Here is a 72,089-nt window from a genome sequence, read left to right on the forward strand (position 1 = left end):
TAGAGCATATCACTTGTTAGCAAATAATAGTATCCCAAAATTAGGCAGAATGGGGGTGAATGACTAGTTCAATTTTTTTTTGATATATTTTTGAAACTTGAAAGTTATATACCAATATATCGAATATAAAGTAGGAACACAAAGATATTTGGGTCAATTTACTTTGCATATCTATAAAGAAATTGGTACAACAAATCCAAAAGAATAATGGTATTTTTTGGCTTCCACTCATGAATATTTTCTCGAGTTGGCTTACATAGAGAGAAAAAAATAACGATACAAATCTTCTATCTATAATACACAAAAAAAGAATGAGGTGTGCACACGATTAATAAGGCATTGTACTATTAGTTATGTATACCCATTTACAGTAAGATGTCTTAATATACGCAGGGGACACTTTGCAACTTTATTAAGACCACCATAATTCTGTTATACGCTCCTCATCTTTTGTTGTATATTTCTTTATCTTTATCTCCAGTTTAGATGTAGATTTGACACATGTTCATGGACCATCTTCATGTGCAATATGCTATAGTGGTTTATTTCTTCATTTTTGGAAATTGTATCTTCATTTGTCTTGTTGTGAAATGGCTAAGTGAAGATATCGTGAACTCAATTTTTCTTGACTTCACGATACAGTTCATTTTGGACTTCACGCTATAGTACAATCCTGGACTTCACGATATAGTGTAACTCTGGACTTCACGATATAACATTTTTCTTGACTTCACGATGTAGCACATAATTAGACTTACGATCAGAACCGAATTGGAATTCACAATCTAGAACAAATTTGGACTTCACGATATGGAATTGAACTGGACTTCACCAAATGGTTTTGATAGACTTTACAACATAACTTTTCTGAACTTCATGATATTTTCCCTAGAGATATTTCTGTAACTTATTAACTCCAAAAGTCATTTTTCTCCTACTTGCTGCTTGAACAATGTACATTCAACTTCTACCAAATTGACTTTATTCTTTGACTAGGATATACAAGACTTTTTGCATAGAAAATCCTAAGCTCTTATAGCATTTTGTATTATGTAAACTAGTAAACTAGACATGTACATAGAAACCTATGACTAATCCAAATGACAGAACTTATTTGACCATATAAAGTGATATTGTCAATTGAGTAGGTATGTTATTATGGAATAGACATGTCATGTTCCTAACTAGTGAATGAAATGGTTTAATTCTTTTCCAAAATACGATTATCTAAATAAACTAAATATGAGATTTTTTACTCGGGTGAAACTAATGAATTCGTTACCGTACAGGTTCAAATATTACTACAATATATATAGAGAGTTAAGTTCTATGGAGTACACTATTTTATTGGAGTCCTTGGAGTCCATATATGTTCTGCAAGTAAAATATAGCTTAAAATATTGCAAAACATATTTTTTTTCGACAAACATCACTATTCTATTAAAAATCTTGTAGATTACATACATTTTACAAGCTGAACATTGCAAAATATATTATTCTACAAAATATGTTTAGTTTGCAGAACATAAATGTTCATGTTGCAGAACATATTGCAGAACATACATATTGTACTGTAAATATATGAGATTTGCATGATTTTGTTGAAGTTATGCTATTTGTGTAACATGTTTTGCAAAATAACACGTTTTACAAGATATCTTATTTGCAGAACGTAAATGGACTCTGAGGATTCCGACAAAAAGGTGGACTCCGTAGAACTTTACTATATATATATATATATATATGGAGATGGTCAAATAGAAACCAACTTTATTCTAAAAACTAGAAACTAATGACAACCACTAATTTTATAGATTGAATTGAATCTCCACCACACAAATTTTATCCACTCATTCTCTCTCCTCCCTCCAATTTCACGTGACTCCCTCTATGCCCTCTGTGTATCTTGTACTCTTGCGTAAATAATTTTATTCCTATTTTTAATTTAATTTTTTATTAATCGACAAACCTTTTTAAAAATCTGACTTCACTATATTTTTCTCCATCTCCCAACGATCAATTTGCATACCATATTTGCTATATTCTGACGATAATCACTATTTATGCTTAACAAAATCAATAAATCGGAATTACTATAATTTCAGAACTTTCTTAATTTTAATGATTCTCGTAGCATAATTAGTGATTCAAGATCTAGAAATTACTATTTGAAATTTAAATTGGAACTTAATTAAGTAGTTGTTAAGTTTTTAGGGTTCACCAATTCCTTAAATAGGTTTTAAAAATATTTAGTTCTTTCTAATAATAAAAAAATAGTTGATAAATATTCCATTTATTTAGGGCTTAGGGTGTAGGGTTTAGGGCCTTTAGGCCCTAAACCCTATATGTAAATAGTGATTTCTATGTACAATATAGTGATTAATATGTGTAATTTGGTGATTACTATATACAGTTTAGTGATTGTCGTCATACGATTTAGTGATTGAAGAGTATATCAGTATGAATACCATACTCACAGCAACACTTTGTCTCCCCCTTTTTGATTTTTTTGTCTGCTCTCAGACCTTTTCCTGTATTTTTTTCATTTATTTATTTGGGCTTAATAAAACCATAACCCATATAACTGGATCAGGCCCAACAAAATTCAATATCTCTCTCTGTTCCTTTTATATTATTAGTTAAATTAGCTAAATTTAGTGATTCTTGTAAAGTATAATTAGTGATTTATCACCGGAATATAGCACATATGGTATTTATATTGATTGTTAAACACAATCATTATAACACCACCACCTATCTCACCTTCATCACCATGACTATAACATCCATAATATCAAACAGAAATCATTAACTTTAACTATTAATACAGTGATTATAATGTGTAGAGAGGTGAGAAAAAGAAAAAGCTCATAAAAAAGGAAGAAAAATTTAGAAAATATGAATGAAGAAATATATGGGGTAAATGGAAAGGAACGAATATGGATGACTGTGGTAACGGGGGCTGATGATGGTGGTAGAGGTGATTACTGTGATATGGTGTGATAATGAGGTAAGTTGAATTGTGGGGTTGGGGGAAGAGTCAGGGTTGTTTACAGTGAATTGAGAATTAGGTGGGTGGATAGTACTAAAGTGAGGTGGGCTGGGTCTTAGTTTCTAGTTTTTATTTTAAGACGGTTTTTATTTGAATAGCCCCTTATATATATACTACTCTAATAGAAATTAATTTTAGAATAGAAATTAGAAACCAAATTATTTTTTTTAAATTACTTCGAAATATAACACATATGATATGCAAATCGATCGTTGAAAGATGGAGAAAAATACAATGAAGTCAGATTTTAAAAAAACTTACAGTTTGACGGGAAAAATTAAATTAAAAATGAAGGGAAAAAGTTGGGATTGTGTGTGGGAGTATAATTATTACTTAGGTGTGGGGCTTATAGGGGGACATTAGATTAGATTAATATAATAACTTTTATTAGTTTCTACTTTTTATTTTAAATTTAGTCTTTATTTAATTATTTACCTATATATATATAGAGAGAGAGAGTCTTACTCCAATACAAACTAAATTAAAATACAAATTACAAACTACACTTCCCATACACAACTACACATAATTCCCTCCATTTTTAATTAAATTTTTCCCGTCAATTAGTGAACACTTTTTAAAATCTAACTTCACTATATTTTTCTACATCATCCAACAATCAGTATGAATACCATATTTGATATATTTCGACGATAAATCACTAATTATGTCTACGAGAATCACTAAAAGTATTGGTTCTGGAATTAGTACTGATTTCAGTTTACTGATTCGGGTAAGTTTAAATACTGATTTGTCGTCAAAATATAGAAAATATGCTATGCAAATCGATGAGTGGGAGATGAATAAAAATACGGTGAAATTATTTTTTTTAAAAAGTTAACCAACTAACGGGAAAAGTAAAATTAAAAACGAAGGGGAAAGTGATTAAACATGTGGGTCTCATTGGTTTGTAGTTTGTATTCTAATATTGGTTTGTCTTTGAGCACTTGCCTATATATATATAGGCAAGTGCTCAAATACAAAATAATATTGGAATACAAACTGCAAACCAATAACAGCTACATGTTTAATCCCTTACTCTCTCTTCCATGGTGTACTTTGTATTCATGTATATATTTTCCCCTTCATTTTTAATTTAACTTTTCCCGTTAGTCGGTTAATTTTTTTAAAAAAATAACTTCACAATATTTTTCTCCATCTCCCACTCATCGATTTGCAAAGCATGTTTGCTTTATTTTGACAACAAATCGGTAATTAAACTTACCTGAATCACTAAGCTGAAATCAGTGTTATTTCAGGAACCAGTACATTTTAGTGATTCTCGTAGGCATAATTAGTGATTTATCACCGAAATATATCAAATATGGTATTCATACTAATTTTTGGAGGATGTAGAAAAATATAGTGAAGTTGGATTTTAAAAATAGATTACCAATTGACGGGAAAAATTCAATTAAAAATGGAGGGAATTAGGTGGAGTTGTGTGTGGGAGGTGTAGTTTGTAGTTTGTATTTTAATTTGGTTTGTATTGAAGTAAAACTCTATATATATATATATGTTATTTTGCTAATGGATATTGGAAATTTGGAGAATCATAACGTGGTCATGGTTTGTAAATTACTACAACGGTCTATGTAGTCTACTTGTATGCTATGACGTGTTCGAATAATCCTCCTGCATGAGTCGAGGCAGTGTTTATTTTGTGCATAACCTCCAAAAGTTATATGAAATTGTACTCCCTATAGTGTGGACTATAAGACTGTGGTACTTATCTAATCATGAGAAATTACTACTATTAATTTTCTACGTATACATTGAATTTGATTTCATTTTGGCGGTATTTATCGCATCAATTGGGATATTTATGTCATTCGACATACTTGTCAAAAAGTTTCGTATTCTTCAACCATGATAAGCCATCAACTAAAAATAATGTGGCATTTTATAAATAAAGTTTAGGAATAATCCGTAAAAACCCGATTTCACTTTTTAGCTAAATATTAGATTTTACCCCCTTTTAGCTATTAAGATACAAAACTTCCGGCTAACGCCGAACATTAGATCGTTACTGAAATCAAATTAAATTGGCTCTTTCATGTGTTTCTTGAATCATGTCAATGAAATTTCTTGTAGTCTAATCTTTATTTCCGACAAAGTGGCAAGTTTTGTAAATTCACAAACCTGTTAAATATCTTGGCACAATCTGCCGGGAAAATTGGAGAGGTAGAACTCTTTCCTCTGAATGGTATATTTGTCCGTTAAATATCATTTAACTTAAGCATCAACCGTTCCAGAATATGCTTACTAAATTTATCGCTGAGGTATTAATGGTTGGCTGTGGAGAAATGTTTTAGTCTTGAAGAACTCAAAGGAGGGCATCCAAGTCGATCGTCCATGACCCAATTTTTTTTTGAATCCAGCACAATTCGTTATAATTCTTAAATATTAAAAGAAAACTTAACTTTCTACTATTTTTTTAGTGTTATTATTCAGGGCCCAAAATTTCATAATTCATATAATACTTTTACTGCACATCAGTCCAAATAATAAAGAAAAACTTAACTTCCTACTGTTTATTAGTGTTTTTATCTTTTTCCTATCCTAATTTCTTATATAAATTAATATAGTATATTAGGTCATTTGGACACTCTTTTTTGTTATGTTTACATATGGTGTAATGCTAATACATACACACTAGTCACATAAATTAAAACTAGCTCTATAACCCGTGTAATGCACAGACGTGTTCTCTAATACGTAAATTGATATTATTTTGGTTGTAATTATCGACGATATATTTATGTTATTTCATGATGGATCAATTAACTAAATATCTCTTTGTGAAATTGAGATCGATATCGTACTTGAAAGGCATATGTCATAGCCTATTTGTTTATTCGAGGATTTAACTCAACTCAAATAAGAATGTAATAAGTAAATAGTGGATCTATCGTCAGAGAGATCTCACAGAGTAACATCTGTCAAAGGGTTAAGAAACATTATTCATCTACAGACTTGAAGACTTAATTCACTGGAAGAAGCTCAAGAAATTGATCAAGCCTCAGTGATATAAATCAAGATTGTGGATTTAATCAAATGACAGAGATCTCGTCAGGGCATCAATTAATTACAAGGATTTAGTCTGAAGAAAATCAAGAGTATCAAGGTCAAGGCTTGAAGAAACGTCACGGAAGTTAGTCACTCATGAACCAGACAGTACATCGAGTGTCAACATTGAAGTGGTGGAATTGATTCATAATTGACAGTAATTTTCAGAAGATTTTCAGAAGAATGGTTGCTGCTCAAGATTAGTATTAATTCTCTATTAATTAATTAAGTCAAATAATTTAATTAAGAAAATAAATTATATCTGCAAAGACTAATTTATTGATTAATTGAATTAATTGATTAATTAATTCAGAATTAATATTAAGGATTTTCAGAATTGTTATTAGATTAAAATCTATTAATAATTCAGTAAGACAATATGATTTGAACTACTATGAAAATCGGTATGACAATTGATAGTCATACCGAAAGTCTTGCTAGTTCATTCTGATTGTCTTGCTAGCTATTGGGATTGTCTTGCTAGTTCAAAAGGATAGTCTCACCGAAAGTCCTTCCAGTTCAAATGGATTGTCATGCCAGTTCATTTGATTGTCTTGCCGAAAGTCTTGCTGATTCAACTGGATTGTTTTGTTTACTTAAACAACAGAAAGCAGAAGACATTCTATAATGCAATCAAACAGAACACACAAGTCTAGAACACAACAGAAACAAAAGCAAATTATTTCATTTTTCATCTGCTTTATTCAAGATCAAAATTCTAGATTGTAAAGTTAAATCCAAACCACTAGAATTATTTATCTTGTTCTTGTGTAACAATCTAGCGGATTAAAATCCCTAGAACTTAATCTCAAATCGCATTTAGCATTAATCTTTTCATTGCAAAAATAGAAAAAGTTCATGTCGAATTTATCCTAGATTTGTAATAATTGATTTGAGATTAATCCCTTGTAACCGATACCATTGTTGTAACACCATTCAAGTTTAATAAAAGTTTTATTTAACTTGAATTTTGTTTCACCTTTTTATTCCGCATTTTATTCGATTAAACGGTATTGTTTGCATTCAACCCCCCCTTCTACAAACAAATTGGGACCTAACAATTGGTATCAGAGCCTTATGATTAACGTACAAATCAAGATCCTAGACTTTTGTGTTTCTTTCACTCCTTGAATTTTTTATTCACTCAAAAATTTCATAATGACTACACAAAAAGTTGGAACCGTTAAAATTCCACTATTCGATAAAGAAAATTATGTTATGTGGAAGAAGAAGATGCTATTGTTTTTACAAGATGCTAATCCCAAATATCTGCAAGTGTTAAAGAAGGGTCCAAAAATTCCAATGGTTATTGAACCAGAGGTAATAGAAAATGATGTGGTGATCACCAAAGATAGAACTTATGTGAAAGATCCTGAGGATTTCTCTCCTGCTGAAATAGAAGAAGCCTCCCTGGATGCTAGCCTTCAATTAATTTTAGTAGATTCCCTTGATCCCTTGATGAATAGACATGTGATGAATTGTAAAGATTCCAAACATATCTGGGAAACTATTGAGGTTATTAATGAAGGCACAGAGGAAGTTAGGGAGAACAAGTTAGAAATCCTAACCTCTGAGTATGAATACTTTAAATCCAATCCAGGAGAAGGAATCACTGAAGTATTTGAGAGGTACAATGCATTGATCAACAACCTGAACATTAATGGTAAATATTATTCCATCAGGGAGGTTAACAAAAAGTTCCTTTTAACACTGCCAACTCATCTCGAATATAGAATCACTGCCATAAGAAAAGCAAGAGATCTGAGTGAGATTTCTTTGGAAAGGCTCTATGGTGTGTTAAAGACTTATGAGTTGGAGCAGATTCAGCAGAAGGAAGTTTACGGGAAAGGAAGAGTGGTCAGCACGTCTACTGCTCTAGTAGCTGATGAACAACAACAACAACCACAATATCAACAACAATCTCAACAGTCAGAAAGAATGGTACAGTCTTCCAAGGTTGAAGAAAATGTGATAGTAGCAGAATTTGATCCTCCTACTACAAATCAATCAGGAGATGATTTTTATTCCTTAGAAGAACTGGAGCAATTGGAGGATGAGTCAATGGCCCTGATTGTCAAGAGATTCTCAAATGTCAGATTCAAAAGGAATCCCAAGTTCAAGTACAAGTCCAACTACAACAGATTCCAGAAAGGTGGATCTTCATCCTCTAACACTAGCAGTGGTGGGTATAAAACAGGGATGGTTGATCGAAGCACCATTCAATGCTTCAACTACAATGAGTTGGGACACTTTGCCACAGAATGCAGGAAGGCAAAACAAGTTAGGAAGAACTCTTACGATTCTAATCAGAAGAGTAAATCTGAAAGGGCTTACCTGGCAAAGGGAAGAAGCTGGGATGATACTGACAGTGAAGATGAAGAAGTTGGGAATCTTGCTCTCATGGCTAGTGATGCAAACACCTCATCGTCAAGAAAAGAGGTAAAATTTACTGATGCTGAATTAGTTTATCATCTAGGAGGTTCCTTAGATTGTGCTCGTCGTGATAATGAATTGCTAAATCAACAAATCAAAGACCTTGAGAAAGAGGTCAATGAATTAAGACTTGTGCACATTAATCAAGATAAATTAAAAGAACAAGTATCTTTTCTAGAGAATAGAGTTGACTGTTATAGACAACTTGAAACTATTCTCAAAGACAAGATCACCGGTCTTGAGGCTAAGGTTAAAGCTTACTTTAATTCTTGTTCGAAGTCCAAAGAGTTTTACAATAAGCAAGCTGTTAATCAAACATCTGGAATAGGTTATGATTACAATGCTGCTATTAGAAAATTAGGCATAAACTCCCCTCCTCATGTCTGTGCTAAAGGCAGGGAAGTACCACATGTGCTCAAGGGTGTTGATGAACCCCTCTATAAAGAATCAATTGCTGAACCATTTGATGAGACCTCATTTATTATTCAAGAAGAAATCCGTGCTGAAGATAATGCTAATGAGAAAGCTGTCTCCAAGTCAAGTGTGTCAAAAGTTCCAGTCAAGGTTGTGAAAGCAACTGAGACTAACTCAGACACACATGAGTTGGATAACACAAATGCCATGTCTACCGTGCATAAGTTGCCTATTGTTAATCCCTCTCATAAAGTATGTGGTGTTCCTGATTGTATGTCTTGTGCTTTTAATCTGATGTATGCTTATTTTAATGGTAAGCATGTTTCTAATGATAAGACTACTCCTCGTCAGCATGTGAATAATAGAAAGCATGATAGGTCTAAGACTGCTAGCCCTCCTAAAGCTAGAAAGGAGACATTTGTGCCTAAGCCTAAACAGAAATTTGTCAAGGCTGTTCACAAGGTCAAATGTCCAGTCATTGAGAAAGTTGAGAATATTAAAATTAAGAATGTTGTTTTGCCTGATAAAGGCCAATTTTACAAATATGTCGGACCCAGCCAAGCTTGGGTTCCGAAGAAGGTCTAATCCATTTGTATTGCAGGGCATTAAACAGGTACAACCGGTAGTGTGGATTCTTGACAGCGGATCGTCAAGACATATGACCGGAGATAGAGCCCTGCTATCAAATGTGGTTGAGAAAGCTGGCCCAGTGGTTACCTTTGGAGATAACAGCAAAGGTTTAACGGAGGGATATGGTTGTTTGATAGCTGGAAATGTTATCATTGAAAATGTGTATGTTGTGCAAGGATTTGAACACAATCTGCTTAGCATTAGTCAGTTCTGTGACAATGGCTATAATGTTTTATTCGACAAGCTGAAGTGTCAGATTCTGCACAAGAATAGTGAAAACCCCTCCTTGATGGGAATCCGGAAAGGAAATCTGTTCGTAGCTAACATGAACTCTGGAAGCAATCCTGAAGTCAATTGTTTCTATGCAAAGGCATCGTCAGATGAGAGTTGGCTATGGCACAAGAGACTTTCTCATCTCAATTTCAAAATAATGAATTCTCTTGTCAAAAGAGAATTGGTCAGAGGTCTGCCTCAGCTGGAATTCTCCCCAGAAGGACTATGTGAGGCTTGCCAGAAAGGAAAGTCAAAGAAAGCAAGTCACAGAGGCACTGACACATCTTCCATAACTGGTGTTCTGCAATTATTGCACATGGATTTATTTGGACCAGTTAATGTCCTTTCGATGTCAAAGAAGTGTTACTGTCTTGTGATAGTTGATGACTATTCCAAGTATACGTGGGTTTTATTTCTTCACTCTAAGGATGAAACACCACAAGTTGTGATTGATCATATCAAGATGATTGAGTTAGATTCTAATGTCCCTGTTAGAGCAATAAGGTCAGATAATGGAACAGAATTCAAGAATTCACTTCTCAATGGATTCTGTACAGACAAAGGGATTACCAGACAATTTTTAGCTCCTAGAACCCCTCAGCAAAATGGAGTGGTAGAAAGGAAGAATTGTACATTGATTGAAGCTGCAAGAACGATGTTAAGTGAATCAAGTCTTCCAATGTACTTTTGCGCTGAAGCTGTCAATACTGCATGTTATACTAAGAATTGAACTCTAATCAACAAAGACTTCATGAAAACTCCTTATGAGATTTTGAATGAACAGAAACCTTCTATCAAATACTTTCATGTATTTGGTGCCAGATGCTTCGTGCTCAAGGATGGAGATGATCGTCGTGGTAAATTCGAGGCAAAGGCATATGAGGGTATTTTTATTGGATATGGTAGAAGATCATACAAAGTGTATATCATTGATCAACACAAAGTAACTGAAAGTGTCAATGTTACATTTGATGACACTAAACTCCCTAGTATCCAAACTGAAGATCCTTCTGAGAAACTGAAGTTTGATGATATGTCAGATTCAGAATCAGAACATGGTCAAGAACCTGAGGTTGTTGCTGGTGAAGAACCTGTTAATTATGATGATACTCAAGGTAATAGTGATGGAAACTTTGGCAACAATGGAGATACCACTGCTACTGACGGAGAATCTTCAAGTCAACATGGCAACAACTCAGGGGGAGATGCTGAAGGATCATCTAGTAGGACACAACATCCCAATGAATTTCAAGGCGAATCATCAAGATCAAATCTTCCAAGACAGACTGTCTGGAATAAAGCTCATCCATTTGAGTTGATTATTGGTGATCCAGATGTTGGAGTCAGAACTAGACGTGCTACTCAAAATGAGTGTCTGTTCTCAGGATTTCTTTCTGAGATGGAACCTAAGAAGATTGAGGAAGCACTGACTAATCCAGATTGGATGATTGCTATGCAAGATGAACTCAATCAGTTTGAAAGTCAACAAGTCTGGAAACTGGTACCTAGACCTACACACAAGAAAGCTGTTGGTACTAGGTGGGTATTCAGGAATAAACTAGATGAAGATGGTGTGGTTACACGAAACAAGGCAAGACTGGTAGCAAAAGGGTATTCACAAGCTGAAGGCATTGATTATGATGAAACCTATGCTCCAGTGGCTAGACTAGAGGCCATGAGGATATTTTTGGCATTTGCAGCATTCTTTAACTTTAAAGTTTATCAAATGGATGTCAAGAGCGCCTTTCTGAATGGAAAGCTGGATGAAGAGGTATATGTAGAGCAACCTCCTGGTTTTGAAGATCCAGATCATTTGGATTTTGTCTTCTTTCTTTTCAAGGCTATCTATGGGCTCAAACAGTCTCCAAGAAAATGGTATGACACTCTCTCTGAATTTCTTATTGAAAATAGCTTTATTAGAGGTGTCATAGACAAAACTCTCTTTTCTAAAAAACATAAGAATGATACTATATTAGTCCAAGTCTATGTGGATGATATAATATTTGGGTCTACTAATGATAATCTCTGTAAGAGATTTGCTAAGTTAATGCACAGCAAGTTTGAAATGAGCATGATGGGAGAGCTGAAGTTCTTTCTTGGATTACAAGTAAATCAAAGGTTAGATGGAACATTTATTTGTCAATCCAAGTATCTCAAGGAACTCCTCAAAAAGTACAATCTAGAGGATTCTGCATCAGCAAGGACTCCATCAACTACAGCTGTCAAGCTTGGACCATGTGAAAACTCCATTAAGGTAGATGTCACAAGCTACAGAGGTATGATTGGCTCGTTACTCTATCTTACTGCAAGTAGACCAGATATTATGTATGCTACATGTTTATGTGCAAGGTTCCAAGCAGATCCTAGAGATATTCATCTCGTTGCTGTTAAACGAATCTTAAGATATCTTAAGGGAACACCAAATCTAGGTATTTGGTACCCTAAAGAATCTGGTTTTAACCTTGTTGGATATACAGATTCAGATTATGCAAGAAGTGTTGTTGATAGGAAAAGCACCTCAGGGAGTTGTCAATTCCTAGGTAGCATACTAGTCTCGTGGTACAGCAAGAAACAGCAAACAGTTTCCAACTCAACGGCCGAGGCTGAATATATTGCTGCTGGAAGCTGCTGTGCTCAGATCTTGTGGATTAGGAACCAGCTACGAGACTATGGCTCTGTATTGAACAAAATTCCTATTTTATGTGACAATATAAGTGCAATAGCCATCACCAACAACCCTGTGCAGCACTCGAGGACAAAGCACATTGACATCAGGTATCATTTTATTAGAGAGCACGTCATGAATGGTACTGTTGAACTATTTTTTGTTCCAACAGAAGAACAAATAGCAGATATTTTCACTAAACCACTTGATGAATCCACATTTACCAGATTAGTTGGTAAATTGGGTATGTTGAATAGTTTTAGTGATTAATCTAGTTAATATCTGAGATCTGTTCTTGAATGAATTTATAAATGAATTTTTCATAAATGAAAAATTCATTTACAAATTTATTTTATCATTTTATCATATTTCTTGCTTAATTCTATGTAATTTTTATTATTATCTTATCTGTTTTATTTACTCTACTTGTTAATTTCAAATATCTCAGAATATTTTATTTTCTCTAAAAATACTTTTCTATGAATTTTATTTGCTAAAATTCAACAGAAATCTATTTTTGGAATAAAAATAATTAATTCTGAAATATTGTCTTTGTTTTTATAAATATTTTCTGTAAGTATATAATTGTCTTTCTACTGAAATGACAATCGGCAAGACAATTAAAATTGTTTTGTTGAAAATCATTTCAGTACATATATATATATAAATATGCACATACTAATTCTGTTTATAATTGTTTTATTTCCAGAATGACAATCGGCAAGACAATTGGAATTGTCTTGCTGAAAGTCATTTCAGTATATAATTGTGTTATTTTGGTTATCAGTATAGTTTTATACTAGCAAGACAATCGGTATGACTATCAATTATCTTGCCAGTTATAAACCTTATATATATATATATATATATATATATTTCTTTTATTTTATACTGGTATGACAATCGGTATGACTATTAGATTGTCATACCAGTTATATATATTTAGTATTTATTATTTTTATTACTTTTATTTCTTCTATTTTCTAATTTGATTTTGCCTTGTAAGACTATCGGTATGACAATCGGTAAGACTATCCCAAATTGTCATACCGGTTGTCTACTTATAAGTTTTTTTGTTGTTTTGTTAAGTCATTCAATCAGCTCAGTTCATTTTTTTTTTCCAAATTTCAACAGTCTTTCTCTTCTCTCTCTCTTCGAACCATTGCAACCGCCATTAGTATTTCTTTTGCTCGAGTTCTTACTCAGCAATCTTACTCCTGTTATATATACTTATATATATATATACAGGAGTGCTGTCAAAAATTTTTCAAAACTTTTTTTTCGAATCATTTTTTTTTCCTTCAAATTCAGTTTGTGTTTGTTGATTTTGGGTATTTTAAATTTTAATTTTAATTTATGTTTTGTGTCTTTTGGCTTTTCAAATCTGCGTGTGTGAGTTAAGAATTTTAACGAGATACATTTCTGTCTAAATTTTTCGATTATAATTAATTTAATTCGAATTATTAAACTAATTTAATTAATTCGAATTTTCTTAATATTATTCTTCAAATTCTGAAAGTGTGTGTCTTATTATTTTTTTTAAATGGCTCTCAATTTCCAAATTGTCGCGCATAATCAGGTTGGTTATTTTAATCCAGAAAAATGTGATGTGGAAAAATTTAAGCCTTGGATTAGATTTTTAAATGACCATTCGATTGTTAGCTCTGCTATTAAATCAAATGTGATTTTAAATGTCGATCTGCTTAGACTGATTTGCACAACCTCTACTGTGGCCGATGATTCAAAATCTTTTTCATTCACCGTGTCAAACACACAGTATGTAGTTGATGAAACAGTCATCAATCGAGCGTTAAATTTTCCATTGGACAATTTCTGTAATTTACCCTCTGAAAATGATATCACAAACTTTTTCCATGCTATTCACTATCAGGGGGTGATCAATTTAACCAAACTTTCAAAATCCAATTTGGTGTCTGAATGGGACATTTTCTTCGATACTCTTTCTAAAGTGTTTGCCAACTGCACTAAATCCAACTTTCACAACATCACTTCCACTCTGCAGTATATTGGTCTTGCGGTTGATTTCAATCAAAGGATCAATTTTGGCAAACTACTTTTTCCCATTCTCTTGAGACGTCTCACTACTACTTTACGTGATCATTCTACAAATCGTAGGGTCTCGTGTTACTATGCTCGTTTTCTCATGCTTATAGCAGATCATCTTCTCACACCTGAGCACAAAGCCCTTTTTGCTAACTCTGCAGTAACCGAACCCCCTCCTGTAAGCAAAAAGATTTACACCCGCCAAGACACAACCTTCAAATTCATGCAAGTTCCAGTATTTGTATCTGCTTTCATGGCCACTTATATTCCCTTACCTATTTTCAATCTTCCCGGTCATGAACAGCAACCTCAACCTCCAGTGGTTCAAGCCACCTAGGCTCCTCCAACATCAGATGCTCTTCCATTACAGGTAGTAATTCCTCACTCTCACTCCATTCCTACTTCTGTTGAAAGACCCCCAGTGGTCGATAGGAATGACCATGAAGTTGTAGAACCACAGCTTCAATCCCAGGTCATAGAGCCAAACACAGAGTCACAACCTATCTCAACCTCTCCCCCACTGTCTAAAATGTTACCCAGAAGGTTAATAGGAAGTAGTGTTTTGTTGAATGTGAGTGAACCCTCAGCTCTGCCTCCTCCCAAGAAAAGAAGAACATATATTGAGGCATCTGAAAGCCCATCCTTGTCCTCCCAACAGGACATGGACTTTGAAATGGCCATTGAACAGTTACTAGAGACATTCTCTCAACAGGATGAATCTATTGAAATTCGCCATAGGGCCATGGCATCCTGTACTGAGTCAAGCACAATTCCATTACTCACAATTGAACCATACATACCAGTAGATGATACTCAGGACACGGAGCGAGGAGTGCACATAGAGTCTGTTACAGTGCCTGCCATAGTTACGACAGAAGAGCAGTCACATGCTTCTGAGGGAAAATCTGACTCTCAGCCACCTTTAATAGAGTCATTTTCTCCCCTCCCAGATCCAACACCTCTGGCTCCCTCACGGGATTCTCCACTCGCAGATTTATCTGGAGAAAGTGGAGGGCAACTCGGTCAATCTATCCCTGAAACAATTCAGACATCTATTTCACATGAACTGATAGTATTGACTGAGGATCGGGACTCGCGAATTCCCATTGCACCACCACTGACCTCTCTTGAAGAGGCTAGGGTGATTTAAACTGCAGGTACAGAAGAACAGCAACAGGAAGACTCCTCACGAGCAATTATATTGAGAGAAACACAAGCACGTGAGGTGAGTGAACCAAACACGAGTGAAATTCAGGTGAGAGCACACACAGACACAGACACTGAAAACCTGTTAGCTCAAATTTCTGCTTTAAAAGAAGAACTTGCTAAAAGCCAAGCTGAAGCTAAATCATTCAAAGCACAAGTGGTTGAACGGTCTTCTTCTTCCACCTCTGTCAACAATCAGCTGGCACTCATCAGGAATGATATCTCAGATCTCAAGACCACTGTCATACCAAAGCTCAATTCCATTCAGGAAACTCCAACTTTATCAACTGATGACATTTCTAACTTCTGCTCTCTATATACAAGAATGACTTCTCTTGAAGACCTGGTTGAAATGAATCATGCACTGGACTCCTCCAGATTTCTAAAGATAGAAACGGGCATGGAACATCTTAATGAAGGAATGAATCACTTGTATTTCATGATCAAGAATTCTCACTGCCCTAATGAAGAACAAAGAACTTACTTTGAAGGGTCGTCTGGTGGAGGCTCAGGCTCTGGAGGTGATGAAGGTCATGGAGGTTCTAAAGGAAAGTCAGTAGAGGATCCCTCAACTAAGGGGGAGAAGAAAGGGAGTAGTGGAAAGGGAAAAGAAAAAGATACCTCTGTTGGAGATAAAGGAAAGGCTGATGATGTCTACTACAGTGGAGAACAAGATGACTTTGATATTTTTGACATTCCCACTGAACCAGTCTTGGAAGATAAAGATGGTGTATTTGAAGCTGAAGAGGTAAGTGATTTTGGAGAATGGGAAGAGGAAGCTACAGTGGATCCTATCTTTGAGAAAGAGTTTCAGCAGCAGTCAGAGATGAAAAGAAAAGAAGCTGAACTCAAAAAGGTCTCCCAGATCATTGACATGAGAAAAGACATACAAAGAACAGAAACTCTTCAAAAGCAACGTCTTCATAACATTAAGGCTCAAGAAAGGAGAAGAGATGTCAGACTGAAGATTGGTGAAAAATGGGATGAAGCTAGGAGAGTACTTGATATGCCTCAGCTGAGCACTAACAATGATAGGCAGTTCCTACATCTTCTTGACAAGCTGGAAATCTCAAATCCTAACAATGACATGTACATGAATGCTATCAAGACTGAAGTCTCAAGGATCACAGCTGCTTTTGACAGATCCCTAAATAAGATGAGCATTTTTGTATACTGTCAGAGTGAAGGATCTTTCAAGGTGTCACTTCATCTGTTTGAGAATCGTTCTTTGTCAGAAATTTGGGTTCTTCTCAACAAAGTAAAAAGAAGCTCAGAATTGAATGAAGTTCTTCGAGAAAGGCTTAAAGAGTTTGCCAGCAGGGCTAGTCCTCAAGTGGTCAACAATCCTCATCAGGTGAGATTCTTTAAGTCTGATTGTCTTCAAATCTGTCAGCTAGATGCACAATCTCTTAAAGACTACTCAGCTAAGCATCTGGTCTGGATGGAACATCATTTAAGAACTGTTGAATACTCATCCATGTTGAAGACTCAAGCTGCTGATTTGATTCAAGCTTATTGTGAAAAGAATATTAAAAGGTACAATCAGTTCAAGAATAAGCTGAAGTCAGTTGGAGTTCAACCAGTCAGACCAGCAAGCTTCACTTCAGAAAAGGATCGTGTCTTTGACAAGGAGTTGCTTCAAGATCTAGAAGAAGGTGAAGTCAGAAGAGAAGACAACTGAAGTCAATTAGCTCAAAACTCAATGTAATATGATTAGAGCTTTATGAATCAAGATAGACTAATGTAGTTATATGTTCAGGCTAGAGGAACATCTATCTTGCATTCACTTGTAAATTTCTTTTGGAATCTGGAAAATGTTAAATATAATCCAGAACTTTTCTAGCTATTTACTTTGCATTACTGTTTATATCTTTTTCTTATTTGTTACTTGAGTTATCCTCTAGGTATTTGTTGTTATTGTCTAACAAGCAAATAGGGGGAGATTGAAAGGCATATGTCATAGCCTATTTGTTTATTCGAGGATTTAACTCAACTCAAATAAGAATGTAATAAGTAAATAGTGGATTTATCGTCAGAGAGATCTCACAGAGTAACATCTGTCAAAGGGTTAAGAAACATTATTCATCTACAGACTTGAAGACTTAATTCACTGGAAGAAGCTCAAGAAATTGATCAAGCCTCAGTGATATAAATCAAGATTGTGGATTTAATCAAATGACAGAGATCTCGTCAGGGTATCAATTAATTACAAGGATTTAGTCTGAAGAAAATCAAGAGTATCAAGGTCAAGGCTTGAAGAAACGTCACGAAAGTTAGTCACTCATGAACCAGACAGTACATCGAGTGTCAACCTTGAAGTGGTGGAATTGATTCATAATTGACAGTAATTTTCAGAAGATTTTCAGAAGAATGGTTGCTGCTCAAGATTAGTACTAATTCTCTATTAATTAATTAAGTCAAATAATTTAATTAAGAAAATAAATTATATCTGCAAAGACTAATTTATTGATTAATTGAATTAATTGATTAATTAATTCAGAATTAATATTAAGGATTTTCAGAATTGTTATTAGATTAAAATCTATTAATAATTCAGTAAGACAATATGATTTGAACTACTATGACAATCGGTATGACAATTGATAGTCATACCGAAAGTCTTGCTAGTTCATTCTAATTGTCTTGCTAGCTATTGGGATTGTCTTGCTAGTTCAAAAGGATAGTCTCACCGAAAGTCCTTCCAGTTCAAATGGATTGTCATGCCAGTTCATTTGATTGTCTTGCCGAAAGTCTTGCTGATTCAACTGGATTGTTTTGTTTACTTAAACAACAGAAAGCAGAAGACATTTTATAATACAATCAAACAGAACACACAAGTCAAGAACACAGCAGAAACAAAAGCAAATTATTTCATTTTTCATCTGCTTTATTCAAGATCAAAATTCTAGATTGTAAAGTTAAATCCAAACCACTAGAATTATTTATCTTGTTTTTGTGTAACAATCTAGCGGATTAAAATCCCTAGAACTTAATCTCAAATCGCATTTAGCATTTGATCTTTTCATTACAAAAATAGAAAAAGTTCATGTCGAATTTATTCTAGATTTGTAATAATTGATTTGAGATTAATCCCTTGTAACCGATACCGTTGTTGTAACACCTTTCAAGTTTAATTAAAGTTTTATTTAACTTGAATTTTGTTTCACCTTTTTATTCCGCATTTTATTCGATTAAACGGTATTGTTTGCATTCAACCCCCCTTCTACAAACAAATTGGGACCTAACAGTACTTAACGTGTTTTTTCTCAAAATGAATTGAATATGCGGGAACGAAATCGAAATATACGATTAAAATATTATAAAAATGACATCACACATATCTCATGAAAATAATTATAATGAATGAAATATTGCGAAGTTAATTAAAGAGTTACTATATTTTTTTTCATGGTACAATTAGTGATACAAAATACAATGAATACGAGTTAATTCTTACTTTCCATATTAGAAAATGTAATGAATGAAATATTGCGAAGTTAATTAAAGAGTTACTACATTTGTTTACATGGTACAATTAGTGATACAAAATACAATGAATATGAGGTAATTCTTACTTTCCATATTAGAAAATTTAATGATTGGATATGGAAGCCGACATATTAAATATAATATTGTACAATTGATAATATAAATATATTTTTCAATATACAACATTTTTTATGATAAATATAATAATAGATAGGTAAATAACAAATTTTATAATCCATTCTCATGGTGATGTTTCAACAAGGCAAATAACAAATTTATATTTAATAATAAGGAGTAATAATGACCTAAGAGTAATTAATATATGGTATTAAATTTTACAATTATTTGTATTTATTATTGAGGGGTAAATTAGTAATTTGGAATAAATTGTCTCACCTAACCCCCTATTTGCTCTATTATATATATAATAGATAGGATTAGTTTTTTAATTTGTTGTTACTCGAATTATTATTATCACCGGGTAACTTAATTATTTAAATTCCTTTTTTTAGTTAAACTAAATATTGAGTTTGCATTACTATAGATTTTAACTTATTAACTTTTTATCTTGTAAAAAATACTGTTTCATAGATCATAAAGATATTGGTGGACATTACTCGTTATTTTACGAAGTGAAAAGTTTACAATCCCTAGTTAAGTTGTACTTTAATCTCCAAAACAAAAAAGGCTTGTTATCAAAAAACTTAACTGTTAGAATATGGATGTCTCTAGAATACTCTAGAACAACCTCTTGACTTTCCAAAGTCATAACTCTTGACTTTTGGCTTTTCAAGTTCATGTATTTGGCCTTTGGATTTCTCTACCTATGTTCATGTATTTGGCCTTTGGATTTCTCTACCTATGTTCTAGTGAGCCTATAAATAGGACTCAAGTCTCATCTTGTAAGATACACACTTGAATGAATATAATATTCTCTTCTTAATCTCTCTCTTTCTTACATATCTATTATATAGTTATCATAATATATTTCTAACACGTTATCAGCACGATTTGCGTATAAAATAAGGAGATCAATTTTACTTAAGTATTGAAAGGAGATCATCAACGTGTAAATAGGTGTTGGAAATTCAAGAAGAAGAAGGATTCTACGTTATTTCAGTTTGTCCACCAGGTAAGTACACTATTTTGAGTTTACTTTGCTTCGGTTGTAAATGGATGATCTTTATGTGTTTGTTATGTGCCTGATTCTTGTATATTTTGTATCTGATTCATTATTCATCGGAATTTATTGAGTTTATACTCGTTGTAAAGACTTTTTGATTATCTACAATCTTTCTTCTTTGAGTTTTTCCAAAATCTGCTTATAAGTATGTCAGAATCTGTATTTTGTGTAATCTGATTGTATGATTCAGGATGATATGCAGTGACTTCTAAAATTCATATTAAATTGAATATTAGTTCAAATATTATAAGCCATACCATTCTGAAAATCGCTTTTCGATATCTACCTTTTGTCTTTACATTCCATTACCATATAATGTGATTTCGATGTCTTAAATATCAAAATACTATCATAATTAGGAGCTGATTCTGATTCTACAGTCCACAAATATCTGTTTTCGGAATTCGTTACCTGTTCATTTTAAACAAGCCTTACCATTCTGGAAAGGTCCCGGAATTTTCTACATTTTTCGTGTTTTATAATTTTTCAGATAAAATCATCTTCATAGAGTAAATTGGTATTCTTTGAAACTGATCAGATTTGACTTTATTATAATTAACCATTTTATACAGTAGATTGCATTAAATGTACCATTAGATTGAATTCAATGCACCATCATCATCATGGGTTTTTAAATATTAATGCATATGTGTTTTCCTTGCATATTTTTAAATATTGACTGAATGTGCTTATTATAAAAGTGTTAACGAAGCATATTACTGTGCGGAGAGAATATTACTGATGCAGATATGATGAAAAAAAACTTACTCAACCTTTCATGCCTCAAATGTACTCCTCCAGCAAAAATATCGTGAAAAAGGTTTTACAAAATATTCAGATTTGATTTCTTGTCTTCTTGTTGCTGAACAAAATAATAAGCTTTTGATGAAGAATCATGAGTTTCGCCCCACAGGATCTCACCCATTCCCTGAAGCGAATGCGGCAATATACAATTATGGGCGTGGACGTGGACGTGGTTTTTCTCATGGACAAGGAACCCGTGGTCGTGGATATCAAATCCAAAATTACCCTATTTTCAAGTATGATAAATCTAATTCCAACCCGAAGTTGGAGAAAAATATTAATAAAGGAAAAAGGGTTGCTGAAAGTGAATGTTATAGATGTGGAATGAAAGGCCATTGGTCACGTACCTGCCGTACGCCAAAACACCTAGCTGATCTTTATCAAGCGTCCCTGAAGGACAAAGGCAAGAATGTTGAAACAAATTTAGTTTTCAATGATAATGAACATGCAGACAATCTCCTAACAATGACTTATTTGGATACCGCTGATTTTTATGAGACTCCTGATGGCATCACTACCCTAGATGATAAATAAAATGCTTGATGTACTTATTTGCTTTATTTTACATTCGCATGTATATGATTGTATCTCTTTATGATTATCCTTACTAATTATATATTTATCTGTTATTGAAGCAATATGGAAATTTTATATTCTCGCATTGGGCATATAACAAAAGAGGAAGATATTTGTCTTGTAGATAACGCAACAACCCGCACTATACTTAAAAATGAAAAATATTTCACCTCTTTAAATAAATATGAAGGCAATGTATGCACAATTTCCGGGAGTATAAAATTGATCGAAGGCTCCGGAAGAGCTACTATATTACTACCCGAAGGAACAAAATTTATTATAAATGATGCGTTGTTCTCCCCAAAGTCACAAAGAAATTTATTAAGTTTCAAAGATATTCGCAGAAATGGATATCACGTTGAAACGGTGAATAAAGGGGATAAAGAATTTCTTTATATTACAAGTATCACTTCGGGTAGCAAATGTGTTATAGAAGAATTGCCAGCCTTTTCTTCCGGATTATACTATACCAATATTCGAAATATTGAGGTAAATGCCACAGTAAACCAGAAGTTTACTGACAAAAATAATTTTGTTATATGGCATGATCGGCTAGGGCATCCTGGATCAATTATGATGCGAAAAATTATTGAGAATTCACATGAGCATCCATTGAAAAACCAGAAGATTTTTCAATCTAATGAATTCTCTTGTGCTGCTTGTTCTCAAGGAAAATTGATTATTAGACCCTCCATAGCAAAAATTGGAACAGAATCTCCTAAATTTTTAAAAAGAATACAGGGTGATATATGTGGGCCCATTCACCCATCATGTGGACCATTTAAATATTTTATGGTATTAATCGATGCATCAACAAGGTGGTCACATGTGTGCTTATTGTCATCTCGTAACCTGGCATTTGCGAGACTACTTGCGCAAATAATCCGATTAAGGGCACAATTTCCGGATTATAATATTGGAACAATTCGATTGGATAATGCCGAAGAATTCACATCAAAAGCTTTTAATGAGTTTTGTGCATCAATTGGGATACGTGTTGAACATCCTGTAGCTCATGTTCATACACAAAATGGTCTTGCAGAATCATTAATTAAAATACTCCAATTGATTGCTAGACCATTAATTATGAAAACAAACCTCCCAGTTACAGTCTGGAGACATGCCATTTTACATGCAGCATCACTTATACGCATCAGACCTACAAGCTATCACAAATTCTCTCCCTTGCAATTGGCCTCCGGAAGAGAGCCTAATATTTCCCATCTTAGAACATTTGGGTGTGCTGTATATGTCCCAATTGCCCCACCACAACGCACAAATATGGGTCCTCAAAGAAAATTGGGAATATATGTTGGTTATGAATCTCCCTCAATAATAAAATATCTTGAACCAATGACAGGTGATTTATTTACTGCAAGTTTTGCAGACTGTCACTTTGATGAAAATGTTTTTCCAAAATTAGGGGGAGAGATTAAAATTTTCCCTAAATTAGGGGGAGAAAATAAGTAGCTGGAGAAAGAAATTACATGGAATGCACCAACATTGAACATTTTTTATCCTCGTACAAACCAATGTGAACTAGAAGTTCAAAGACTAATCCATTTACAAGGCATAGCAAATCAATTGCCTGATGCATTCAATGATATCAATAGAGTGACTAAGTCACACATACCAGCTGCAAATGCTCCTGTAAAAATTGAAGTCCCTGAAGGACAAATTATCAAGGCAAATGAGTCAAGACCTCGCATGAAGCGAGGTAGACCAATCGGTTCCAAAGATAAAAATCCTCGGAAATGAAAAGGAGCAAAATATGATGATGCCCAAATAGATAAAATAAAATCTCAAGGAGAGACCCCAGAAGAGACCCGTGACATGAATAACCAAACCCCAGAAGAGGACCAGGTAACTGAAAATGTTGAAATAGAAGAGATCTCTATAAATTATGTTGTCACGGGAAAGAAATGGAACCGAAATAACATCATCATCGATGAAAATTTTGCATATAACGTAGCGCTTGATATAATGATGGAAGACGAGGATCTTGAACCAAAATCTGTCGAAGAATGTCGACGTAGGGAAGATTGGCCAAAATGGAAAGAATCAATTGAAAAGGAATTGAGCTCACTTAACAAGCATGAAGTTTTTGGACCTGTAGTCCGAACCCCTGAAGGGACTAAACCCGTTGGTTATAAATGGGTATTTATGCGAAAAAGAAACGATAAAAATGAAATTGTGAGATATAAAGCACGTTTAGTTGCTCAAGGATTTTCACAAAGACCAGGCATAGATTATGAGGAAACATATTCCCCTGTAATGGATGCTACAATTTTTCGTTATCTTATTAGCCTGACAGTTATTGAAAAATTAGAAATGCGATTAATGGATGTTGTGACAGCATACTTGTATGGTTCCCTTGAGAAAGATTTCTATATGAGGATTCCTGAAGGATTTCGAATGCCTAAAGCATCTAAATTATACTCTCGTAATCTTTATTCTATTAATTTACAAAGATCAATATATGGATTAAAGCAATCTGGTCGAATGTGGTATAAGAGGTTAAGCGAATATTTACTAAGGGAAAATTACAAGAATAACCCTATTTGTCCATGTATTTTTATAAAGAAAACAGAATCTTCATTTTCTATAGTGGCTGTGTATGTTGATGATTTGAATATCATCATAACTCCTGAAGAGCTCCAGAAAATAGTTGATTACTTAAAAGCAGAATTTGAAATGAAAGATCTTGGGAGAACAAATCTTTGCCTTGGATTACAAATTGAACATCTTCCAAATGGAATTTTTGTGCATCAATCATCATACACAGAAAAGATCTTGAAACGGTTTTACATGGACAAATCACATGCATTTAACTCTCCAATGGTTGTTCGATCACTTGATAAGAAAAAGGACGTGTTCCGACCAAAGGAGGAAAATGAAGAGATACTCGGTCCTGAAGTACCCTATCTCAGTGCTATAGGCGCGCTTATGTATCTTGCTAATAATATACGACCCGATATAGCATTTTCTGTGAATCTATTAGCAAGACACAGTAACGCCCCAACTCGGAGGCATTGGTATGGTGTTAAACATATTTTTCGGTACCTTCGAGGAACAACTGATATGGGTTTATTTTATTCTAATAAATCCAAAGCAGTGCTAACGGGTTATGCAGATGCAGGATATTTATCTGATCCAGATAAAGCTCGATCACAGACAGGTTATTTGTTCACTTATGGGGATACAGCCATCTCATGGCGATCTGTAAAACAATCTCTAGTTGCTACATCTTCTAATCATGCAGAGATTCTTGCAATCCATGAAGCTAGTCGAGAATGTGTCTGGTTGAGATCAATATGTCAGCACATTCGGGAGTCATGTGGCATACATCATGATATGACACCAACAGTAATGTTCGAAGATAATGCAGCATGCATCGAGCAGCTAAAGAAAGGTTATATCAAAGGCGATAATACTAAACATATCTCGCCCAAGTTTTTCTTCACAGATGACCTTCAAGAAAATGGAGAAACTGAAGTCCAACAGATACGCTCAAGAGACAACCTTGCAGATCTATTCACGAAGTCGCTACCCCCATCAGTTTTTGAAAGCTTGGTACATAAGATTGGCATGCGTCGACTTAAGAACTTGAAATAAACTTTTCAAAATCGATGTACTCTTTTTCCTTTACTAGGATTTATTTTCCAATGGGTTTTTTCCTAGAAAGGTTTTAACGAGGCACGATTATTGAAAATTGGACATCCAAGGGGGAGTGTTAGAATATGGATGTCTCTAGAATACTCTAGAACAACCTCTTGACTTTTGGCTTTTCAAGTTCATGTATTTGGCCTTTGGATTTCTCTACCTATGTTCATGTATTTGGCCTTTGGATTTCTCTACCTATGTTCTAGTGAGCCTATAAATAGGACTAAATCTCATCTTGTAAGATACACACTTGAATGAATACAATATTATCTTCTTAATCTCTCTCTTTCTCACATATCTATTATATAGTTATCATAATATATTTCTAACATTAACAAACATTGATAATATTTTAAAGAAGGCCTCTTGTTGTGGCAATATCTCCTTTGCACCGTTCCACCCTTTGTAGGAAATGAAATTAGTACGGCTCCAGGTAGGGTGTTCAATCAACTGAAAGGTACTTACAAGATCATCTTACCATGTCTGATACAAAGGTTTGAAGAGCATGATGGACGTTTCAGTTTACGAGTCCATTATGTGTACAAATGCAAGATTTTAAACTCTATACATTGGAGGCTTATGATCGGAGTGGCTGAGTGGTTAATTTTTTTGTTTTTGAATCGTGATAATTAAATTGAGCGTTGAAAGTAGACGCATTGAAAAGATATTGAACTTCACAAATCGGTATCCTATTCTATATTTTACTCTGATCTCAGACAGGGCGTCTTCACTTTTGTGTCAGTACAGTACCATTCAGTGGCTTGTTTGGTAGACTGGATGTTCTTAAATGTGATATTGTAATCTACTCACTAGTGAGTAATTTGTTTCAGAACCACGGTTATAAACTACGAGGAGGAGCTTGCTGCCAATTTTCCAGTCAAGAGAGCCGAGCACTATTGAATAATTTGAGAGAAGGAGCTTGGAATTTAGATGTTTATCAGTGATCAACAATCGGTCCAATATTGGGAACTCTTGGTTTTGGAGAGCTCCTGTATAATATGAAATTTTACACGTTGAATTTCACATTTACTGCGCAGCACGAAAAAGGGAAATTATCATTAACAAATTTCTCCGTAACAATAAAAAGAAACAAAATAAAACTCGAAAGATATAGAACACGTGTGTAAATATGTCCATTTTTTACCCTGGAACATTCTTGACAGCCAAGTAAATCGTGATCTTCCGTAAATTTTTCTATATTAAGTGCCACACCTTCCTGGTTATTGTAGGAAGGCCAAAATAATATCATAGAAAAACTGAACACTTCATTTTAAAAGCTTTAAATGTTGCTGATAAACAGAGGATTTGCAGAAATCTTATTGATGGACATTAATAATTTACATAAATCTGACTTCAGTATTAAGCTGTGATGTGCATAATGTTGTTCTTTAAACTTCTTTAAGAAGAAATTAAAGGATTTGACAAGCAAATGTCAAATAGGATAATTAAAATGCCAACCAAGACACAATTGATTGCATGAGATCCAGTATTAAAGTAAGATTTTTTAACTCCCAAATCATTGCAGAAATCTTCACATAAAGAAGTAAGAAATTGAAAACCATGTGATAAACTTTTTTTTGCCAGGCGATAAAGTAATTGCAAGTCCTCTATAAATTGCCTGGTTTTCCTAATCCTCTACATATCAATCTCTGTCTTCCTTATTTTTTTAATCGATCTCTCTCTCTGTATAACAATGGCAAAGAAGCCAAGCTTGGGTCGCCAAAAGATAAAAATTGCAAAAATAGAAAGAAAAAACAACTTGCAAGTGACTTTCTCAAAGCGGCGATCTGGCCTGTTCAAGAAAGCAAGTGAGCTTTGCACACTTTGTGGCGTTGAGATTGCTATAATAGTCTTTTCCCCTGCCGGAAAGGTCTTCTCATTTGGCCATCCTAATGTTGAATCAATAATCGACAGGTTTTTCACTCGAAACCCTCCTCTCAATTCCAATTCCACTCTTCAGTTGGTTGAAGTTCATCGCAATGCTAGCGTTCGTGAACTCAATTTTCAGCTGACGCAAATTCTTCACGAGTTAGAATCCGAGAGACAAGGAGGCGAGACGCTAGACCATATGAGGAAAGCTAGCCAGGGCCAGTTCTGGTGGGAATCTCCTGTCGAGAAATTAGCACTGCATGAGCTTGAACAATTGAAAGATTCGATGGAAGAGCTGAAAAAGAATGTGACCAATCAAGCTAACCAGATTTTGGTCGAGAATGTGAGCTCTTTACCACTCTTGAATGATAATACCTTTAGGAGTTTTGATCAGTTTGAGGCCAAACCTACTCAGATGAATGGGGTTCCAAACAATTTTTGTTATGGTACTGCTGCCTTTTTTTGAATTTGTCTTTACAATTTATTTATTTTTCATTTTAATTTGTCTTCAATTTTGATGAGGTTCTAAGGAAGCTAGTAGCTCACTAGTTCTTGCTATCAAACAATGTTTTGTTTTCCGTTACGATTGTAAAAAATAAATAATGATGAATTTTATTAATTGGGGATGGTGTGCTCATAATATTAATTGGGGATGGTGTGTTCATAGTTAGTGGATACTTTTTTGCAATAATTTAGTCGGCCTTGTGTTTGATTGTAATGTAATAAGCTGTGTATCGCACATTTAATGTTATGCTAGAGGAATAATACCCCTGAGATATGTTCTCCTGTTCATTTAGTTGTCCTAAGGCTAACGTAGTAACTTTGCAATTTTTCGGATTAGATCGATAGTACATATAGTTCCTAGAAAGATCATGTCTGAATTCTCAATCTATCCAGTCCTGCACATAACTATTCCAAATTAATCTAGTCCTGACAACCCAACTTTGGGAAGTCCCAGCACGTAAGACACATAACCTTGGAAAGTCCCAGCACGTGAGACACATGCCCAAGCGCGTGATAGAAACAAATGTCATTCATCAATCATGAGCAAAATCAAGACACGTGCCAAGAGATCCTTAGAATATTTCTCAACCACTCCCAAGGTTATGTGTCTCCAGGACCGACCAAGCAGTCCCCCGAGCCAAGCAGTCCAAGCAGTCCCGCGAGCCAAAACAGGAACCGGGCTAGACACCTCTCAACATGTCCCGAGAAGAAATCTTGAAGGAGATAAAATACAAGTCATTTTATTACCCCCGAAACTAATGCAGACTCCTCCGGAGAGCAGGCCTTACAATAGGCAGTGCGACTATCATGAAACACATGACCACAAGACTGAGAACTGTTTATCACTTAAGTACTTCATCGAGGAGCAAGTAAAGAAAGGAAACCTCAACAAGTACTTAGTATGGGAGATCAATCAGAGCACGTGCCAGGAGATCTTAGAACATTCCTCAACCACTCTCATCCTGACACGTGTAAGGCATCCACCCCATCCAGGTATCCTCCGCTCCTAGAACCAACGACTACGATTCAAAGGTGTCAATCCCAAAACCTTATCCTTGGGCTATAAATAGCCCAATAAGGAAAGATTTTGGGGTTAATCATTCTCTTACACTCATATACACACACAGCCACCTTGCAATCCTATCTATCTTTTGCAGGACCCAAACCTCCATTCCGGTGTTGTTTTATAGGAGATCCACAATAACTGCCCCATCACCGCAGCGAAGGATTCAGACATGACGTCGAAGGAGCAGCCCCGCCTCGAGAAGTTATCACACATCATAGAATTTCGAATTGTGGTATGTAAAGGTATAGCTCGATTCACATGTGATGGGACTGGGGTGTAATTTATATTAAAATTAGATTAAATTCAAAATAAAGTCAGACTAAATTTATTGTAATCTTTTCGGCTCATTAATTATTCATTTCTTTTAATTGTAAGAATTTAGAAATATCTTATTGTTAAATTTAATATTTTTGATATAAGTGTATTTTTCAGAAAAATAATTTAATATTTACGTAACTTAGGCATGAAATTATATCAAATATGGTGTTTAGTTATGTAGAAGGGATGGGTTTACCGTCGATGTATGTGGACTATGTGATGGTCATGACCTGTTAAATTTACAATGACTGAACTAAAACTCAATTGATCATTTTTCTAATACAAATTTATATTGGAGCTGATACTTCGAGTCCTAGTTGAGTGATAGTTTATTATTCAGATTTGGTCGGTTTTAATTTATAATCAAATTTAATATATTATATTATTTTAGTAAAATTATTTGTATTAACTTGATTTTCAGGCAATTATCAAGATTACATGTTACAGGTAGAAAATCGGATCTTGTTCTATGACTTTCGGTTCAATTTTTCGGATATGAACCCATTTTGCCAAACAAAGAGGTACCATTGGACTCTGGTCTACATGGAAATGATAAGATATAACCATAATGTATCTACAAAACTCAGGAAAGGATTATATATATTGGAAGCTTTCTAATATATTCAGTTGCTTACATTTTAGCATTATAGGGAAAACTTTTACCCCAAAGTTGACTGGAGTTGCACAGATCGTGCATGTACTACTCTTAAAAAAGTGAACACATGAAGCTCGTGGGAAAGATGATTGTTGAAATTTGAGTTCAGATATAACTTCTGACCTATCTTATCCGTCTTCTGCTACCTCTTCGCTGTTGCTTCCCTCTGTTCTAATCTCTGGCAAAGTCTCAAGATCAACGCGATTCTCTTTAGCCTCCACGGAGATAGAGATATCAGAGTTTTCAGAGGAGTCATATTGAACTTCATCTGTATTTTCAGTATTGGAAGAGTCCGAGTTTTCATATGTTCCATCTGTTCCTTTAATGTTATCTGGATTCTCATTATTTACTTCATTGGTGGTTTCCTCGAGGGCTAGAGAGTCAGAGCCATCTTTGCTTTCAGCCAATACATTGGACCCTTCAACCTTCGTACTGTTATCAAACTCTGATTTCATGGAGGAATCTGTGGACTCTTCTGAATTCCCTTCCACGGTTTTAGATGCATTAGAATTTGATAAGTTTGAATTCACTTGAGTGTTTTGTAGAGTTACAGTAGAGTTAATGGCTTGATTCAGGAAAATTGTCTGAATATTGGAGCCATTTGTAGTCGTCATATCTCTTTCAATGGCATCATGAGCATGACTTAGATTAGACATGTTGATCTCCATTTCATTCTTTACAGATGAACCATTATTATCTGTATTGTTGATTGATCCTTGTTGATCATTAGACTTGAAGCCTGTAATAGAATCAAGAGATGAGTTGCTCTGAGAAACTGAATCATATACTTCAGGCTTATTTTTTTCATCCAATGCTGAAGTTCCATTCCCAGCTGCTTCCACTTCTGGAAAATTTACCACTGTATCATTTTTATTTTCCTCCATGCTATTACCTTTACTTTCATTTTCTAATTTATTTATTTGGCTTCCACTGCTGCTATTTTCATTTTCAGTATTTGTACTTTGTGCATCATGAGTGACAGCGCTAGATGCATCATCTCCCTTGTACTGTTCCTCCCGTGCCTCACGGGTATTCCGAGATCCTTCATCATGAACTTGGTCCTCTATTAGAGGGTCATTCCTTGTTAGAGTATTCTTGTCTTCATCGTTCCTTTCTTCGGTTCCCACCTTAACGGGGTCTTCTTTTTCCTTTTCTTCATCTATGGACTCTTCTTCTTTGTCAACAACTGTATCATCTTTCTCTGTCTCGTGCTGGTTTACCTCATTATCTTGGTCTCCTCTTCCTTTATCTTTTTCTTCAGCTTGAATTTCTTCTTCTTGCTCTTCTTCTACATGATCTTCTGCTACATTTTCTTCTTCATGCTTATCTTCCTCCCCTGTTTCATCTTCACGCATATCTTCTTCTCCACTTTCTTCTTCATGCTCCTCTTCTTTTTCATTTGCTTCTTCATGCCTATCATTTTCTTCACTTTCTTCTTCTTCAGGTTTGTCTTCTTCCATGGTCTCTTCTTCATGTTTAGCTTCTGCTTTGCTTCGTTCTACACGCTTATCTTGCTCTAGGTTTCCTTCTTCATTGTCATCTTCTTCAAGTTCTCCATCATGACTTTCAGAGTCCTTGCTTCTCCCCTTCTCTTGAGGAATAATATCCTTCCTACCTAATTTGAAAATCACACTGTTATCCTCCACATTTAGTGAATTTTTTGCAGTATTTTCGTCAAACTGTTTCCTCTTGTCATGTGAGTGTTTGACCTGGTAAATCAGCCAAAAGCAAACAGCAACCAACACACAAATTTGCAGTACATGCTTCAGCCTAAAACCTTTAGATCTCTGGTTTCTAGTAGGCGAGTGCCTGTACATGTTTAAGAACTTGTCTTCTCCCAAGTTTATACAAAGAACAGATACCTGTTTAAAAATAAAATATATAAATATGGATGAAAAGGGGTATCATAACATAACAAGAGCTAATGACGAACTCCAACAAACAAATACACAGTTGGGCATTATTTTTATAATATCATGAACAGAGTTAGAATGAGTAGATACTTGATACAAGTACAACCATCAAAACATAACATCCAGCGCCAAAATAAATAGATAAATCACAATTGAGTAACAAAGGATATACAATGCCTGTCCTATAAATTATCCATCCCTCCTGTCATTGCATAATGCATATATCATGTGACATAAGTTATTAGGACAGCTAAAGTGAAACTACTTTCCAACAGCTAAAAATACTATTTTTTAACTCAATTTCGAACACCCTAATCTGTAATATGGATTTTTAACTCTTCCCGATCCACCCATCTTAAATTCTTGATACTAACACCCGATAATTACAGTCCTCGCATTTTAATCAAATTCAACAAAGATTTAGATAAAAGTCTGCAATTACCTACACCAACCAACCAGAACAAAACTAAAAAGTATCTACGACAACTCTCCAACAATTAAACAAGAATCAAATTCACAAACTATGGTCATTTCAAATACATTACAAAATCAATCAAATGCTTAAAACCCTAAACACCATTAATACCAAGTCAGTAAAATTCAAAGCCACAATGACTTCCCACACATTATTCTTGACCAATATCAAATCTTTTTGAAATAAGCACAAAACCCGCATCATAAAACACCAAATTAACAACTAAAGATTCAAACTTTCTTCAAATAGGTAAATCAAAAAGTACAGTGTAAGCAATCGATGAATACATACAACTTCCTGTAAGCCAAACTTAAAGTACAAAGTGTGTTTCAGAAACAGAACACACCTGTAGAAACTGGATCAGTTGATAAGTGTTCTGAAGTTAGAAACAGAAACGTGGAATCTGTAATTTCACTCCAAGAATAATGTGCTTTGAAGTGTAATGGGTCTGACTTTTTGTGGAAAAAATAATCAATTATTAATTAATGATGGGCTTAAGCTCTAAAGGCCTTTCCTTTCCTCTCCAGAAAGAAATAGATAAAATTTGCAAGTTGGGATTTGTAAGGTGTAACACCGAAATATTTCGATCTGGGAAAATCCTCTTTTAACACCAAATTTGATTTGTAACTTAAAAAACTTTATTTCATAAATTATTTTTTCGCCCGAGGAGCATTTTCAAGAGGAGTAGTCTATCATTGTTAAGTAAATAAAATTAGCATAAAAATATGTGCGATTATTTATATACAGAAATAATTTCTCGAATAATTTTTTTTATCGTAACTAACCCGCAGCCGCTACCTTTCGGGTGCGCACTGGGTAAATCCTACGGGCTCACGCAATAGCCTGCAAACAAATAAATTTTTATATATACTAAAATAATTTTATAATTAGAAATTTTAAAAATATAATTTCTTTGGGTTATATGCTTTATAGTAATCTTGTAACATCAGTCTAATTAAACAATATATTTTTTTTTTTAATTTTGTTTCATAAAATTTAAATAAATATAAACCAAACTAAACGCACTTAGTTCATCTCATTTAGAGTGGGTTGTGAGAAAGGTAAGATGTACACCTCTACCGTGAAGTGAAGTAGGGATGCTGTTATCCTGAAGGCCCCCGACTTAGTGCGTCAATATATAAGGTATTGTGTGATATGCTCGAGACAATATCTATGCCGATGATATTATTTACATGGGATTTACCCGTAAAAAATACAACCCATTGAAGAAGGAAATGGTTGCCTTTGAAATCCAAACATGTTGTATTAATTCGAATAGCGGTTGATCACGAAGATGTGATTGAATCAGACTCTTAACTCTAACATTGATGTTGTGCTGCCATCAGTTTCATACTTGTATTCTTCCTCCATAGTTATTGTAATGATTCACAGTGATTCAAATTATAGTGCATTGACCTTCATGTTTTTTTAAGAAAATATCTCACATACTCATAAATATTGTACTGGCTATATAAATAGTAATCAATTCCAAAATCTCTCCTTCTTGAATAACAAGGATTTGTGATCATTGATCAATATGAAATTGTGCGTGAATATAATAGTAATTGTTGTGTGTATATAATAAATGTCGCTAACAAAATGAATGGATGAATAGATAAAATATGCAAATGATCGAATCATACATGTTAATCTGAATTAAAAACATATAGGGTTTTACGTGAACTGCACACTGTTATGCCCGCCTTCGGTCATGGGCCCTAAACAGGTCCCCATGGGTGCATTGAATAGTTGAACTCTCATGTGTGGGCTAGAATCATGGACTAATGTTACTTGGGCCAGCACATGCGCGCCAGGCTCATAATATGCGAGCTGGGCTCACACCTGTAAGATAGGCTCATACTTGTCGTCTGGGCTCTCATACGCGAGGTGGGCTCAAGTGGCTTCATGTGAGGTGGGCTCAGGTGACAGTACTCGAGCTGGGCTCGGTTGCCCACACGCGGGCTGGGCCCATAAGCTCACATCTTATGGAGTTGAAGATAATATTGTATTTATTGATTAAAAATGAAGGCGGTACATGACTTGTTCCCCAAGAACTACGTGAGGCTTGATCCCTATAAATAAGGTACGTAGGCACTTGTATGAGACATGAGTCGACACTTGATAGAGAATAACAAACCCTATTCTTTCTTAAGGAGTCAACATACAAGCTCAGCCACCACCAAACGACCTTCCTCCGCCCTCAAACACCGTCCTTGATCCTTGTTTCGCCCATTAACCTCCATAACACTATTATACGAAATTCTCCCTATAACAATTGGCGCTAGAAGGAGGGGTTTTCATCTTGGGGAGAAAGATAACCAAAGAAAGCAAACAAGCGGTGACACCAGGAAGCGGAGGCAAGAAGAAGGACCATAACGAGGTCGAACGCACGCCCCCAGAGAATCAGACGCCACCTCCACCAATTGCGACCGTGGATGGGCAGGCTGTCATGACGTATCTCGAAGGGCTGGCCGATCAGATGAATCAGATCAATGCCCGGATGTCAGGGTAGAGAGAAGCTCGGTCCAGAACGCCAAGCGTAAGGCGCGCCGTCTCAAGGTCTCTCAGCGTAGCTGGAAGGGCAAAGGTCCTCAGAAGAGGCTGATCCACGATTTTGATGATGTGGCAACTGAGACCAAGCAGAAGAAAGAAACATCGCACAAAAAGGAAGATATACCCCGAGGCCATATGAGCGGGGCAGCCAGATCTCTACGAGATCGGGGCAGAAGCCAGCTTCATCTGAGGCAAGGTCGACTAGCGTGCTAGACCGAGTGGGTAAAAAACTAAGTGAGCATGACCTCAGGCTCAAATTAGAGAATTGCAAGAAAGAGAGAGAAGAGAAAGAGCCCATGGATCAGAGAGGCTTGAAAAGAGAGCGGGCAGCGACCCCTCCGGAAAGACGTCAACACACCTCGCCTAGGAGGGAGGAGTGACGTAGACGCAGAGACAATCGTGAAAAGGAGTCGCAAACGCGAGCCGGAGGAGGGGGACGCCGCGAGCGACCTCAGGGCTCACACCATTCGAGTAACGCGGGGGGTGACAGAGAAAGGGAAGTTGTTAGAGTAAGAGACCTAAGAAGGATCTTGGATGAGATGGAGCGAGAGAAGAGGGGGCCCTCGGCCTCAGCTGCCCCCTCTCCATTTACGGCTGCTATCCGATCATCCCCCCTACCTCAGGTATTTAAGCACCACCCCGAACTTCTATTCAATGGCGAAGCCGACCTGGCGGAATACCTTATACAATTTAACATTGAGATGGAAGTCTATCAGGTGCCAGAGATGACCCGCTGTCGACTCTTCGTAGCATCACTCAGAGGTAGTGCCCAACAATGGTTCTCCAAGTTGGGACCGGCTAGCATAAGGACGTGGCGGCAATTGAAGGACTTGTTCGTCAGACAATTTCAGTCCACCCTCCACTACTCACCTCCTGTGGCCACGTTAGCCAACATCAAGCAAAGGGAGGGGGAGCCCCTAGCAGAATACTTTCGTCGGTTTAACGCCGAAGTCCCCAAGGTGAGGGGAGCCAGTGAGGAGACTATCAAGAATTTCTTGATAGCAGGGTTGAAAGAAGGGTCGAAATTCTGGAAGAGCCTCCAAGCGAGTGAGCCGAGAACCTTGGCCGAGTTCTATGAGCAAGCTGAACCCTTTAAGAGGATAGAGAAGTCGATGAGAGAGCTGAAAATCAGCGAGAATTATCGAGATAAAAGAGACCGGTCTTCAAGCCCTGATGAAAGGAGAAAGACATATCAGTGTAGTGTTAGGGCAGAATCACACACTAATAATACACGCAAGTATACGCGTTCGCAAGTAATATAGAATACTTTCTAGTTCGTTCCCACAGAGACTCAGACTAATTATGTTCAATTAAACTCACTCACCAATGTATGATTACTTCTCAATGTTAAGAAAATAACATTTAGATTTGATTAACTAATTATTAACTACAATTAACTACTAAAATTAAGCACTTAATTAACACTTAAATTAACAATATTAAAACACTCATGAGATCACAACTTCATTACTACTCCCTTCAATAGTCATTGTTATTACCCTTAGCATGTAATAGTGATGATATTAATCGAATAACACGAAACTGATAAAAGCCAACTTTCATTGTACTAATACCATTCTACCAAACATCCACAATTAAGATAGAAGTTGAATAGGCATCAATTATGTTGAGTCCCTATATGTCTACAGAAATTGACAACATAATGATTTAAGAATAAGTTATTCCTTTTGATTACACAGGGTAAATAAAACGGTTAGAGTTACCCACTAATCATGCAAAATCTTACATGAACCTATGCTAGCATGGCAAGTTCTAAATCTCAAGATCCACCGTCGCTTCACAAGAGATTAACACCCTATCTTATATGTTCGCGACGCACATAAGACGAATTCGCACAACCAATACTAGATATCATACAATCATCACACACTAAGGTATTAAACAACTAACTAAAGAATTCCATAGTAAATCCGTTACGACCCCATGATCACGATTAGCCCATAATAGCACTCATCGTCATCATAGGTTCATATGAAAACATGATAAATAAACACAAGAGAATAATAACTAAACTAATTATATTAAACCAGAGTACGTCACAAGAGTAAATAGGTTCAAAGCAAAGAAAACTAGCATCCAACGTTACAACGAAATAAAGAATCATAAGAAATTATGCTTCCTCTTCGTTGCGGTATGCTAAAATGGTCTTCTTCCTTATCGCCTTCGCTCCTTGATTAATACAACGATCCAACCTTTGTGAAATGTCTCTAAAATGTACTTATATAGGAGTCCCATAAAACCCAGATTACTCAGAAGTTGGAAGCCAAACAGAAATAGGAGTCTAAAATATTTATTCTGAATTCACGACCCTGCGCGGCCGCTCAGCATAGCTGAGCGGGCGCTCAGTCCCTTTCTGGAAAAATGATCTGTTTGCTCCGTTTCTTCACTGCAATCTGCTCCTCTCTTCCCACTTACAATGCTAAACACATGCCAAGGCTTATTATTGATGAATTCTCCCCCAAAATGCAACTAATACCCTGAAATGCACAAACACTAGAAAAACGCATCAACTACACAAAATACTTGATTTCAAGACACCAATTTAAGCTATTATAAGACGTTCTAAGTGGTATAAAATTCCACTTATCACACCCCCAAACTTAAATCGATGCTTGTCCTCAAGCGTCACAGACTCAAAAACAAAATAAAAACATGCATGAATGCAATCTATATGAAATGCAACGATCCCCCTTACTACGACCAAACCAACCACCTTACGACATCTCAACAAATGCAATTAGGCGACTAAAGATCAATCAAATCATGCAAACTAAAATACAGCCAGAAACGTGGTGTGTGCAGATGCTTAACAGATATGCTTCGGAACTAGATTAATTATCATGACTCAACTATCATCAAGGCAATCACATGATTATACAAAGAATAAAAATTCTAGGCACAAAGTGACTTATAACACTACAAGAATCCTGGAGCTTATTACGGAATCATGCTTTTTATTTATAACAACAATGCTTATTTGACCGTGCAATGAGCGAGGTCCACAAAAGACTTATACAATGGCATCCATGTAGCGAGCGTTAGGTTAGCGGATCCCAGACTATAAAAGCCTTAGGTCACTAGGCACAAAGTCCCTAAGAACTTAATAACTCGAATACCAAAGAGCCCACTCGTGATCAATTATGCATTAACTCTTTATTTTATTTTTTTTATTTTTTTTTCTTTGTTTTTTTTCTCTTTTTTTTTCAAAATTTCTGAGCAAGTGTGCTTCGCTCCATCTTGCTCAACCCTAGACTACTCGCATAAACATACGAGCCGACTACTAGCCATTTGACGCATAGCCACAATTAGCAACGAATTCCATTTTTTACTCCATTTTTTTCTTTTCATGCCTTTATCACTAAGAACCTATTATAAATTCTAAGCATAATAAATAGATTAACCTCGAAAATAATCAGACCATAACAACCATTTAGTCCTTAAGAATTCTCTAAGACTTAGTAAAAATACTAGTGTTTCTAGCATGCATATCAACCTACACGACTCAACATCACTTTAACGCTATCACTACACTCGCATCGACATCACAAATCAATTGGTAAATTAGCGCAAAAGGGATCATGGCATATGCATGAGATACATGACATGATAAACAAATAAAGCTATAAATAAATAAAAAAAACTATATGGCAAAAATTATGCAATTATATGAACTAAACTATCATGAATATGTAACTATATGACACACACACAAAATATTCCTTAACTACCACCCCCAAACTTAAAATCTTCACTATCCCCAGTAGTAGAAAGGAACACAGGGTATACCTACTCGGAGAGATCATCATCATCATCAGCCTCAGAGGGTGGTGTATCAGGAGGCGGATATGCAGAGTCCTCACCAAAAACTGGCCACTGGATGTCAGCTCCAAGGCCTCGAAAAGTGGTCCCTAGTGCAAGGGTGAGCTCCTGAGTAAACCTGCTCTACGTCTCGTACATAGCATCCATCCTCCGTGACAGCCTCCTATACTGGGCATCAGCCATCCCAGCACCCTCCTGAGCTCCAGAAGAACCAGCCTCATCACGTCTTGGCCTCGCCATGGTAGCACCTCGTGCTGGACGCCCTCCTGGAAGACGATAACCCAGCCCATGCTCCTCAGGCTCACCACTGGTCCACTCCTGCATTGCATGCAGAGTCCCGGAGTCAATAGGAGCAGCCGGCAACTGCAACTGCTCATGAGACGACCACTGAACTCCCACCGCTCGACAAAGCTTGGTAACCGTAGATGCATAAGGGATGTTCATGTGCTTAGCTCCCCTCAAAAACTTCAGAATTCCCTGGTAGATGAACTCACCAAGGTCCACATAATGCTCCTCATTCAAAATTCCCCACAACAATTGTGCTCTCTCAACTGTGACCTCATGTGCATGCGAAGAAGGCAAAATATTAGCACAAATAAACGCATTCCATGCACGGGCATACCTGTTCATCGCGATCACCGGAAAGTGACGATACTCATTAGTTCCAATCTTGAAGGTCCATATTGTGCCCGGCCTACAGAGAGTAGCACATATCAAATCTAAGTCAAAATTCTCAGCAGTCTTCTCGTTCCAGTTCTCCTCCGTGGGCTTCCTCTATCTCTGCCCAATCACACGGCGAATCGCCGCAGGGTGATAATCCACCGTCATCCCCCGGACCACAGAATACCCATTGTTCTCGGCCTTCACGTTCGCATAGAACTCGTGAACCAAACTCATCGGCACTGCTTCAGGTGACTCACAAAAAGCTATCCACCCCTTCTCAAAAATCATAGGTAACAACTCATCATCCCTCCCAGATGGTAAGAATCCCCTCTCCTTCAAAATTGGCTTCCCCAAAAGCCTAGTGTACTCCTCCTCAGCAGCCCTATCATTCAAACGAGGCCTCGCAGCAGTACCCCTCGAGGAATCAGCAGTAGGGACAGTGCTGCTGCTATCGATAGTCCTTGCTCTCTTGGGTGCCATCGAAACTGAGTAAAAGTGCTTGATATTTGTGTTTTTGTGTTTGGGAGAGAGTTGAAGTGTTGAAAGTGTATGGGAGATATATGGGATAAGTGTATGTATATATAGGGTATGGATTAGGGTAGAATTTGATTAGGAGTGGGTTTAATGGTTAAAATTATGGGATAATGGGGAAATAGGTCGTGGGTTTATGGGCTGTATTTTGTGTTTTTATTTTTCTGATTTTTTTGGTTTTTTAATGAACAAAAAAAATTTCTCCCAGTCGGCCCCTGAGCGGCCGCTCAGGGGGCTTCTGGAAAAAAAATTTCAAGCTCTTTTTTTCTGATTTTTTTGTGGTTTTTGATAGGCTATTAACTTCTAAGGGTTCCTGTAACAACAAATCATGGGTTTCCTCCCACGAAGCGCTTCTTTTTCGTCATTAGCTTGACGCTGCATACATTTCCTCAAGTTGACAATAAAACGGCACTAACCACTTCCCGGTTTGCCGTGTCTCCATAGTAGTGCTTCAAACACTGACCATTAACCTTGAATGTTTGGTCCGGATCATTCTCAAAAATCTCCACCGTTCCATGTGGAAACACAGTTTTGACAATAAAAGGTACAAACCACCTTGATTTTAACTTCCCAAGGAAAAGTCGGAGACGAGAGTTGAATAAGAGAGCTTGTTGCCCCGGCACGAATAACTTGGGATGTAGCTTCCTATCGTGCCACCTTTTCACCTTTTCCTTGTACATTTTGTTGTTCTCGTACGCTTGGAGTCGAAATTCATCAAGTTCATTAAGCTGAAGCATTCGCTTCTTTCCAGCTGCACCTAGATCCAGGTTCAACTTCTTCAATGCCCAATATGCCTTATGCTCAAGCTCCGCAGGTAAATGACATCCCTTACCATACACCAGTTGAAACGGGGACATACCAAGTGGAGTTTTGTATGCTGTTCTGTAAGCCCAAACAGCTTCATCGAGCTTTAAAGACCAATCCTTCCTTGACGGACAAACAACCTTCTCTAAGATGCGCTTGATCTCTCTGTTAGACACTTCCGCTTGACCATTTGTTTGCGGACGGTAGGAAGTAGCAACTCGATGATTCACTTGTAGCGCTGCATCATAGAAGTGAACTTACGGTTGCAGAAATGCGACCCTTCATCACTTATGATTACTCGTGGCGTTCCAAACCTTGTGAAAATCTGCTTATGAAGAAAATTCAACACTGCCTTTGCATCATTTGTCGGCAGAGCTTTGACTTCTACCCATTTTGAGACATAATCGACTGCCAGCAAGATGTACTGATTGTTGCAGGACGATACAAAAGGCCCCATGAAATCGATTTCCCAAACATCAAAGACCTCGACTTCAAGCATAACATTTAACGGCATCTCATCCTTTCTCGTAAGATTTCCCACTCTTTGGCAACGATCACTCCTTAAAACAAACTGATGAGCATCCTTAAACAAAGTAGGCCAGAAAAAACCTGCTTGCAGAATACGAGATGCCGTCTTCTCACCACCATAGTGTCCACCATAAACTGTGGAGTGGCAGTCTCGTAATATCCCCTCCGTCTCACAGAATGGGATACATCTCCTGATGATCTGGTCAGCTCCCTGTCTAAACAAATACGGTTCATCCCACATATACCACTTCACCTCATGCAGAAACTTCTTCTTTTGAGCTGTGGTCAAATTAGGAGGCATTATATTGCTGACAAGATAATTCACAATATCTGCGAACCATGGCTCTTCCTCCTAAACTGCGAACAACTGCTCATCCGGAAAAGATTCGTTGATCAATGTCTTATCATGTGAAGTAGACTCGGGATTCTCCAATCTAGAGAGATGGTTAGCTACTTGATTCTCAGTACCTTTTCGATCCTTGATCTCTAACTCAAATTCCTGTAGCAAGAGCACCCAACGAATGAGTCTCGGCTTCGAATCCTTCTTGGAAACTAAATAACGAATGGCCGTATGATCAGTGAATACTGTTACTTTTGTCCCAAGCTGATAAGATCGAATTTTTTTGAAACCGAAGACTATAGCCAAGAGCTCCTTCTCAGTAGTGGTGTAGTTCATTTGGGCCCAATTTAAGGTCTTGCTAGCATAGTAGACCACATGAAAGAGATTATTCTTGTGCTGCCCAAGAACTGCGCCCACCGCATAATCACTCGCATCACACATCATTTCAAAAGGCTCTGTCCTATCAGGTGCTGGAATAACTGGTGTAGTGATCAAACTCTTCTTAAGAGTCTCGAATGTCGTCAAACATTCATCATCAAATTTGAAAGGCACATCCTTCTCAAGCAAGTTGCACAGCGGCTTAGATATCTTCGAAAAGTCCTTGATGAAACGCCGATAAAAACCCGCATGACCAAGAAAACTACGGATTCCTTTCACAGAAATAGGTGGTGGAAGATTTTCAATGACTCCCACCTTGGCTTTGTCCACCTCAAGACCCTTGCTAGAGACCTTATGCCCAAGAATAATGCCTTCACGCACCATAAAATGACATTTTTCCCAATTTAGCACCAAATTAGTTTCCACACACCTTTTGAGCACTGCACGAAGATTATTCAAACATTCATCATACGAATGTCCAAAGACGGAGAAGTCGTCCATGAACACCTCGACATTATTTCCAATCATGTCAGAGAATATAGCCATCATACATCTCTGAAAAGTGGCCGGTGCGCCACATACCCAAATGAAACTCTGCGAAAAGCAAACGTGCCAAATGGACAAGTGAAGGTAGTCTTTTCTTGATCCTCTGGTGCAATACAAATCTGATTATACCCTGAGTAGCCATCCAGAAGACAATAATACTCATGACCAGCCAACCTGTCAAGCATCTGATCAATAAACGGAAGCGGGAAGTGATCCTTCCTTGTGGCCTTGTTTAATTTTCTGTAATCCATGCATACTCTCTATCCTGTGACTGTTCGAGTGGGGATGAGCCCGTTCTTCTCATTTGCTATCACAGTGATACCTCCTTTCTTAGGTACACATTGCACGGGGCTCACCCAAGAACTGTCAGAAATAGGATAAATAATTCCTGCATCCAGCCACTTCAGAATTTCTTTCTTCACCACCTCTTTCATGATAGGATTAAGTCTGCGCTGTTGCTCAACAGTCGGCTTACTACCCTCCTCTAGCAGAATCTTATGCATGTAATATGAAGGGCTGATCCCTTTGATGTCTGCTATGGTCCATCCAATAGCCGATTTGAATTCTCTCAAGATCCTTAAGAGCCTGTCCTCCTCACTACCTGAGAGGTTAGATACAATAATAACAGGTAAAGTAGATGCATCACCTAAAAAAGCATACCTCAAGTGTTCAGGCAATGGCTTAATCTCCAAGGTGGGTGCTTCCTCAATTGATGGTTTGAGCTTTCCTTCAGCATTTTTGAGGTCAGAAGTACCAAGAGATTCAAACGGCATGTCTAGCTTTCACCTCCAGGGAGAAGCATTAAGATATTGTAGTTGCTCATTGCCATCCTCGTCATCACTGTCAAAATCCCCCACTAAGGCTTTCTCTAATGCATCAGACATTAGCATATGATCGAGTTCTGAAGTAACCGCAGAATCAATCAAATCCACTTTTAAGCACTCATCATCTTCTGTAGGGAATTTCATTGCTTTGAATACATTGAATGTCACATCCTGATCCTGCACCCGCATAGTAAGTTCACCTTTCTGCACATCTATCAAGGTACGACCTGTAGCCAAGAAAGGTCTTCCCCAGATTATGGAAATCTTCTTATCTTCCTCGAAATCCAGAATAACAAAGTCTGCAGGAAAAAAGAGCTTATCCACCTTGACTAGCACATCCTCCACCATGCCTCTTGGGTAAGTAATAGAACGATCAGCCAATTGTAGAGACATGTAGGTGGGCTTTGGATCAAGCAAATCCAACTTTTTAAAGATCGATAACGGCATCAGATTGATGCTTTCTCCCAAATCACAAAGGCACTTGTCAAAAGACAACTTGCCAATGGTGCAAGGAATGGTGAAGCTACCTGGATCTTTAAGCTTTGGAGGTAACTTTTGTTGCAGCACATCACTGCATTCTTCCGTTAGAGCAACGGTCTCAAGGTCATCCAATTTCATCTTCCTTGAAAGAATACTCTTCATAAACTTCGCATAACTAGGCATTTGCTCCAGAGCCTCAGCGAAAGGTATATTGATGTGAAGTTTCTTGAACACCTCCAGAAACTTACCGAACTGCTTATCCAGCTTTTGTTATTGCAATCTCTTAGGGAAATGTGGTGGAGGATAGAGCTGTTTCTCCCCTGTATTACCCTCAGGCAGAGTGTGTTCAACAGTAGTCTTCCTTGGTTCAGCCGCTTTCTCCTTTTGCTTAGCTTCTTCATCTCCAACTTCAGCTTCTCCTTCTTTTGCTTTTTCAGCATCATCAACTTTTCCAGACCTTAAGGTAATAGCTTTGACTTGCTCTTTAGCTTCCTTCCTGCCTAGCACTTCAGTATATTTGGAAAGTGTGCCAGGTTGACGATTGAGCACTGCATTGGCTATTTGACCAATTTGATTTTCCAAGGTCTTGATCGACACCGCCTGACTCTTGCACAACAGCTTAAGTTCCTCAAAATCAGCACTAGTGAGTGCAGCTGCACCTCCCTGTTGAGGATATAATTGCCTTTGAGCATATTGTTGCGGTTGCTGGAATCCAGCTGGATTGAACTGCTTAATCACACCTTGCTGATATGGTTGCTGAATAGCATTCTGATTATTACCCCAGCTGAAATTTGGATGATTTCTGTTGTTAGGATGATAAGTAGCTGGCACAGGCTGCTGTTATCGTTGATAATTGTTCACATACTGAACAGATTCATTAACAAGAGAACACTGATCCGTAGCATGAGAACCTGCACAAAGCTCACACACCATAGCTATCTGATTGATTCCATAGGTGGCTAGAGAATCGACCTTCATAGACAGCGCTTGGAGCTGCGCTGCAATAGCGGTTGCTGCATCGACTTCTAGAATACCTGCTACCTTCCCAGGCATCATCCTTTGAGTTGGGTTTTGATGCTCATTTGCAGCCATAGTCTCAATAAGATTATAAGCCTCAGTATAGCTTTTGGCCCACAAGGCGCCTCCAGCTGCTGCATCGAGCATGGGCCGAGATTGGGCCCCTAAACCATTATAGAAACCAATGATCACCATCCAATCGGGCATTCCATGATGTGGACACTTTCTCAACATCTCCTTGTAGCGCTCCCAAGCTTCGCACATAGATTTTGTAGGTTGCTGCGCAAACTGAGTAAGAGCACTCCTCATAGCAGCAGTCTTTGCCATTGGATAAAACTTCACCAGAAACTTTTGTGCAAGATCTTGCCAAGTAGTGATGGACCCAGCTGGTTCAAAATGTAACCAGTCCTTAGCTTTATCCCTCAGAGAGAATGGGAAAAGCCTCAGCTTGATAGCCTCATCAGTCACACCATTATATTTGAAAGTATTGCAGATCTCGACAAAATTCCTTATGTGCATGTTGGGGTCTTCAGTCGCAGCACCTCCAAAAGAAACAGAATTCTGCACCATCTGAATAGTGCCCGACTTGATTTCAAAAGTGTTAGCCTGAATAGCCGGATGAAGAATGCTTGACTGAATGTCATCAATTTTAGGCCGAGAAAAGTCCATAAGAGCTGGATCTGACGGAACAATACGACCACCCATGATTACTGGCTCTTTCTGCTCACTTCCTGAATCCGAATCTTCAAAATCTATTTTCTCCGGAATATTAAGAACTTCGTCTGTCTCCTCGGCTATATCTAAAGTCCTCTTGCGAGTACGAGAACGAGTTTGCATAAACGCTCGCTAAAGTACCTGAAACACAACCGGAAACGATAAGTACACACGTCTTAATCATTGAGTTCTAATGACCAACGATGGTAAGTACATAAACTAAACAAATACGCCGAGTCCCCGGCAGCGGCGCCAAAAACTTGTTAGGGCAGAATCACACGCTAATAATACACGTAAGTATACGCGTTCGCAAGTAATATAGAATACTTACTGGTTCGTTCCCACAGAGACTCAGACTAATTATGTTCAATTAAACTTACTCACCAATGTATGATTACTTCTCAATGTTAAGACAATAACATTTAGATTTGATTAACTAATTATTAACTACAATTAACTACTAGAATTAAGCACTTAATTAACACTTAAATTAACAATATTAAAACACTCATGAGATCACAACTTCATTACTACTTCCTTCAATAGTCATTGTTATTACCCTTAGCATGTAACAGTGATGATATTAATCGAATAACACGAAACTGATAAAAGCCAACTTTCATTGTACTAATACCATTCTACCAAACATCCACAATTAAGATAGAAGTTGAATAGGCATCAATTATGTTGAGTCCCTATATGTCTACAGAAATTGACAACATAATGATTTAAGAATAAGTTATTCCTTTTGATTACACAGGGTAAATAAAACGGTTAGAGTTACCCACTAATCATGCAAAATCTTACATGAACCTATGCTAGCATGGTAAGTTCTAAATCTCAAGATCCACCGTCGCTTCACAAGAGATTAACACCCTATCTTATATGTTCGCGACGCACATAAGACGAATTCGCATAACCAATACTAGATATCATACAATCATCACACACTAAGGTATTAAACAACTAACTAAAGAATTCCATAGTAAATCTATTATGACCCCATGATCACGATTAGCCCATAATAGCACTCATCGTCATCATGGGTTCATATGAAAACATGATAAATAAACACAAGAAAATAATAACTAAACTAATTATATTAAACCAGAGTATGTCACAAGAGTAAATAGGTTCAAAGCAAAGAAAACTAGCATCCAACGTTACAACGAAATAAAGAATCACAAGAAATTATACTTCCTCTTCGTTGCGGTGTGCTAAAACGGTCTTTTTCCTTATCGCCTTCGCTCCTTGATTAATACAACGATCCAACCTTTGTGAAACGTCTCTGAAATCTACTTATATAAAAGTCCCATAAAACCCAGATTACTCAGAAGTTGGAAGCCAAACAGAAATAGGAGTCTAAAATATTTATTCTGAATTCACGACCCTGCGCGGCCGCTCAGCATAGCTGAGCGGGCGCTCAGCTTCCTGCGCGACCCTTTCTGGAAAAATGATCTGTTTGCTTCGTTTCTTCGCTGCAATCTGCTCCTCTCTTCCCACTTACAATGCTAAACACATGCCAAGGCTTATTATTGATGAATTCTCCCCCAAAATGCAACTAATACCCTGAAATGCACAAGCACTAGAAAAACGCATCAACTACACAAAATACTTGATTTCAAGACACCAATTTAAGCTATTATAAGATGTTCTAAGTGGTATAAAATGCCACTTATCATGTAGCTCAAGCCCCAAAAAGTCTGCCCGAGGTAAAGAGACAAACAAAGATTCGGGGAGACCTTATACAAGCAAATGGCAGACACACACCCCTCTGGTAGCCTCTATCGACCACATATATGCTACCTATGCTGGGAAGGGGGTATTCAGGAAGGCAACCCCTCTCACAGACTATAACAAGAGGGACACTTTGAGGTATTGCGCATACTATGAGGCCACGGGGCACGGTACAGCGGATTGCAGACAATTAAAGGATGAAATTGAGACGCTGATAAGGCAAGGGAAGCTGACAGAGTGGGTTATCAAAGAGGTTCGCAGGCACAGAACTAATTATTATATCATCCCTCCTCCACCCCTGGAAGATAAAGAGAGGGTACCTCGGGCCGGAAGCATTCAAATTATTCTAGGCGGGTCTCATATTGGCGGAGACAATCGGAAGGTGATGGACAGGTATGCCCGAGAAGCAAAGGACAAGCCCCTCACCAACGTCAACCATTTAAGCCAAAGGTCCCCATACAGATGCCCTGGTCATAAAAATGAAGATTGGGACAGTGAATGTTCACCGGGCAATGGTGGATACCGGGAGCTCAGCTGATGTTTTAACTTATGATGCATACAAGAAGCTAGGATTGTTGGATAGAAAGCTAACCTCAATAGGGGGACACTTGTACGGGTTCACGAGAAACTCGATCGGGGTGAAAGGGATAATTCGGCTCCCGGTGACCATAGGAGAAGAGCCTTATGTGGCCACCCAGATCGCTACATTTACAGTAGTAGATCAGCCTTGTGCCTACAACGTTATAGTGGGAAGAACCCTTATGAGGGCAATGAGGATGGTGACCTCAATCCACCAGATGACGGTAAAATTCCCAACCCCCATGGGGGTCGGCTTCCTGAAGAGCTATCAATATGAATCAAAGGTCTGTTACAACCAGGCACTCAGGGCAGCCGAGTCAGGAAATGCCTCAATGGAGATAGCTATAGCGGGTGAGTGCGACGTCCCTATAGAAGAGGCAGAGGGCAGGAAGAGAGTACGTCCTGAGGGACACGAGACTTGTAACTTGATTTCAATCGAGGAGTTGCCCGAGGACTATTTCGAACACATGGGGATTCAGGTGGAACCGCGCCCAGGGGCCTTGCTAATGGAAGCCTCTCAGCCCATCATGTTGATACAAGAAGGGATTGTGGAGGAAGCGAGTGATGAAGAAGAGAGCCCGGAACAAATCGCTGCAAGGCTCAGGAAAGGGAAATGGGCATGCGAAGAAATGACAACAACTATGGATCTTCCCAATGGGATCACTCGTACTGTCATTACGACCTCTGAATGCTTAATAAATCCGGCCCGAGTCTATCAGCCCGAGCTCGAGGATACGGAGGTTTTGACAATCAAGGCAGTAGGAGAAACTAGGGAGGCTCGAGCAGACTTAGACCCAAGAATGCCCCCAATGGTTGAGAGGGCTGGGGCCGCAGAGGATAAGATCCCGATCTTGGCAGACCCAAATCATCCCTCCAAGGTACTCAGAATAGGCTCTAACTTAAGTCCTGACTTGAGGGAAGATCTAGCCCGATTCCTGAGGAGAAATTTGGATGTCTTTGCATGGTCACACTCCGATATGATAGGGATTAACCCGAATGTCATGTGCCATCGGCTCAACTTGGACCCAAAAAAGAAGGGGGTCAGACAGAAGAGGCGGCCGATTAGTGGAGAGAGGGCAGAGACCCTCAGAGAGGAGGTGGATAGACTGATGGAGGAAGGACTTGTAAGGGAAGCCTTTTATCCCATGTGGCTGGCCAATCCCGTGCTTGTCAAGAACCCCAATGGTAAATGGAGGACGTGTGTGGACTTCACCGACCTGAACAAATCTTGCCCGAAGGATAGTTTTCCCCTACCCTGAATCGACCAGCTAGTTGATTCCACGGCTGGGAACGCATTGCTTAGCTTTATGGATGCTTATTCGGGATACAACCAAATCCCCATGTATGTGCCAGATCAGGAGCACACCTCCTTCATTACCAATCGGGGCCTCTACTATTACCCCGGGATGCCCTTCGGGCTCCTTAACACTGGGGCAACGTATCAAAGGCTGGTAAACAAGATGTTCAAACACCAGTTGGGAAAAACCATGGAGGCCTACGTAGATGATATGCTTGTGAAGTCAAAGGAGGCAAAAGATCATGTCCTCCACCTATCAAAAATGTTCCATATCCTGAGGGAGTACAAAATGAAGCTCAACCCCCAGAAATGTGTGTTTGGGGTCGAATCGGGGAAGTTTTTGGGATTTATTGTCAACCATAGAGGCATTGAGGCCAATCCCGCTAAGATATGAGCCCTACTCGAGATGAGATCCCCTCGACGGGTGAAGGATGTTCAAAGCTTGACGGGGCGAGTGGCTTCCCTGAACCGCTTCGTCTCAAAGTCCTCCGATAAATGCCAGGAGTTCTTTAAAGCAATTAAAGGAGTGGGGAGGAATTTTGAGTGGACAGAAGAATGTGAGGAGGCCTTTCAGAACATAAAGAAGCATCTCAGCAGCCCTCCAATATTGTCCAACCCAAAGGCAGGACAAACTCTGATCCTATACTTGGCTGTCTCCGACTTTGTAGTAAGTGCGGTATTAGTCCGAGAGGAGGATGGTATCCAGCTCCCGGTATAATATGTGAGTAAAAGGCTAGCCGACGCCGAGACTCGGTACACAAGCCTCGAAAAGCTAGCATATGCTGATCCTGGCCTCCCAAAAACTCAGGCCCTATTTTCAGGCATACAAGATAGAGGTGCGAACCTCCTACCCCCTCATACAGGTGATGCACAAACCAGAGTCTTCTGGTCGAATGTTAAAGTGGACAGTTGAGCTCAGCCAATTCGAGGTGGATTATAAGCCAGGGAACGCAATCAAAGGTCAAGCCCTGGCCGATTTTGTGCTAGAATTTCCTCCACATCAGGAAGTGGAGCCGGGAGCCCTTGTTGTCATACCTAGCACAGAGGAAGTTGGGCTGGAGAGCCAAAATAGTGCCCCATGGTGGAGCCTATTTATGGATGGAGCCTCTAATGGTGATGGAGCAGGAGCTGGAATTGAGCTAATCAGTCCAGAGGCGCACAAGATCAGACGTGCGACCCATTTGGCCTTTAATGCAACCAACAATGATGCTGAGTATGAGGCCCTGATCAACGGTCTCTGTAATAACCCCAATTTTTGGAATTTTTGAAACCCTTATGAATAGTGATTTTGCTGATTATGCTGAATAAGAAAACTTTTCATACCACACTATGTAGGGGTTCTTTTATTGATCTTCTGAGATCTTATTAGTACTCTATATGGTATATAAGTGTATGTAAAGATCGTCAGAATCCAAATTCGAACACCTTGATTTTTCCCGGAAATCTACCAGATACAGAAAGAATTGAGTATAAGGTAACAGAATAAAAAAGATTTAAATTCGAGGATTATATGAGAGGATCATAAAAGGAATATAATGTATTGAGAAAGGTTAAGGAAACCTAAGTAATAAGATCCCGGGTATGATCCCTCAAACGATAAACGAAAACGAAAGTTAAGCGAACCGCATAACAGATCAGCGGTCATTAGCCAAGTAATTAGGAGCTAATCAAAGAGGTTAGTGAGGATGATGTCATCAAACCAATAAGAAGAGGACAAGCATGGGAAGATGACATAGGATTGATGACCTAAGTATGATAAAAAGGGAAGGAAGGGCGGTTGATTTCAAGCCACACAATTTTACATGGTTAAAAGATAATTAAACAAAACAAAAGCAAAACAACCAAGCAAAACAAATAACAAACACAAAAACACATCTTGACTTCATTTCAAGCAACAAAGCTCTCGGCTTTTCTTCTTTTTCAAAGAGGAAAAATCTAAAATCCAAGTTCCAAGCTTCATTAATTAGTGAGGTAATAATCTAAGACTCCTTATGCATATATACAGATATCCTATAAGTTTAAGCTTCAATTTCCTTCACAATCTCTTCCTAAAATTCATGGAAGAAGAGGGTGAATAGTGTTTTTCAAGAACTTAAATTTTTGTTCTTGAGTTTTTGTTTAGATTAAGCTTGGGTAAGGACTTTCAAGGGTGATTCCAAGCTAATTAGTTACTCCCACTGACAAGGAAGGTATAATCTCTTAACCTAGCTTTGTTATTGAATATTAAGAGCTTAATATGAGTATTATAGTGCATAAGAGGCTTGATTGTTGTGTATGTAGAGATTAGTTGGTTTTGTGATGTTTTTGGAGTTGTAAATCTTGGTTATTAGTTAAAGAACTTAAGAATAGTTTTAGTTCATGTTTGAGATTAATATAAATTGGAAAAACTTGAGGTGTTGGGGCTGTTGTAGTGATGTATGGATGGATTTTGGTTGTATGGTTGAATTGTGGTTGGTTTGTGGTTGATTTGGAGTAGAATAAAAATTGGTAATTGCGTAAACATAGTCGTCGTAATGTCCGATTTACTTTAGACTGTTTTTGTTCTTAACATCAGGACCCAATAACTCACTGTTAGGATTTGACCATTGCCATTATTAGATAGTTCATGTTACGAGCTTCGTTTTGATATATGGTTCGTTTGAATCCGATGTACGGTTTAGGAGAAACGACCGTTTTAAGTAATGGCGTTTCGCGAACGAACCATTACCCCTCGCCTTACTTTGAAACATTGGTTAAAGAACTTAAATGACTAATTGGAGTATGAAACATTTATGTAAAGTGTATTAGGCAGTTGGTAAGGCACTCGCTAAAGAATCGCCTTAAAACTCTTAATGGTTAATTAATTAAAAATGGTGGAGCCGAGGGTACTCGAGCGACTTAAGAGAATCATTAAGCGCAAAGCGAGCGTTAGAGTCTAATTGGTTAAAGTATAGATTCTTAAGCGACTTTGGTTTAATTCCAACTTATATGTGGTTTATAGGTTACCAGACTCATCCCAGGACTTTTACCACCCCCAGTCGCTCAGGCAAGTTTTTTACCCGTTATACTGTTGTTGTGATGTATACATATGTATATGCATTATCTTGTGATAAATGCATGATGGTTAATTAGAAAATCTTGCGATATATTGGAGCATGTGATATGGTATATATGCATGTCTGTTTCGTAATCTTGATATATATCTGTTGATTCAAAGGCTTATTAGTTGCATAATACCTATGCTAGAGATAAGCAGTAATTGATTCACTTTTGATTATTCAAATAAAGATAGTACTTTCGTATAAGTATATCTTTGGTTATTTAATATTCATTTCAAGTATAAGTTTTAAAACTTCTACTTCAATTATTTTTATAAAGATTATTCTTTATGGGCATATTATTTAAATAATAATATTCAGATATTTTCTGATATATTGGGACTGATTTATTTTATTAAATCAGCATCACTCCAAGCATTCTTAAAAATGTTTTCGAGTCTTCAAAATGATTTTAAAGGTTAGGGCGGATCCCAAAACTCATTTTTATATTTAAGATCCTCCTTTCGAAGGGGATTTAAATACTCGCTCAAAACCTGAGGGATCCGGCTCTGTGGTGTGTTTTATATTCGCAACAAGGTTGCTATTTTGATAAAAGAGTTTTTGATTACTTACCCAACACTCGGGAAGTAAAATTCTTGGAACAAGTTAATCCATTAACAGGCATCGCCTGGGAAATATCGGTGAGTTCTCCCTTCCAACTAGATACGACTTCTTGGTGGAGCCGTATCAACAAGTTTCTACTTGGGGAAAGGGGGACGAGCTTTACGTTTCAGAGTCATGGATTTCATCTGAACTAGGAGTGGCGTAAGTGGTCGAGTGGCGCCGAGCCAGCCTAATTATATTGGCCCAAATGGCCTGGAAGTTCCGCTAAGACGGTCCATTCCTTAGGAGTCCAGTGTTCGGTTGACAAGTAAATCCGACAGGTTCTCCTCTACATGTAGAAAATGGTGGGGTTGCACTACTACGACTGATCATCGTAAGTGGTCTTCCTGGCGCGGTAAACTCCCGTAATGAGTTCATCATCCAGTTGGATATTCCTGCAACACTACCCAGAGCACTTCGATATAAAGGCTACGGCTGGGCGATTGTTGAGTGTTGGCAGGGTCGAGTTTTCAAAATGATGTTTCCATCAAATGAAGTATCTCGTAACTTCGTTGCTTTTGAATGATATTTCAAAGATTGATTCTATACAAATTATGCCTTGTAGTCTCATCTATGTGATGAACTTTTGAAACTAATTATAACTTGAACGGTGGTAGTTCAAGTAGTATTCGGAAAAGATATAAGTATATTGGAGTATCTTGTAACTTCATCTTTTAAACTTATATCTAGTAAATGATTACCTTGTGCATGTCAAAGATTTTCTGAAAAACGTTGAGACAAGGTTAGATATACGAGATCACCTTGCAATGATATTTTTTATACAGTTGTAAACTGGAACTCTGTGGATGTTATACATGTCAGAGGATTTCAATTATTGTGAAAAGTATATATATATATATGTATATAAACTGGAACTCTGTGTATATTATACATGTCAAAGGATTTCAAAGATTATGAAAAGTATATATGTATATATATACTGAATATTTTATGACTTGGTCGCGTTAAGATATCAGCTTGGTTCATTTCTTCTTGACCAAGACCTTCATGAGTACTATAAGAATGCTCATATATTGTTAATTATTATACATATTATTTCGGTGGGCTTGTTGCTCACCCTTGCTTTCTTCTTTCATCTCACAACAACAGATAGAAAAGATGAACAGGACCAAGCTTCCAATTCGCAAGCGGTTAGGAAACGTTCCGCAGTTTTCTGGAAGCGTTGATGCCGCTGTAGCTGAGGTAGAAATTACCAATAGGCTAGACTTTCAACTTCTGATGTACCAGACTTATGTATCTATATGAATTGTAATAATGGCAAAGAAATGTAAATTTATTCAGAAACCCTTTTAAGGTGTAACGGTTTATAATTGTGGAATAAAATGACTTATGTTATTTTTGGTATTCATCTCTGAGACTATAACTTGTGGTGTGTGTGTGTGTATTGTGGGGTCACAGTACTCAGTAGTTGGTTGACTATTAAGATTAAGTATTGATAAGGGAAATGGAACTCGTGACAACCCAAATCCCCGACCCCGGATTTGGAGGTGTTATAGAAATGGTATCAGAGCCAAGTGTTATAAACCTCAGAGATGATGTGACGTTAAGATAATAAGTTCACTAAGATAATAAGAACTCTTGCCAAGTTCATAGTCGGGCTACCTAAAGTAGTACTGATAGTTAAAACCCTTACGGGAACCCTTATAAATATTATGATAGTAACATAGTTCGTTCTCGTATAGGGCAGCGGGGCACCGAACCCTGAGGTTCAGGAGCATCAGCATGAGGGTGTTTTATTACATGTTGGAGATCAAATTGTGAATCCGATATAATACCCTAATGAGGGACCGGATGAGATTCATATTGAGAATATTGCAGTTGAGGATGTTATCCCAGAAGGGATTGTGGCTGAGGAGGATCTCGTGGAGGATCCTGATGAGAATGAAGAGAGGACCGCTGAGGAATTGATGACCGTAGTCATGGCGACTACCAGAGCAAGAATGGCCGCGAGGGTGGCACTAGAGGATGAAGAGTTACCAAGGGCACAAAGGTTAATAAGGGCAGAAGGAGTGGGGCCTTCCACAACACCAATTATACCAGTATCAGACCCTCTTCCAGAGGTTCCTGAAGACATCCATGAGGTTCCACCAATTCCTGTTCCCTCCCCTGTACAGAGCCCAGCACCTACTGAGGAAATGCCACCTTTATCTCATGCACCATTGTCACCTGATACCGTGCTTGGTTATCCATTTGGATCTCCTGGGTCTGCACCACCTGCACCCCATGGACTGCTAGATGCTACCACTCAGGCTTCTCTTATCGCCAATTATCATATGACTTGGGGTTGCCTGTCTGAGGCCCGTAATGTTAGAAGTGATATGTTGGACCGACTTACTGCACCAAGAATTGAGGGCGGGGTACTTCCGGCAGGATTAGCTTATAACATGGAAAGGATTGAGGCTACCACCCGAATTACAGCTAGAGGCCATCTTGAGGGTCAGATTGATCCAGATCTACTTGCGACTATCTTAGACCTCATCACCGCCTTAATGGAGCAGGTTAGGGATGTCGTGCGTGCCCGCATTTCTTGATCCATAATAGTGTGCAGGGTCTGGGCAATCAGACAAGGGTTTCATGTAGCACCGCTTTTGGAGGATTAGCCTAAGTTATGAATGATTAGTTTTAATGACTAGATGATTATCTATGGTAGTACTTTTGGGATAGAAGCGATCAGATCAAATGATGTAATTCTCTTTAATGTGTTCAGTTGTTGTACCCTCGAACAAATGGTTATGTATATATTCGTTAATTTCAGTTCAGATCAGTTTGTTTGTGATAAGTTCATATTGTTAATTGTACAATTAACACTTAAGAGAGTGTCATAAAGTTTATAGAACTTGAGAATTCATAATTTGCAATCATGCAAGGACTGAACGAGGGAAAGACTTAAGCAAAGTAAGTAAGACAAATATCCAGAGATTCTCCAAAATTTTTACAAGTATTATGCCCCCACAAGGAATAAGATTAGGGGCAAACCTTGAATGTGATAATCAGGGAGGTCACAATTAAGATATAAGGAACCCAGAACATAATGAAGTGGAAAACAAGGATTTTAACGTATAAGATAACTCCAAGTATGGGAGAAGGATGAAATATTTCATACTAAGGAAACAGAAGGTCAAGTAAGGAAAGGAGACCCGAGACGATACTCCTATACGGCAATTCATGGACCTGTCTAAAAAGAACTTAGACTGTTATCCCCAACCACCACACTGAGAAAACAATGCGGTGAGAAATTCTTTCTGGTCCTTTAAGTCGCTAAGCTCTCAGAGTTCCAAAGAACAAGCTGACCCAGTCGAGTCAAGAGCTTGGCTAAAGGAAATATAGGAATCATTTGAGATTCTAAATGAGTTACGAATCACAAAAGACTATTTTTGTCACTTACCCTCCTAAGAGAGAGGCCACCCGCTGGTGAAAGTCCAAGGAAGGCACGGAGCCAGAGGTTACAATAAACTGATTAAAGTTCAGTCAATTGTTTTCAGGAAAGTACTTCCCAAGGTTATGGAGATAGTGTAAAAGCTTTAGAGCCAGAACAAAGGCGGACGAGTATGATGAATTATGAATCTAAGTTGTAAAAGTTGTCAAGATTCGTTCTGAGGACACAAATCCAGAATGACGGGATGTTTGAAATCAATGCTTATGTTGTGTTGGTTCATGAAATAATGATAAGAGAAAGGAAAATAAAAAGAAACTGAAGTGGAAAGGAATATAAAGGCAATAGAGTTTGAGGAATAATAAGGAAGTTGGGTATGAGGAAACCCTAAAGACTCGTAGCAATAGAAATAGAAAAGTAAGTAATCGTCAGGATGGGGGTGATTCACCATGAGTTAAATTGATGGTTGAAGGCATAAGAGATACATATATTTTATCCCCTGTAAGTTGGGAGGATTCAAGGAAACCTTGAGATAGTTCGAAGGATAAATAATGAGACGCAGATAGACTGAGGAGACAAAGAAGTAAGAAATTAGGAAAATTGGATGAAGGAAGTGACCTTCAAGAATGTGAAGTGTAAGACCGGTGGCTTGATACCCAGTAAGGGAGACGCCAGGTATGAGAGATATCCCAACATTGAGATGACTGTTGAGATAAACAACAAAACTAAATACGGAATTATTAAGAAGGAGTTCACGTTGAACACGACCAATATCTTCCAGAACATCCTTGTTATCATTACCAAATCAAGCAAGAAAAGTAGATAACCGTAGTTATCTTTTGGAGGCCATATTGATTGACCTCATTTTGAATACAGATGTTATTGTGAAATTAGGCATATACTATCGAGGTGGGAAGGATTGAATAAGACACCCTTATCAGGGATATATGACTTGATTTATCCATGGAAGGATGCATGTACCTTTTTAAAGGTGGAATTAAAGATAGAACATCGGTAACTTAAAATGAATCCTAGGGGAATGCATAAAGGTTGGCATTTCACCCTTAATAGGGATAGTATGAGTTTTGACAGTATGAATTGGAAAGGATTAAGGTAATAACAACCTTTAAGTCTCAGTGGAGAAATTTTTCAGAAACATATAGACAATGGTTCTAGTATTAGTAAAGGGTATTTTGATATGCCCTGTATCTAGGGAATACAGGAGGAACGATTCAAGGATAACCTTAGAGGTTTTACAAGGAGAAAGGTAATATTCAAAATTCTCAAGAATAGAAATTTTGATAAAGGAAATATGACATAATAAAAATAATGCCAAGTGGGGCACATGTTAAACCATGAGAAAGTATAGATTGAACCCAACGAAGGTCAAGAATGGTGAAAACAAGAAGGACCCAAGATAAGAGACGTCCTAAGTACGATCGAGAGTCAGTCGTGACAATGATTAACCTCTAAAGACTGAGGCAATAACTTATGGAAAAATGGTGGTATTTTTTTTTACTCATCAGATTTTAAGGAAAACATCTTCACACAAGCAGTGATTGGAAATGAGGTAGAAAATTTAGTTGGAGATCGTTCAAATGACATTGATTGTAAGGAAATTTTACTATCAAGAAAGGCCAAAGAGGTGGCCGACACTTTAAGTGTAAGAGAACAATTATAGGCGCTCGTGCCAGAGGAATACAGTGATGATGGTTGAAGCCGTAAAGGTTGTATTATGGTTTGGAAGATTGACATTCCTTCTAATGACTGTGCAATACCCAACCGTAATAGTAGTTGGTAAAGGTTTAATTCATGTAATCGCCATGAGCGGGCTATCTATCTTAGAAGGTCCTATCTTGAGAATAATCCAGGACCATGTTTCAAAAAGGACTAAACGAACCTTTGAGTTAAGTCTTCTATGGAAGGCATATGATTAAGAATGGTATTAACCTGCTATCGTTGCTTTGATTGAAACTCTTCTGTAATTTTATCTGCTTGATGTCATGAAAGTACATCAGGATATGGAGTGTTCTTCATGAAGTATGAATGGGGATTATGTTAACTCCTTAGAAGAATTCGATACGACAGGTATGGACTCCGTATGGTTAGCTATTAAGATTCCAAGGAAAACGAATGACTACCGTAGGTCCGTGGTGGACTATAGTAATGCATCAACGATTCTTTGAATAATGAGCCGATTACAACCGTGAGAGTTGTATGGTAATGAATGTTGAGATTGAGTACCACTAATCGGGTTGTGGTGATGTATAAGTTATCATTGATAGACTAATTAAGTCGATTATCTACCTATTGAATACTTATTCCTTCTTATCAATAGAGAGTCGTATTACTATACAAGGAAGGTTGCAGTGCAAGCATAGTATCCTAGTAACGATGATGTCTAGAATGAGATCCTAGATTCGATTTTCGATGTCGAGGGAGTTTCAAAGGTGATTGTGTGTAAGCTCGAGGAAGAGCATGGATCCATAGAATGATGGACGGAATAGAAAAAATATTTAGGCATGTGAAATACGATGCTATAATACTTGATGTTGATATATATACGTATATGTTTTGTTCTCCTATGATAAACTTCTATAGTTCAGGGGTAGATTCCAGGCCAGATATTTTGTGGCAGTATATTTGATATATATACAATTCTCTTCAATTCGTTCTTTTCTCTCCTTTTCATTTCATATAAGCTGAGAAGAACAACCCTTCCAGAAGGGGAGGTATGGCCGAATGACTATCTATCTGTGTGATAGAAGCCTAGTAGGATACCACATGTTGTTTAATTGCTTGTCAAGTACTAAAGGCTGGCCACCTTCTGTACTAACTATGCAATAGAACAAGTGTTTATGATCATAGTGATCTCTCAACAAATTCCTTTACTTCTATATGATGGATCAAGCTTTCGAAGATAGAAGCAGCTAGAAAGGAGTAGTATCAGTGCGGTGGTATTTTTATTCTAACACGTTCGTGATACTAAGGTTGACGTGGTTATTAAAAGGTTATAGAACGCTAACGAGCAAAAGTGTAACCAGTATAGTATTATGTACGAAAGATAGTAACGACTACGAACTGGAAAAAAAGGGTAGTGAGAAGCAAAAGCTATAATGCTAGAAGCTATGATCAGAGCCGGTGCCATAGACTTGAAATAATTTGGAATGATCACTTAACGCGGATTAAGTTATCTCACGACAATAGATCATATGTCATTATCGAGATTTCGCCTTATGAGATCCTTGAGGGAAGACAATGTTGATCTCCCTTATGATATGATAATGTTGCAGAGCGCAAAATACTTAGACCAGTAGTGGTCCAAAGGACCAAGGATATAATAGATTTAATCAGAGGACGGCTGGTAGTAGCCCAAGATGGGAACACGAAGTATGTTGATTTGACACGAAAGGACAAGGAATAGGAAGTAGGGGACCTAGTGCTATTATAGGTATTCCCTTGGAAAGGATGGATGAGGTTTGGAAAGAAAGGAAAGCTAAGCCCACGAATGGTTGGACCCTTTGAGGTATTAAGACATATTGGGAAGTTAGCATATGAGCTAGCCCTACCCCCGAACATGTAGCAAGTTCATAACGTGTTCCACGTATCAATGTTAAGGAAGTGTAATTCGGATGCCAGATAAATAGGGGCATATGAGCGCATAGACATGCAACCAAACGTAACCTATATGGAGCAACCAGGAAGGGTTATAGATTGAAGGAAAAAAAAAAGGGAACAAGTGCTTAGAAGAAGGGTTATCAGACTATTCAGAGTTTGATTGAAGAACCACAATGTGGGAAAATTTACTTGAGAGTTAGAAAGTGCAATGCTAAGAAAGTATCCCTATTCATTTTCTATCTGATTCCGGGACGGAATCCTTTTAAGGAGGGGAGACTGTAATAACCCCAATTTTTGGAATTTTTGAAACCCTTATGATTAGTGATTTTGCTAAATAAGAAAACTTTTCATACCACACTATGTAGGGGTTCTTTTATTGATCTTCTGAGATCTTATTTGTACTCTATATGGTATATAAGTGTATGTAAAGATCGTCAGAATCCAAATTCGAACACCTTGATTTTTCCCGGAAATCTACCAGATACAGAAAGAATTGAGTATAAGGTAACAAAATAAAAAGGATTTAAATTTGAGGATTATACGAGAGGATCATAAAAGGAATATAATGTATTGAGAAAGGTTAAGGAAACCTAAGTAATAAGATCCCGGGTATGATCCCTCAAACGATAAACGAAAACGAAAGTTAAGCGAACCGCATAACAGATCAGCGGTCATTAGCCAAGTAATTAGGAGCTAATCAAAGAGGTTAGTGAGGATGATGTCATCAAACCAATAAGAAGAGGACAAGCATGGGAGGATGACATAGGATTGATGACCTAAGCATGACAAAAAGGGAAGGAAGGGTGGTTGATTTCAAGCCACACAATTTTACATGGTTAAAAGACAATTAAACAAAACAAAAGCAAAACAACCAAGCAAAACAAATCACAAACACAAAAACACATCTTGACTTCATTTCAAGCAACAAAGCTCTCGGCTTTTCTTCTTTTTCAAAGAGGAAAAATCCAAAATCCAAGTTCCAAGCTTCATTAATAAGTGAGGTAATTATCTAAGACTCCTTATGCATAGATATAGATATCCTATAAGTTTAAGCTTCAATTTCTGTAACACCCCCAAATCCGGGGTCGGGGATTCGGGTTGTCACGAGTTCCATTTCCCTTATCAATACTTAATCTTAATAGTCAACCAACTACTGAGTACTGTGACCCCACAATATACCCACACACACCACAAGTTATAGTCTCAAAGATGAATACCCAAAAATAACACAAGTCCTTATATTCCACAATTATAAACTGTTACACCTTAAAAGGGTTTCTGAATAATTTTACATTTCTTTTCCATTATTACCATTCATATAGATACATAAGTCTGGTACATCAGAAGTTGAAAGCCTAGCCTATTGGTAATTTCTACCTCAGCTACAGCGGCATCAACGCTTCCAGAAAACTGCGGAACGTTTCCTAACTGCTTGCGAATTGGAAGCTTGGTCCTGCTCATCTTTTCTATTTGTTGTTGTGTGATGAAAGAAGAAAGCAAGGGTGAGCAACAAGCCCACCAAAATAATATGTATAATGATTAACAATATATGAGCATTCTCATAGTACTCATGAAAGTCTTGGTCAAAAGAAATGAACCAAGCTGATATCTTAACGCGACCAAGTCGCAAAATATTCAGTATATATATACATATATATATATATACTTTTCACAATAATTGAAATCCTCTGACATGTATAACATCCACAGAGTTCCAGTTTACAACTGTATAAAAAATATCGTTGCAAGGTGATCTCATATATCTAACCTTGTCTCAATGTTTTTCAGAAAATCTTTGACATGCACAAGGTAATCATTTACTAGATATAAGTTTAAAAGATGAAGTTACAAGATACTCCAATATACTTATATCTTTTCCGAATACTACTTGAACTACCACCGTTCAAGTTATAATTAGTTTCAAAAGTTCATCACATAGATGAGACTACAAGGCATAACTTGTATAGAATCAATCTTTGAAATATCATTCAAAAGCAACGAAGTTACGAGATACTTTATTTGATGGAAACATCATTTTGAAAACTCGACCCTGCCAACACTCAACAATCGCCCAGCCGTAGCCTTTCTATCGAAGTGCTCTGGGTAGTGTTGCAGGAATATCCAACTGGATGATGAACTCATTACGGGAGTTTACCGCGCCAGGAAGACCACTTACGATGATCAGTCGTAGTAGTGCAACCCCACCATTTTCTACATGTAGAGGAGAACCTGTCGGATTTACTTGTCAACCGAACACTGGACTCCTAAGGAATGGACCGTCTTAGCGGAACCTCCAGGCCATTTGGGCCAATATAATTAGGCTGGGCCGGCGCCACTCGACCACTTACGCCACTCGTAGTTCAGATGAAATCCATGACTCTGAAATGTAAAGCTCGTCCCCCCTTTCCCCAAGTAGAAACTTGTTGATACGGCTCCACCAAGAAGTCGTATCTAGTTGGAAAGGAAAACTCACCGATATTTCCCAGGCGATGCCTGTTAATGGATTAACTTGTTCCAAGAATTTTACTTCCCGAGTGTTGGGTAAGTAATCAAAAACTCTTTTATCAAAATAGCAACCTTGTTGCGAATATAAAACACACCACAGAGCCGGATCCCTCAGGTTTTGAGCGAGTATTTAAATCCCCTTCGAAAGGAGGATCTTAAATATAAAAATGAGTTTTGGGATCCACCCTAACCTTTAAAATCATTTTGAAGACTCAAAAACATTTTTAAGAATGTTTGGAGTGTTGCTGATTTAATAAAATAAATCAGTCCCAATATATTAGAAAATATCTGAATATTATTATTTAAATAATATTCCCATAAAGAATAATCTTTATAAAAATAATTGAAGTAGAAGCTTTAAAACTTATACTTGAAATGAATATTAAATAACCAAAGATATACTTATACGAAAGTACTATCTTTATTTGAATAATCAAAAGTGAGTTTGATTATCGACACATTATTCTTTAATAAAATAAAGAATAATAAATAGTAAATAATCGGAGTCATAAGTCCTCGAATGAATATTCAAAACAATATTCATTAAATAAAATAAGCGGAGTCATAAGTCCTCGAATGAATATTCAAAATAATATTCATTAATAAAATAGCCGGAGTCATAAGTCCTCGAATGAATATTCAAAATAATATTCATTAATAAAATAAAGTTATAGAATAAACCTTATTCGATTCATAATTTTGAAAACTATATCTATATATATATATAATTATATATAATATACTCGGGAACATCGACTCCCAGTTTTAGAAAAATGTTCACCTTTGGGTCCCCTATACTAAGGGTATACGCAAATACCGCTTATCTCTAGCATAGGTATTATCAACTGAATCAACAGATATATGTATCAAGATTATGAAACAGGCATGCATATATACCATATCACATGCTACAATATATCGCAAGAATTTGCTAATTAACCATCATGCATCTATCACAAGATAATGCATATACATATATATCCATCACAACAACAGTATAACGGGTAAAAAACTTGCCTGAGTGCTCCCGAATAGACTTAAGCTTAGAGTGGGTCCGATAACCTATGAACAACAACATAAGTCGGAATTAAACCCCGGTCTCTTAAGAAACTAGACTTTAACCAATAGAACCCTAACGTTCGCTTATGGTCACTCCTACGCTTAACGAATCACCTAAGTCGTTCGAGTAACCTCGGCTCCACCATTTTTAATGAATTGACCATTAAGAGTTTTAAGGCGATTCTTTCGCGAGTGCCTTACCAACTGCCTAATACACTTTACATAATTGTTTCATATCCCAATTAGTCATTTAAAGTCCTTAACCAAGGTTTCAAAGTAAGGCGAGGGGTGATGGTTCGTTCGTGAAACTCCGTTACTTAAAACGGTCGTTTCTCCTAAACCGTACATCGGATTCAAACGAACCACATATCAAAACGAAGCTCGTAACATGAACTATCTAATCATGGCAATGGTCAAAACCTAACAGTGAGTTCAAGGGTTCTGATGTTAAGAACAAAAACAGTCTAAGGTAACTTGGGCATTACGACGGCTATGTTTACGCGATTACCCAAATTTATACCATTCCAAATCAACCCACAATCAACATCACAACCAAACTCCATCCATAATTCACCATAACAGCCCAAAAAACTCAATATTATCAACTTATACTACTTCCCAATCATGAACTAAAAGCTTACTTAAGTTCTTTAACTAATTATCAAGATTTACAACTCCAAACACATCATAACACCAACCAATCTCTAAATACACAATAACCAAGCATCTTATGAACCATACAAAACACAAAACTCTAAATATACAAAAGTAGGACTAGGGTATGAGGTTATACCTTCCTTGGTGAGTAAAAGTAACTAAGGAGCTTGGAATCACCCTTGAATGTCCTTACCAAAGCTTAATCTAAATAAAAACTTAAGAACAAAATTTTAAGTTCTTGAAAAACACTATTCACCCTCTTCTTCCATGATTTTTAGGAAGAGATTGTGAATAAATTAGAAGCTCGAACTTATAGGATAACTATATATATGCATAAGGAGTATTAGATAATTACCTCACTAATTAACAAGGCTTGGATCTTAGATTTTGTTTTTTTTCTTCTTGAAATAAAGAGAAGGCCGAGAGCTTCCTTTGAAGAAATGAAGTCAACTTTGTGTTTTTGGTGAAATGAATGGTTGGTTGGTTGTTTTTGGTTTTTGTTTTGATTTATTACTTTTTACCATGGTAACTTTTGTGTGGTTCTTAATCAACCAACAACACACCTATCTTTGTCATGCTTATGTGACCTTGTTATGTCATCCTCCCCCACTTGTCCTCCTCTTATTGGTTTGATGACATCATCCTCACTAACCTCTTTGATTAGCTTCTAATTACTTGGCTAATGACCGCTGATCTGTTATACGGTTCGCTTAACTTTCGTTTTCATTTATCGTTTGAGGGATCATACCCGGGATCTTATTACTTGGGTTTCCTTAACCTTTCTCAATACATTATATTCCTTTTATGATCCTCTTTTATAATCCTTGAATTTAAATCATTTTTATCCTGTTACCTTATACTGCATTCTTTCGGTATCTGGTGGATTTTCGGGAAAAATCAAAGTGTTCGGATTTGGATTCTGACGATCTTTACATACACTTATTTATCATATAGAGTACTAATACGATCTCAGAATAACAATAAAAGAACCCCTGCATAGTATGGTATGAAAAGTTTTCTTATTCAGCATAATCAGCAAAAACACTATTCATAAGGGTTTCAAAAATTCCAAAAATTGGGGTTATTACAGTCTCCCCTCCTTAAAAGGATTCCGTCCCGGAATCAGATAGAAAATGAATAGGGAAACTCTCTTAGCATTGCACTTTCTAACTCTCAAGTAAATTTTCCCACATTGCGGTTCTGCCACCAACTCTGACTAGTTTGATAACCCCTCTCCTAAGCACTTGTTCCTTTTCAATCCATAACCCTTCCTGGTTGCTCCATATAAGTTACGTTTGGTTACATGTCTAGGCGCTCATATGCCCCTATTTATCTGGCATCCGAATTACACTTCCTTAACATTGATACGTGAAACACGTTATGACTTGCTACATGTTCGGGGGTAGGGCTAGCTCATATGCTAACTTCCCAATACGTCTTAATATATCCAAGGGTCCAATAATTTGTGGACTTAGCTTTCCTTTCTTTCCGAACCTCATCAATCCTTTCCAAGAGAATACCTATAACAACACTAGGTCCCCTATTTCATACTCTTTGTCCTTTCGAGTCAAATCAGCATGCCTCTTATGTCCATCTTGGGTTACTACCAGCCATCCTCTGATTAGATCTATTATGTCCCTGGTCTTTTGGACTACTGCGGGTCCGAGCATCTTGCACTCTACAACTTCATCCTAACATAAGGGAGATCGACATTGTCTTCCCTCAAGGATCTCATAAGGCGATACCTCGATACTGACATACGATCGATTATCGTGAGAACTTAATCCGCGTTAAGTGATCATTCCAAATTCTTTCAAGTCTATTGCACCGGCTCTCATCATAGCTTCTAGCATTATAGCTTTTGCTTCTCACTACCCATTCTTTTCCAGTTCATAGTCATTACTATCTTCCGTACATAATACTATACTGGTTACACTTTTGCTCGTTAGCGTTCTATAACCTTTTAATAACCACGTCAACCTTAGTATCACGAACGTGGTAGAATCAGAATACCACCGCACTGATACTACTCCTTTCTAGCTGCTTCTATCTTCGAAAGCTTGATCCATCATATAGAAGTAAAAGAATTTATTGAGAGATCACTATGATCATGAACACTTGTTATATCGCATAGTTAGTACAGAAGGTGGCCAACCTTTAGTACTTGACAAGCAATTAAACAATAGATGGTATCTTACTAGGCTTCTATCACACAGATAGATAGTCATTCGGCAATACCTCCCCTTCTGGAAGGGTTGTTCTTCTCAGCTTACATGAAATGAAAAGAAGAGAAAAGAATGAATGGAAGAGAATTGTATATATATATATAAAATATACTGCCACAAAATATCTGGCTTGGAATCTACCTCTGAACTATAGAGGTTTAACATAGGAGAACAAAACACATATGTATATAAATCCACATCAAGTATAATAACATCACATTTCACATGCTTAAATATTTACTATTCCATCCATCATTCTATGGACCCATGCTCTTGCTCGAGCTTATACACAATCACCTTTGAAACTCCCTCGACATCGAAAAATCGAATCTGGGATTTCATTCTAGACATCACCGTTACTAGAATTCTATGCTTGCACTGCAACCTCCCTCGTATAGTAATATGACTCTCTATTGATAAGAAGGAATAAGTATTCAATAGGTAGATAATCGACTTAATTAGTCTATCAATGATAACTTATACATCACCACAACCCTATTAGTGGTACTTAATCTCAACATCCATTCCAATACAACTCTCACGGTTGTAATTACTCGGCTCATTACCCACATAATCATTCCTGCACTACTATGGTCCACCACTGACCTACTGTCATCATTCACTTTCCATGAAATCTTAATATCTAACCATACGGAGTTCATACATGTCATATAGAATTCTTCTAAGGAGTTAACATAATCACCATTCATAATTCATGAAGAACACTCCAAATTCTGACGTACTTTCATAACATAAAGCAGATAAAATTGCAGAAGAGTTTCAATCAAAGCAATGATAGCAGGTTAATACCATTCTTAATCATATGCCTTAATTAGAAGACTTAACTCAAAGGTTCGTCTAGTCCTTTTTGAAACATGGTCCTGGCTTATCTCAAGATAGTACCTTCTGAGATAGATAGCCCGCTCATGGCGATTACACGAGTTAAACCTTTACCAACTACTATTACGGTTGGGTATTGCACAGTCATTAGAAGGAATGTCAATCTTCCAAACCATAATACAACCTTTACGGCTTCAACCATCATCACTGTATTCCTCTGGCACGAGCGCCTATAATTGCTCTCTTACACTTAAAGTGTCGGCCACCTCTTTGGCCTTTCCTGATAGTAAAATTTCCTTACAATCAATGTCGTTTGAACGATCTCCAACCAAATTTTCTACCTCATTTCCAATCACTGCTTGTGTGAAGATGTTTTCCTTAAAACCTGATGAGTAAAAAAAAATACCACCATTTTTCCATAAGTTATTGCCTCAGTCTTTAGAGGTTAATCATTGTCACGACTGACTCTCGAACGTACTTAGGACGTCTCTTATCTTGGGTCCTTCTTGTTTTCACCATTCTTGACCTTCGTTGGGTTCAATCTATACTTTCTCATGGTTTAACATGTGCCCCACTTGGAATTATTTTAATTACGTCACAATTCCGTTATCAAAATTTCTATTCTAGAGAACTTTGAATAATACCATTTTCCTTGTTATCCTTGAATCATTCCTCCTGTATTCCCTAGATACAGGGCATATCAAAATACCATTTACTAATACTAGAACCATTGTCTATGTTCTTCTGAAAAATTTCTCTACTGATCTTTAAAGGTTGTTATTACTTTAATCCTTTCCAATTCATACTGTCAAAACTCATACTATCCCTATTAAGGGTGAAATGCCAACCTTTATGCATTCCCCTAGGATTCATTTTAAGTTACCGATGTTCTATCCTTAATTCCACCTTTAAAATGGTACATGCATCCCTCCATGGATAAATCAAGTCATATATTCTTGATAGATTATCTTATCCAATCATTCCCACCCAGATAGTCTATACCAATTTCACAATAGCATCCTTATTCAAACTGAGGTCAACACATATGGCCTTCAAAAGATAACAATGGTTACCCACTTTTCTTTCCTAATTTGGTAATGATAACATGGATGTTATGGAAGATATTGGTCGTGTTCAACGTGAACATCTTCTTAATAAATCCTCATTTTCTTCTGTTGTTTATCTCAGCAGTCTTCTCAATGTTGGGAGGTCTTTCATACCTGGCGTCTCCCTTTCTGGGTATCATGCCACCGGTCTTACACTTCACATTCTTGAAGGTCACCTCCTTCATCCAAATTTCCTAATTTCCTACTTTCTTGTCTCCTCAGTCTATCCGCGTCTCATTATTTATCCTTCGAACTATCTCAAGGTTTCCTCGAATTCTCCCAACTTAAAGGGGGTACAATATGTACATCTCTTATGCTTTTAACCATCAACTTTAGCTCATAGTGAGTCATCCTCATCCTGACGATCACATACTTTTCTATTTCTATTACTATGATTCTTTAGGGTTTCCTCATACACAACTCCCTTATCATTCCTCAAACTCTATTGCCTTTATATTCCTTTCCACTTCATTTTCTTTTTATTTTCCTTTCTCTTACAATCATTTCATGAACCCACTAATTATTTACTTCAAACATCACGTCGTTCTGGGATTCTTGTCCTCCGAACGAATCTTTACAACTTTTACAATCTTAGATTCATAATTCATCATATTCGTCCGCCTTTGTTCGGGCTTTTAAAGCTTTTACACTATCTCCCTAACCTTGGGATTTAATTTCTCGAAAACAATTGACTGAACTTTAATCAGTTTATCATAACCTCTTGCTCCGTGCCTTTTTTGGTCTTTCACCAGTGGGTGGTCTCTCTCTTAGGAGGCTAAGTGACAGAAACAGTCTTTTATGATTCGTCAATCATTTAGAATCTCAAATGATTCCTGTATTTCCTTTAGCCAGGCTCTTTCCTCGACTGGGTCAGCTATTTCCTTGGAACTCTGAGAGCTTAGCGACTTAAAGGTCCTGAATGAATTTCACACCACATTGTTTCCTCAAGATGGTGGTTAGGGGTAAAATTATAAGTTTTGTTTTAGGCAGGTCCATGGATTGCCCAATAGGAGTACCATCCTGGTTCTTCCTATCTTGCTCGGCTTCTGTTTTCTCAGTCTAAATATTTCTTCCTACTCCCCATAATTGGGGTCATCTTTTAATTTAAGATCCTCATTTTCCACTTCATTATATTCTGGGTTCCTTATATCTTAATTACGACCTCCCTGATTATCACATTCAAGGTTTGCCCCTAATCTTATTCCTCGTGGGGGCATGATGCTTGGAAAAATTTTAAGAATCTCTGGATATTTGTCTTACTTACTTTTCTTAAATCTTTCCCTCGTTCAGTCCTTGCATGATTGCAAATTATGAATTCTCAAGTTCTATAAACTTCATGACATTCTCTTAAGTGTTAACAGCGCAATTAACAATATGAACTTATCACAAACAAACTGATCTGAACTGAAGTTAACGAATATATACTTAACCATTTGTTCGAGGGTACAACAACTAAACACATTAAAGAGAATTACATCATTTGATCTGATCGCTTCCATCCCAAAAGTACTACCATAGATAATCATCTAGTCATCAAAACTAATCATTCATAACTTAGGCTAATCCTCCAAAAGCGGTGCTACATGAAACCCTTGTCTGATTGCTCTGGCTCTGCACACTACCATGGATCAAGAAATGCGGGCACGCACGACATCCCTAACCTGCTCTATCACAGAGGTGATGAGGTCTAAGATAGTCGCAAGTAGAACTGGATCAACCTGACCCTCAAGATGGCCTCTAGCTGTAACACAGGTGGTAGCCTCAATCCTTTCCATGTTATACGCTAATCCTGCCGGAAGTACCCCGCCCTCAATCCTCGGTGCAGTAAGTCGACCCAACAGATCACTCCTAACATTACGGGCCTCAGAAAGTCCACCCAAAGTCATATAATAATCGGCGATAAGAGAAGCCTGCGTGGTAGCATCTAGAAGTCCATGGGGTGCAGGTGGTGCAGACCTAGGAGATCCAAATGGATAACCAAGCACGGTATCAGGTGACAATGGTGCAGGAGATAAAGGTGGCATTTCCTCAGTAGGTGCTGGGCTCTGTACAGGGGAGGGAACAGGAATTGGTGGAACCTCATGGATGTCTTCAGGAACCTCTGGAAGAGGGTCTGATACTGGTATAATTGGTGCCGTGGAAGGCTCCACTCCTTCTGCCCTCATTAACCTTTGTGCCCTTGGTAACTCTTCATCCTCTAGTGCCACCCTCGCGGCCATTCTTGCTCTGGTAGTCGCCCTGACTACGGTCATCAATTCCTCAGCGGTCCTCTCTTCATTCTCGTCAGGTCTCTGAATAATTTTACATTTCTTTGCCATTATTACCATTCATATAGATACATAAGTCTGGTACATCAGAAGTTGAAAGTCTAGCCTATTGGTAATTTCTATCTCAGCTACAGCGGCATCAACGCTTCCAGAAAACTGCGGAACGTTTCCTAACCGCTTGCGAATTGGAAGCTTGGTCCTGCTCATCTTTTTTATCTGTTGTTGTGTGATAAAAGAAGAAAGCAAGGGTGAGCAACAAGCCCACCAAAATAATATGTATAATGATTAACAATATATGAGCATTCTCATAGTACTCATGAGAGTCTTGGTCAAAAGAAATGAACCAAGCTGATATCTTAACGTGACCAAGTCGCAAAATATTCAGTATATATATATATATATACTTTTCACAATAATTGAAATCCTCTGACATGTATAACATCCACAGAGTTCCAGTTTACAACTGTATAAAAAATATCATTGCAAGGTGATTTCATATATCTAACCTTGTCTCAACGTTTTTCTGAAAATCTTTGACATGCACAAGGTAATCATTTACTAGATATAAGTTTAAAAGATGAAGTTACAAGATACTCCAATATACTTATATCTTTTTCGAATACTACTTGAACTACCACCGTTCAAGTTATAATTAGTTTCAAAAGTTCATCACATAGATGAGACTACAAGGCATAACTTGTATAAAATCAATCTTTGAAATATCATTCAAAAGAAACGAAGTTACGAGATACTTCATTTGATGGAAACATCATTTTGAAAACTCGACCCTGCCAACACTCAACAATCGCCCAGCCGTAGCCTTTCTATCGAAGTGCTCTGGGTAGTGTTGCAGGAATATCCAACTGGATGATGAACTCATTACGGGAGTTTACCGCGCCAGGAAGACAACTTACAATGATCAGTCGTAGTAGTGCAACCCCACCATTTTCTACATGTAGAGGAGAACCTGTCGGATTTACTTGTCAACCGAACACTGGACTCCTAAGGAATGGACCGTCTTAGCGGAACTTCCAGGCCATTTGGGCCAATATAATTAGGTTGGGCCGGCGCCACTCGACCACTTACGCCACTCCTAGTTCAGATGAATTCCATGACTCTGAAACGTAAAGCTCGTCTCCCCTTTCCCCAAGTAGAAACTTGTTGATACGGCTCCACCAAGAAGTCGTATCTAGTTGGAAAGGAGAACTCACCGATATTTCCCAGGCTATGCCTGTTAATGGATTAACTTGTTCCAAGAATTTTACTTCCCGAGTGTTGGGTAAGTAATCAAAAACTCTTTTATGAAAATAGCAACCTTGTTGCGAATATAAAACACACCACAAAGCCGGATCCCTCAGGTTTTGAGCGAATATTTAAATCCCCTTCGAAAAGAGGATCTTAAATATAAAAATGAGTTTTGGGATCCACCCTAACCTTTAAAATCATTTTGAAGACTCAAAAACATTTTTAAGAATGTTTGGAGTGATGCTGATTTAATAAAATAAATCAGTCCCAATATATTAAAAAATATCTGAATATTATTATTTAAATAATATTCCCATAAAGAATAATCTTTATAAAAATAA

General features: G+C 37.3%; 4 protein-coding genes and 1 non-coding gene across 6 annotated transcripts; 4 read left to right on the forward strand and 1 right to left on the reverse strand.

The window, feature by feature from the left end:
* The first annotated feature begins 21,363 nt into the window (after positions 1-21,363).
* Positions 21,364-21,816, forward strand: LOC141696816 (uncharacterized). Its single transcript, XM_074500970.1, has one exon. It carries the CDS (start codon positions 21,364-21,366, stop codon positions 21,814-21,816), a length of 453 nt encoding a protein of 150 aa, XP_074357071.1.
* Positions 21,817-26,951: 5,135 nt separating this feature from the next.
* Positions 26,952-28,056, forward strand: LOC141720381 (agamous-like MADS-box protein AGL62). Its single transcript, XM_074522767.1, has one exon. It carries the CDS (start codon positions 27,215-27,217, stop codon positions 27,854-27,856), a length of 642 nt encoding a protein of 213 aa, XP_074378868.1. The 5' UTR covers positions 26,952-27,214; the 3' UTR covers positions 27,857-28,056.
* A 1,805-nt stretch (positions 28,057-29,861) lies between these two features.
* On the reverse strand, positions 29,862-32,901 carry LOC141665639 (uncharacterized). 2 transcript variants are annotated; one of them, XM_074471628.1, is made up of 2 exons: positions 32,668-32,901; positions 29,862-31,795 (listed from the first exon to the last, which is right to left on the reverse strand). In XM_074471628.1, exon 2 carries the CDS (start codon positions 31,748-31,750, stop codon positions 30,062-30,064), a length of 1,689 nt encoding a protein of 562 aa, XP_074327729.1. In that variant the 5' UTR covers positions 31,751-31,795; positions 32,668-32,901; the 3' UTR covers positions 29,862-30,061. The 2 variants fall into 2 exon arrangements, with proteins under 2 accessions (XP_074327729.1, XP_074327734.1); XM_074471633.1 differs by having other exon boundaries at positions 32,613-32,901.
* Positions 32,902-35,413: 2,512 nt separating this feature from the next.
* LOC141697053 (uncharacterized) lies at positions 35,414-47,814 on the forward strand. Its single transcript, XM_074501268.1, has 2 exons — positions 35,414-36,111; positions 47,226-47,814. Exons 1-2 carry the CDS (start codon positions 35,414-35,416, stop codon positions 47,812-47,814), a joined length of 1,287 nt encoding a protein of 428 aa, XP_074357369.1.
* LOC141680002 (small nucleolar RNA R71) lies at positions 45,031-45,137 on the forward strand. The gene has a single exon (XR_012558224.1). It is a non-coding gene; the product is annotated as a small nucleolar RNA R71 (small nucleolar RNA).
* Positions 47,815-72,089: the final 24,275 nt, after the last annotated feature.

This window comes from Apium graveolens, chromosome 1 (assembly GCF_009905375.1).
Source record: "Apium graveolens cultivar Ventura chromosome 1, ASM990537v1, whole genome shotgun sequence".
Taxonomy (NCBI): Eukaryota; Viridiplantae; Streptophyta; class Magnoliopsida; order Apiales; family Apiaceae; genus Apium; species Apium graveolens.

Bases quoted from the DNA above. Each gene is read 5' to 3' on its own strand.
- LOC141696816 (XM_074500970.1), top strand. From the start codon at position 21,364: ATGAAGAATCATGAGTTTCGCCCCACAGGATCTCACCCATTCCCTGAA.
- LOC141720381 (XM_074522767.1), top strand. From the start codon at position 27,215: ATGGCAAAGAAGCCAAGCTTGGGTCGCCAAAAGATAAAAATTGCAAAA.
- LOC141665639 (XM_074471628.1), bottom strand. From the start codon at position 31,750: ATGTACAGGCACTCGCCTACTAGAAACCAGAGATCTAAAGGTTTTAGG.
- LOC141697053 (XM_074501268.1), top strand. From the start codon at position 35,414: ATGGAGCGAGAGAAGAGGGGGCCCTCGGCCTCAGCTGCCCCCTCTCCA. The intron at 36,112-47,225 runs GTATACGCGTTC...CTTATCATGTAG, and splicing joins CACACTAATAATACACGCAA to CTCAAGCCCCAAAAAGTCTG.